Raw genomic sequence first — 72,089 nt, forward strand, 5'->3', positions numbered from 1 at the left:
TAAGCATTCTTAAGGATTCCTTAAGCGTTCTCCTGAACCTTGGCACATGATTCACTTTGTCTTTCAAGGGATCTCCTGATCTAAATTTTGGGGATTATGGTTGTAGACTTCAGCTGAAGCCTACCAGTGCTGCATGACAAGGTACACAGACTGGGTCACTTAAACAACAGAAACCTATTGTCTCACAATTCTGGAGGCTGGAAGTCTGAGTCTTAGTTTTTTGGAGACCTCTCCTTTTGGACAGGAGATAGCTATCTTTTCCCAGTGTCTTCACATGGTCTTCCCTCCGTGTATCTGCTCTAACATTTCTTATAATAAGGACTCCAGCCATATTGGGTCCTTCTTACAAGGACTCCATCTGCCCTAATAACCTCATTTTAATGTTACCTCTTTAAAGACCCCCTCTCCAAACAGTCACATTCTGAGGTACTGTGGGTCAGGACTTCAACTCATGAATGATTTTTGGTAGGGGGCATACAATTCAATTTATAACACTGGATGTATAGAAACAGTAAGATCAGTGGCCTGGAGGCAAAATGGTGTCTCTAAAATAATAGATACTTTTATTTAAACTCTACTACATGCAGGGGAATTTACACGCTTGATTTCACATTAGTGTCCTAACAGATAGCAAATTATGTCTTAGAGGGCCTGTTTTCTAGGTCAAAGGGCTAAGTGAAGTTAAGTAATTTTCCCAAAGGTCACAGAGCTAATAAGTGGCATGGGCCAAGTGAGATTCATTTTGACCTCCAAAGCTCCTGAGCTTGCTCCCTAACTGGAGGCAAGTTCTGTAGCATCCTCAAGGAGACACTGTTGCTGAAACACAGCACAAAGATTTTCCTTAGAGCCTGGTGGTGGTTTTTAACCCACAAGGATAGGAGCCCAGGTGGTGACAAGAAACATCTGAGGCCCGAGGCACTTTGGGTCCCAATGGGGCATCAGAAGTCTGTCACGAAGGGCCACTTAGCCGGGCCCAAGAAGGCTGGAGGACGTTTAAGTACTGCATGTCCTTACATGCAGACAGCAATAGCTCTCCACCAGCCAGGCTTGAAATCAAAAAGCCCAATGCCATTGCCTCTCTGAGGGGCAGCCTGTCTCCCAGGAATGTGGCAATGATAAACGAGAAATATGTATAAAGTGTGAGTCTTTGCCCCAAAGGGTGCTGAATAAATGCTGGGTATTATACTATTGTTTATTTGGGCTACCCAAGTGCATTGGACTGAACAAGAGTATTTCTTTCACTGACAACCGTGGTCATTGTGGTGAAAAGATTTATGTTATGACATATGAATGATGCCTCTGTGTACATGCGTGTGTGTGTGTGTGTGTGTGTGTGTGTGTGTGTGTTACTATTTGGTGTGCTGTGTAGGGAGATGGGGACTGCATTTATCCTGGAAAACAAGCTGGAAATTTCAGGAAAGTTTTGGTTACCCACAATTCCCCTTTGACAGACTTTCCAAAGTTTCCAACTTAATCATGGAATCTTTAATTTGAAGGGGAGCTCAGGGATTGCCTAACCGTAGTCTCTACCAAGTTTTAAATGCTTCACTGTAACATACAGGAGATGTGGCTAACCAGCTTCTGCTCAAACACTTCTGTTGATGGGGAACTCACCACCCCTGGAGTAGCATTTGGTCCTGTTGAGGACAGTGTAAGGGAAAGGCAGGACATAGCATTTATAGGCCCTTTTGGATGTTTTAGGCACTGTGCCTGAAACTTGATATATGTCCTTTTACTTACCCCTCATCATAATACATGGAGTTTAAGTTCTACTGCTATTGTTAGCTATTGTTATTGTTAATAATTACCACACCCAAAGCTTCCTATGGACTGGACTCTCTTCTTTGAGCTCTAGATACGTTAAGTCATTTAACCTTTCTAAACAGCCTGTGGAGTAGATACACTTATTTCTCCATTCTATGGTGGATGAAACTGGTTCTCAGAAGGGTTAAAGAATTCACTCAAGTTCACACAGCTGCAAAGTGGATCTGAATACAGGGCATTGGATTTAGAAGCCACACTCCTTATTGCTATGTTCTGCTGCCTCTTAACCTCCTGAATTTAATGACAAGAAAATCAGGTTCCAAAGAGTTTTAGTGACTGCTCACAAGTCACATCCTGGCAATTTGAACTTGGCTCTGACAGCAAACTCTGGTTGTTTCCATGACTGCATGTGATCTTCAGTTATATGATGATGTACTCTCTATACCAGTTGTGACAAAATCACCTCGTTCAGTTGTATGTACAGAAGTTAGAGTGACCCCACAGTCAGCTTGCAGGTTTGTAAGCTGTTCACCTTGCCTGCCCTCCAATCTAAATCCACACATTTCTTCTAGTGAGTCTTTTCTCTTTCTCTTTTCTACTTGCTCTACTCTTGTTTAGATGTTTTTTGTCCCCTTTCTGCTAAAGAAGGAATTTTAAAGTAGAATAGCCAAAATGAACAGAATTATAATCTTCCCCTTTCACGTGTTCAGTTAGTCCATTAGTTGATAAGTAAACAAAAATATATCCGATGATCTGTTACACATCAATATTCAGCCACATGTTATATCCCCAAATTATACATATGCACATCTACACCATATATCCAGGCCTATTACCTGGCTATGAGACGTTGATCTATTTAGCCATTCAGTCTTATCTCATATTTTAATAGCTATGCCTTTATAAAAATATTAATATCTGGTTACTAAGTCCCCCTCCTTCTTCATTTTGAAAATATTCTTGGTTATCTTGGATTTAAATTTCCCTATGAATTTTAGGATCAATTTTTTCAGTTTTCTTAAAATTTCCATTGATACTTTTATTATAATTGCATTTAAAATATACCTGCATACACACACACACACACACACACACACATATATATTCATGACACTTTCATGATATTTAATCTTTTAATGTGGTCATGTCTCTCTCCATCGAAGTTTTTTCTTTTTTTTTTAATTTGTGTAAATTTAACAATAGTCTAGTAAAGGTCTCAGACACCTTAGGCACAGTTTTGTTAGATTTATTCCAGTGCATTTTACATCTTTGATATTGTAAATGTTAATTTATAATATTGTTCCTTACCATAATTTTTGAGCATTTGAATAATTTTTTACACTTTAATTACATATTGAAAATCAGGAATTTTCACAGTATGTTCTGTGGAGCCTTGGAGTTACGGGAAGGTTCAGCAACTGGGAGCTTTGAGTTGGGGTGAATACTAGTATAGAGGGAACAGTCTTTAGGACCCCTCTCCCTTACACAATGTGCACTTTGGAATTTGTATTTTATCCCATGAGAAATGGGAAGTCTTTGGAATATTCTGAGTGAATTATGCTCTCTGGCTGCTGAATGGAAAATGTGGCAGAGAAGCAAGAGTCAACACAAGGAGGTGAGTCTGAAGTCTTTTTTGGTGACATTGACTAGTAAAAATCACTGTTTGGACCTCATGGAATATGCCACTCCACTTCTAGTGGAGGTGGGCAAGGAGATTAACATAAGGTATGCTTTGTAAATACAATCAACAGGATTTACTGATGGATAGATATTAGCAGAAGGAGAAATAGAGGGATCTTTAGACTTTTGCTTTAAACATTTTGGTGGATGATGACTTTGATTAAATCTGGGAAGAATAGGAGGGAAGGAAGTAGGGGTGTGTGTGTGTGTGTGTGTGTGTGTGTGTGCGTGTGTGCGTGTGTGTTGGATAGCAAGGCCGTGAGAACAAGAGCATGAGGGGCTGGATATTTAAGTCGAGTGTAGGAAGATGTCAGACATACAGGGACAGTGCAAGGAAGCAGACATGTACATAGGCAAATATTCTGAAATTTTCTGAGTGTTAACAAACGGTACAGAATTTGGATCATGTGTTACTCAGATAGTGGAGAAATTATGCTACTGAAGACTAAGTTGGTACCTGTAAACATCATTTTAATGGTTTGCTGACCAGGAGGAACTATTAAAACACTTTTTATTTTAGTATAATAGTTTATTACTTGCATATAATCATTTTATTATGTTTTAGAAATTTGTGAGTTTTAGATTGATACATAACACATTATAATTTTTTCTATTTAAAGAAATGGATAATAGCTTCCAGTTAACATTATTGTTTCTGGTTTTCTGTAAGGAGAAACATTATTATATTAAATGGAAGGTGCCTCTGGAGGGTATTTAAATTTGTGTGACTGTTGCCATTGCCTTGGGAGATTGTGTGGACATGGAAGGGAAAGGGGCTTAGGATCTCAGCCCAGAGGCACTCCTTCTTTTAAAGAACATGCTGAAAAGAAGGAGAAACCCACAAGGAATAAATAAAGAAGGTGTGGCTGGTTAGGTGGGAGAAGAACCAGGTTAATGTCATAAGGTGGAAAAAAAAAAGGAGGAAACTATTTCTATAAAAAAAGGAGTGAAACGATGGTGAACTTTGGTAGCAGAACATAGAAGTCATTGTTGATCTTCATGAGAGTCATTTCTAGGGAAAGGTGGGAATAATATTGTAATAGCAGTGACATCCAACTTTTTGAAGATTCCTACTCAGGTAGGGAGCAGACAGTTGGAATCAGAGCTACAGAGGAATATGGCACTAAGAAAGTGTTATTTTAATATAAGATATAAGAAAGCATGAGTGTCAGCTGATGAAAATTACTGTAAAGAGAGAGAAACAAAGGAAATTTTCAAGTACAAAGTCTTCACTTGAGCAATAGGAGTGGAGGGTGCATGCAGGCTTAGAAAGGAGCAGCTGTATATACAATGAGAGAAAAACAAGCAGGGTATATCAATAAAGATTGGGTAAGCTTGTAGCCTTTGTGGTGAATTTTGTTGAATAAATTAATGAATGTGTGTACACATTATTTATAAGATTATGGACTAAAATATAGAGCATAGTCAGTAATTGTCTCAGCATACATAGAAGCGAATAAAGAAGACATCAAAGGGGAGTTAAAATTTGGGCAGATAATTTTAAAAATAATACTGATAACAATATTATTAATAATACAGTAGGAGGAAGATGAATTTGAACAAAGAGGAGAAAGAGTGATGTAGAAGAGCACATTTTGGTGAGCATTTTATATTTATATTCCCTCTCTCATTGAATCCTTTAACAATACTGAGAGGTAAGTATTATCCATCTGTGCATAGTGTGAGGCACAGAGAGCTTAGGTAAGTTGCCCAAGGTCATACAGGTTTTAAGTGGAGAAACTATATGATTTGAACCCAATCAAATCATGAGTCTGGCCACAAAGGCTAAATTCTTGAGTACTCTGCAATTACAGAGTATGGCCACACAGACATGAGGAGCAGAGAAACAGCATCAGCACAGGCAAAGAAGGATAAAGTTGCCTGAGCAATAAGTTTAGTCCAGAGTGACTGGAACATAGGATATGTCTGTGTGTTCCCTAAAAACAGACTCTGAGCTGAGAAATTGTGTTTAAGTGATTTTTTTTTTTTAAGAAGAAACAAGACAGGAAGGAAATATAGCTAAGTAAGGATGAAATCTTGGGTAAAGGGCACCTGGGTGGCTCAGTGAGTTAAGCCTCTGCCTTCGGCTCAGGTCATGATCTCGGGATCCTGGGATCGAGCCCCGCATCGGGCTCTCTGCTTGGCAGGGAGCCTGCTTCCTCCTCTCTCTCTGCCTGCCTCTCTGCCTACTTGTGATCTCTCTGTCAAATAAATAAATAAAATCTTTAAAAAAATAAAAAGAAATTTTGGGTAAAATTCCCACTTAGTATAGGATGATCCTGATGGGTGATTCTGGAGTGTTATAGGTTATACCTCAGGTTATACCTCAGATTTGTTCCAATATGAGATCAGGGATCTTGGTTGTCCCACTCTTTCACCCAGTGGCTATTAGTCAAAGACGGAATAGGGAGAAACACAGAAATGGATTCAAAAGATGCAGGGAAATTGGGTTGGACCAACATTACTTCTCACCACCAGGTGATTGGAAAGGAGTGCAAAGAGCTGAGAATCAACATAAATATATGAGCAATCTACTCAGGGGGATCCAGTGCCATGCTGGAGAGTTTGGAATTCACTCTCTACTAATCAGTTACTGCTGACAAGCATTATTCTTATTTTTAATGAAGGATGTGTATGGTTATGGAAAAAGAAATATCAACACACTATAATAATAGTATATAACAGAGCACTGTAAATAAGGGGTTCTTAACATTCCTCTCCTGGGTTGAACTAGACAGATTTGGGTTTGAGTCTCGGTTAGGGCTGAAAAAACTAGAAAAGTCACCATACCCTTTCTATCAATCATTTTTATCTGTAGACTAGTGTTTTCAGTAGGACAATTTGTCTGCAAGTAATAGGAAAATGCTCTTCAGCTGGTTTAAATAATATAGAGGCAATGAAGTGTAGGACAAATCCAATTTGGTAAAATGAAGCCAGCAAACAGCATCATTAAGATAATCAATTTCCACTTTTCTATTTTGACAGTCTCAGCATGTTCTTTTAGCCCCTGTCATGATTTTAAGATGGCTGTCACATTTGTAAACACCATATGCAGAAAAAACAATGTCTAGTGGAAGAAGTGGAGAAGTGGAGTATCATTCTATTTCAGTTGTCTCTCCTGGTTTTAAAGAAAGCCTTTTCCTAGAAGTCCCCTCAGCTGACTACCTTTCATATCTTATTGGCCAGAATTACAACCTTTTCCCTCCATAATCCAATCATTGGCAAAGTGAGGAGTCTATGGTATTTTGCTCAAAGCAAATAAAATCCATCCCCTTGGAGCTGGTGATACTACTGACCTTCTCTGAAGGGCAGGACTACATGGAGGAGGATAAAATAATCAGAACAAATCTAGATTTTGCTAGAAAAGAAGGGAAGCTAATGGTTTTCTGTTATGATGTCTCCTTTGACTAGGAGATTGTGAGCAATAGAGATGACCTCAAGGAAATTTAAGAAAGCTCTTCTTAAGAAGTATGCTCTGGGTTCCAAGAGAATCTAAGTTTAAGAATTCTTGTATGTGTAGTCAGTTATTGGGAGCTGTAAATGGCAAGCAGGTAGGAAATAATCTATTTCTCTCTTTCCCTCTTTGCCTCTCTCTTTCTCTCACCCTTCCTCTCTCTATCTCCCATCATGGCCTCTCTCCCAAGCTCCCAAAGCATCTTATTTATCTGTATGCATTCATTATCTCCTCCTTATAAAATATATATATATATATATATATATTTTTTTTTTTAATTTATATCAGGTTGGTTGTTGTCACCCAGGTCCCAAGTGCATGTGGCTTTCTGGTTCCAGCTGGCTACATTATCTTCTTGGTTTCCTAATTCTAAAGTTCCTGAAAGCTTATGATTACTGACTTAACTCCTATTTTTCTTTCCAGCCGTAGGATGGTAGTCAGTCTTTGCGTCAGCTGAACTTGAGCAAATGCCCACCTGATCCAATTGTTTGTGACAGCAGGGACCATGGGTTAGGGCAATTCACCTTTAGCAAGGTTTATGAACAGGAAGTGTGAAGGACAGTCACTTGCAAAACATGTCTTATACAATTATGTTCTTTTAAGCTTGTGCAGATTACATAAGAAAAATATTTATAAAGTGAAAACTCAATAAATTTTAATTTCTTTCTTTCCTCCTTCATTCAACAACCTTTTATGAAATACTCACTTTCTTCTAGACATTGAAGTTTTACAGATGAAAAAGACACAATCCTTGAAAGAAGTCACAGCTAGTCATATAAGAATTCTTCAGCAGTCATTTCAGAACACTGAAAGGATAAACAAAAGATGAACAGCTAACAGATAACTCAACCTCAAGCCAACACTTGATCTGCATCTTAAAGTTAACCAGACAAACACGAATGAGGGAGGAAGGGCATCAGAAACTAATGGAACTGAATGGCCTCTAAAGTCTCATTAACATTTTATCCTCTTTGACTCTGGATTTGTGCATTGTAGCAGTGATGTGGAAAACAGCAAGAAATTTGATTTTAGTGGAGTTTGATAATGACAGGGATTGGGTAGCCAGCTGGGTTAAGTTTCTAACTCTTGGTTTCCACTCAGTCATGATCCTCAGGATCATGAGAAGATAGAGCCCCACATTGGGCTCCGTGCTCAGTGGTGAGTCTGCTTGAGATTCTCTCTCTTTCTCTCTGTCCCTCCTGTTCATCCTCTTTCTCTCTAAAATGAACAAATCTTAAAAAAAAAAAAAAAAGATTGGGGCTAGAGAAGTAGGCAAAGGCTAGACATAGAAGGACATTTTGGAAGGTCTTAAAGAATTTTTTTTTTAATTGGAATAATGCAGGAGTTTCAGATATGGGTTAGATGGAGTAAGTCCACTCCACATTTGCTATCCCACAGAATGCAGCTATAAAACCTAGATAGAATTCATGAAGAAGTTTTTGTTTTGGGGGGTTTTTTGGGCTTTTTTTTTGCAGATTCTAAGAAATAAAAGAAGTTTTATTTTGTTTGTTTTGTTTTTCAGATTCTAAGAAATAAATGGTAGCAGAAGAGTTGAGGAAGATGACTGGAATACAAAGTACCATTGAACTATCAGTGAGGTTTTTTTTTAAAGATTTTATTTATTTATTTGAGAGAGAGATAGAGAGAGACAGAGAGAGAGAGACAGAGAGAGAGAGAGAACATGAGGTGGGGAGGGTCAGAGAGAGAAGCAGTCTCCCTGCTGGGCAGGGACCCCAATACAGGACTCAATCCTGGGACTCCAGGATCATGACCGGAGCCAAAGGCAGTCGCTTAACCAACTGAGACACCCAGGTGTCCCTATCAGTGAGTTTTTCATTCTCTTTCACTCAGTATCCCTGAGACTGGATGCCAAAGAGCCCAGAATCTGGAAGTGGGGACTTTTTGGGGGCTAGAGAAGTAGTGGGCAGAGAGAACTCCAGGAGAAGCACTCTAGTTCTGGCTCAACTCATAAGAACTAATTTTGTAATGGCCAGAAAGAATGGAGTAAACATCCCACTAAAAAATAAATCAACTCTCTCCTATTGCAGCCTACAGATGCCCACAAATACCTAAAATACTGAGGTAGTGGAGATTTCCTCTCTGATTAGAGAAGCTGTTGTTCCAAGAAGGATAAGATAACCCCAGTTGCATTTTTTTCTCTTTGTGTTTTCCACAGCTTGACTCCACACATATGTTCTGTCACAAGAAAGCAATGGATGAAATAAAGCCTTTCAAGTTGGAGGACTAAAAAGGGGAGTTCTAGAAAATAAAGAGGCTATGAGAAGAATTCAGAGAGGGAACAGTTTCAGAAAATGACCCTAAAACTTGTTTGTGAATTCCTAGTTACACCCTAACTGTGTATGCAGGGATACACTGAAACTAAAATATTAAAAATGTCCATATGACTTAAACAAGACCTAGCATCTCATGATACAATATTCAAAATACACAGAATACAATAAAATAACTATCCAATGTATAAAGAAGCAGAAAAATATCAACTCACAGGGGAACGGAAAATCAATAGATGCTAGAGTAAATGTTGGAATTGTCTGACAGACTTTAAAGCAGCTATTTTGAAAATACTTCAATAAGTTAAGGTGAATATTCTTGAAACCAGTGGGAGGATAGAAAGTTTCAGCAAAGAATCAGAAGGTATAAAGAAGAACCAAATAGAAATTTAAGACAAAACACAGTTAAAATAGAAGTACAGAATGGGCTCAACAGCAGAACAGAGAAGATAAGAAGAAGAGTCTATACACATGAATGAGATCAATAGAAATTATCCAGTCTGCAAAACACACAGAAGAAAGATTAAGGGGAAAATGAACAGGGACCTGTGATACAGTACCAAAATATTTGGCATTTTATGACATGGGAGTCTCAGAAGGAGATGAGAAACAGTCTGCAGAAAAAAAAAAAAAAAAAGTTGAATGATGGTAGAAAACCTCCCAAATTTGGCCAAACCCATAAACTTACAAATTGAAAAACAAACAAACAAACAAAAAACTGAGCAAACCCCAAAGCAGAAACAAACAAATGAGGAAATGTGCACCCAAACACACTATAGCTAAATTTGTGGAAACTAAAAACAAAGAAAAAAGCCTGAGGAAAATGATACATTACTTAGGGAAACAGCCATTTCAATGGCTGTGACTTCCTCACTGGAAAGCAAGGAGGCCAGAAGGAAGTGAACCATTTTTAAAGGGCTGAAAGAAAAGAACAGTCAATCCAGAATTCTCTATTAAGTGAAAAGTTCCTGTAGAAATAATGGCAAAATAAAGTCATCCTCCATTGAAGGAGAAGTAAGAATTTTTTGCCAGCAGACCTACTCTAAAATAATCTGTAAAGAAAAATTTTAAGACAGAATACAAACAACTATATTCTATCTATATGAAACTCATTTCAAATACAATGTTAAAGTTAAAATAAAGTGGAAGGATGGTAAAAGATCTACCATGTGAACATTAATCAAAAGAACATTAATCAAATCAAAGCAGATCTTAGAGCAAAGAATATTACCAGGGATAAACTGTCAAATGAAACAATAATAATAAACTCAATTCATCAAAAAAATCATAAAGAAGATAAAATGTGTAAACTAATGTATAAAATAAGTCATCACAATAGAACTTCAAAATATATGAAACATTTTTACAAAACTGAAAGGAGTAGTATACACATCCACAATTATACATTTAGATATATAACCTCTGCTCTCAGTAATTCAACTGCTGCTCTGGGTAATCAATGAATTAGTGGACAGGAAGTCTATAAGGATATAGAAAAAATGAATGACACTACCAATCAACTGTTTTTTTTTAATGCATAGAATACTCCAACCAATACTAAAGAATATGCATTATTTTCAAGCGGACATAGAATATTCATCAAGGCAGAGAAAGTTTTGGGTTATAAAACAAAGAGAAAAATTCAAAATACTTCAAATAATACAGAATTTAATCTTTTACCATAATAGATAAAGCTAAAATTAACAGCAAAGATTACAGGAGACTCTTCAAACACTTGAAAATTAAATAACATGCTTCTAAATAATCCATGGTCAAACAGAAGTCTAGAGGCAAATAAGACACTATTTCAAACTAAGCAAAAATGAAAATACAATACATCAAAATTTGTGGAATGCAGTTAAAGTAACTCACAGAGAAAAAAGCAATCATGCCATTAAATATTTATATTAAAAAATCTCAAAACAATAATCTAAATTCATACTTTAAGAAACCAGAAAAAGAAAAGCAAAAGGCACCCAAACAAGTAAGAAAGAAAAGAAAAATAATAAAGGGCAGAAAGACATGAAATTTTAAACAAAACAGTAAATATAATAAAACAAAAAACAGTTTTTAAAAAATCAGTAGAGATGGTTGTTAGGGCCAATTTAATGTTAAAACCTGTTTAACTACTAGGGCCTGCTTAGCCAGAGTGACTCCATATTTCCTAGGTAGCCATATTGTTGTTTACATCCACAGACTTCATTCTGGGAATAAATGCCCCAGTAGTTCCTGGTATCGTTTCCGGGTATCGATTCCGGGAGTAAATGGCTTAACAATAGAAGCCACGTACCTTGGGTCTGTGGTTATGCCTTATAAAACCAGCCTGTGAGATCAGGAGGGGGTCGCTTTCCTCGGAGGCGGCCTTGGCCAGTCAGTCTGACTTCTAATGCTTGGCATAGAATAAAGCTTTGCATAACTTTCACTTTGTCTCAGTCTCGTTCCTTTGATAATGGGCCCCAACAATGGTATATCTCTGTCAAGACCGAAAAAGGAAGAAGAGATATAAGACAACATTTACTGATCAAGAATGATACCTGAAACAGTGCCACAATTATTAATAAATTGAATTTATTTATAAAAACCTTTCCACAAAAGAAGTCTTTGGGTCCAGATAGATACATTGGTAAATTCTACCATACACATGAAGAAAAACTAATACCAACTCAAGGCAATCTCTTCTAGAAATTAGAGGGGCAAATATTTCTTATTTTATCAAGAGAATATCAAAATCAGACAAATATAGAACAAAAAAAATCAACAAAAATCCCTCACATACATGAACACAAAAATCAACAAAATATTAGTCAATCTATACAATACATTATGATCAAATGGAACTTTTCCAGAGTGCATGGCTGATTTGATATTTGGAAATCTGTCAAGGTAATTCACTATATGAACAGCCTAAAAAAGAAAAAAAAAGTGTCCAATCATATCAATACATGCAGAAGAAACATTTGACAATAATATAGCATCAATCGAAATAAAAATTCTCAGTCAACTGAGAATAGATGGTAAGTTCCTTAAGCCTGTAAAGAACATCTACAAAAAACCCAAGAGCTAACATCATCCTTAATCTTCCTAAAATTATTATAGAAAGGGAAATGAACTAGAATTGTCCAATTATAGAATAAATTTGGAATACTCACATTACCTGATTTTAAGACTTACTATATATAAAGCTGCACTGAACATGGATAGCATTGTGGTATTGAAGGGATTTGTGCATAAATTAATGGAACAGAAGAGAATCTATAAATAGACCCACACATACATAGCCAATTGATTTTTAACAAAGAAGCAAAAACAATTCAATAGAAAAAGGATAGGCTTTTCAATAAACTGGTTTGGAAAAAAAAAAAAAATGAATGCCCACATGCAAGATAAGAAGCCATAACATAAATCTCACACTTTACAAAGTAGTAATTCAAAATGGATCACAGACCTAAATGTAAACATTAAGCAGTAAACTTTTGAAAAGTTTTGTGACCTAAGGTTAAGCAAGAAGTTACTAGATATTGTCCTCCTTGAAGCATAACCCACGACATTTTTCAAAAATGATAAACTGGGTTTAAAAATTATTTTTAAGGATTTACTTACTTAATTTTTAATTTTTATTTTTTTAAAATTTCTTATCAGTGTTCCAGAATTCATTGTTTATGCACCACACCCAGTGCTCCTTGAAGTATGTGCCCTCCACAATACCTACCACCAGGCTCACCCAAGCCTCCCACCCCCACCCCTCCAAAACCCTCAGCTCCTCAGAGTTCACAGTCTTTCATGGTTTGTGTCCCCCTCCAATTTCCCCCAACTTCCTTCTCTCCATCTTCCCATGTCCTCTGTGATATTCCTTATGCTCCACAAATAAGTGAAACCAAATACATATTTGAAAGAAAGAAAGAGTATAAGCAGGAGGGGCAGAGGGGAGGGAGAGAGAATCTTAGGCAGACTCCATACTGAGTGCAGAGGCTGCTGCAGGGCTCAATTCCAGGATCCTGAGATAACAATCTGAGCTGAAACTAAGAGTTGGAGGCTTAACTGACTGCACCATGCAGGCAGCCCATTTTTTTTTTTTTAATTACTCTTTGAAAGATCCTTTTAATAGAATGAAAAGACAAGTCATGTCTATGGGGAAAATATTTAAAAATCACATATCTGACAAATGACTTGTATAGAATATATTTAAAATTCTCCAAAGTCAACAGTCAGAAAACAAAAACCCATTTAAAAAAAATGGGCAAAGTATCTGCACAGGCTCTTAACCAAGGAGGTATACAAAAGACAAGTAAGTACATTGAAAGATGCTCAATGTCATAAGCCACTAGGAAACAGAAGGTAATGATTAGAATACCTAAAACATACTGACGATATGAAGCTTTGGACCAGATGCAGAACAACTAGAATGCTCATACTTTACTGGTGGGAATGCAATGTGGTAGAGCTGCTGTGGAAAAAAAAAATATGGGCATTTTGTTATAAAGTTAAACATACACTTATATGACACAGCAATCCTATTTCTAGACATTTATCCCAGATTCATGAAACCTTATGTTCACACAAAACACCTACATATGAATATTTATACAAGCTCTATTTAAAATTGCCCCAGACTGGAAACTCAAATATCTTTCAATGGCTGAATTACAAAAACAAACAAACAAACTGCAATATATTCATATAATGGGATAGATTTCCTCAGTAAAAAAGAAGGAACTATAGACAGTTTATTGTGGCGGTGGTTATAAGAATCTATATAACTATTACAACTCACAACACAGTATACTAAAAGTCAATATTACAGAAAAAAATATGTTGAAGATGCATTAAAAGGGAGCAAGACAGGGACATTTTAACCCTCCAGACTTCTAGAATTGCATCGAATGACTTCAGATCTTTTAGCAGGGAGTTGGAAAATCTGTAGGGACTCTTCATGGAACGTGCTTTCCTTCTGTGCAGAGACATGCAGTCTCTGGGAGGAAATTTCTCTGGCTGTAAACTCCATTAGGCAGCCTTCCTCCTTGAACATGATTTTCATCTTTGCCCAGGAACTTGTCCCTCTACTTCCCCTAGTCCCAGCTTTCTGAGCAATGGTGAGTTAAACCAGCTCAAAGTTGTATGAACAGGGAGGACGAGAACTTGGCTGGGCTCAGAGCAATAAACGATACAGATTCCAGGTGTTTTGTAAAGCAGTGACACGTCAGTTAGTGAAAGATACAACGCAGTGGGCCTCGGAGCCTGTCCATGCACACGGTGACATGATTGTGTTTTATGGACTGAAAAACAGCATTGCAAACTGTGTGGGGCAGGGGAGGTCAGGAAGAATTAGACATTTGGTTGGATCAACTCCACAGTCTTAAGAGAGACCAAGTGGACAATGATAGCTTTTGTGTGGAGTTTTCTTAAGCCATATGAATTGTAAGATGTGATGTGAGTATGTTTTCTGAGGTAATTAGCATTGTATTTATTTACTCACCTGTCATGTAATGAGCTGGTCCCCTGAGCTAGGTGGTAGTGTGATAGACATGGGGAACAGAAGGAAATTGGACCATGAAGCAGCTCAGCTTTGAGGATCTCAGGGACCAGAGGAACGAATCATTCCATCTCAGCAAAAAGTGAAGTGCGATCACTTCCCCACAGAGAAGAGGTAGCTTGTTCTGTGATAACAGATACATTCCTTGTATTCCCTAGGTAGTCAATAAGCATGGTGGTTATGGTGATGAACACCAGAGCTATACAGTCTGGATTTGAATCCCTGTTCTACTAATCACTTCCTGTGTGATTTTGGGTAGGTAACTTAACCTCTCTGTGCCTTAGTTTCCTCATCTGTACTAAGGGGATAATGCTTTTTTCAATTGCACAAAACTCAGTTAGGATAAAAAAAAGAGAATGTCAAGTATAGGTACATGGTAGACAACACATGCCTGGCACAGCAAACATTCAACGAGTGTTCTCCAGCTCAATGACCTTGCATTAAAAAGCATCTTCTTTGGAACCACTCTCTCATTAAATTCCAGATTTGCCCAGTTTAGGTAAATAAGGAAACTGGCTTTAGCAGTGACTTTCTCCTGTCTTCATTCCGTTAATTAAGAAAGCACTGCTCACCTCTGGGCCTTGATTTCTATAAACGTAGAAAAAGAGAGGTCAGAGGCTTGACCCAGATGGACACCAAGGTTCCCTTAAACTCCAGTGTTTTATACTCCAGGAAGGGGGAAATGATGCAGGCCATGGCTCTGTAATTCTTAGCAATTGCATCAAGTGGAGTACTTAGTAAAAAGACCAACATTTCCCTCTAGTGGTGAGTTTGGAGAAGTGACCTGCCTTGCATGAGGGATTCTGTTGAGGTGCTTTCAATGTGGGATGGATGTATAGGTGGACAACCCAATAGAATGATTCTAGTTGGTAGACCCACAAGCATTTCTTAATTTTAGTATAGATAATTTAAATTTAACACATATTAGAAGAAACTTCGGATGAGAGAGTTCTTCGAATTTAGTGATTGCATGGATATTATTTATTCTTAAAAAGTAAACAAATGAGGCAATTTAAAAAAGGTTAAATAATATATTTCAGCTTTCAGTAAATAGAGATGATAAAAGTCATACAAAGGAATCTTAGAAAATAGTATTTTTAATTTAATTTTGGTTTTATCAAGGGAAACATACATGTGTTTGAAAAGCATCAAATAATTACACAAAACTTGTTAACAAAAATAGCAGTTATGCCCTACCCTAGGTACCATCTTGCTCCTGGAGGTAACTGCTTGTAAATTTGTTAACTAACTCTTTGGTATTTGCATCCATACTTTCCAATGGTATGGTTGTATTTCTAGATCTTTCTGTTTTAGACATTACACATTGACTTCCCAATACAAAAGATGGGATATTACTTTCTTTTATTGACTCTCCCCTACCACTACTCCATATTTACCTCTCTCACTTGCCCGCATATTTCCTATTGCCCTATCCTATGCATATATAAGCATCCTATGCTTATCTAGCAATTTTGTTTAGTTCAATATTCAGTATTTCTTTATTATCACTATGCATATGCTACCCTCAGTTGACCCATATAATGTAATGTGATTATCTTTACTTTCCTACAAAACATGAAGTCAATGAGTTTTATTTGCCTATATTTGATTAACTCAACTCTGAACTCTTCCCCAGTTGTGCAAACCTCTTTTGAATACACACAAATACATAAATACCTTAAGCATGTAAAAATGGCATCTTCCGAGAGTAAGCCCTTCTTGCCTGCCCTTCCCTGAACCACTGCACAGATCACCCCATTATTTCCCTTCACTCTGGGGATCTATTTTGTCTCTCCTTTGTATTGGGTCACCTATTTGCATCCTGGATTCCATTGTTTCCTCTCTCTTCCTGGTTTATGCCTTTTTGCAGAGAAAGCAAATCAAATCTCTCAGATGGTTTCTGAGAAAGAATACATGACTGGAAACTTTAAGACTTGGCCTTTATAAGAATATCCTTATTGTACCTTCATATGAAATCAATACATTGCACAGGGAGGTCTTAGGGCACAGATCACCCCCCAACATTTTTAATGCTTTTTTCCCCTGCTTTCTAGCTTCCTATGTTACTGTGGAGAAGTATAGTGTTATATTGATTCTTGATCCTGAATGTAAAACTTACTCCCTCCCCTGTGATACCTGGCCCCTTGTGTGAAAGCTCATGGAATGTTGTTGGTTTTTGTTTTTCCCCCATCCAATATTCTGAAACTTTCTGATGGTGTGTCTTGATGTAGGATTGTTTCCATGCCTATGCTAAGCCCTTTGAAACAGAAACTTATGGGCTTCAGACTTGGGAAACCTTATTTATTTCTCTGGTGAATACTTTACTTTCAAATTTTCTAATTTTTCTGGCAGCAATTCCTAATATTTGGATATTGCACCTCTTGGTTATTGTCACATTTTCTTGCTGTTCCATTCATTTTGCATCTCTATTATTTTGCTCTATTTTCTATGACATTTATTGAATTTTATTCTGAAAAGTTTCTGTTGGTTTCATTTCTTCTCCCTGATTTTTGCAATTTCTCTATATTCAATTCATATTTCTCATAATTTTGTTGTTCTTTAGGAGTTCCTATTTCATAGCTTTCTGTTTTTGTTTTGTAGATTAAATATATTCTCTTATCTCTTGGAAGATACCAAGGATTGTATTTTTATTAAGTTCTCTTCTTCTGTGTGGTTCCTCTTTCTTTCAATTTCTCTCTCTCTCTCTTATCTCTGAATTTTATATTAGATGGTCCTTTTCAAGGTCAGGTGACCTTAGCTCATTGCTGATTTATAAGGATGAGCACTGATATCTGATTAGAACTTTCATCTGTGTCAGTTGGCTTTTTTACCATAGGGAGACTTAGCTGGCTTTTTTTTTTTTTTAATTTTATTTATTTGACAGACAGAGATCACAAGCAGGCAGAGAGGCAGGTGGCGGGTTGGGGGGGAAAGCAGGCTCCCTGCTGAGCAGAGAGCCCAATGTGGGGCTCGATCTCAGGGCCCTGGGATCATGACCTGAGGCCAAGGCAGAGGCTTTAACCCACTGAGCCACCCAGGCGCCCCTTAGTTGGCTGTTTTCATCAGAAACTCCTGAAGCCAGTACTTTTAGTTCTGTTCTCTTGAATTAGTCCAGTTCTCTTGAGAGGACTCTTAAATGATCTTCAGGATGTAAGTGGCTGCCAGCACTCTGAAAGCTGTGTTGGGAGACATCAGGGAGGTCTCTCAACACTGGGTATGTAAACTTGTACTTGTGTTTCCTGTTTTTACTGCAGCACTCCCATTTTCATGCCCAACTATGGCTGGTATCTTTCTGTCTTTGTTTTACTTTTTTTTTTTTTTTTTAAGGAATAAGTCTCCCCTTTTCTACCAGGTGAGTGGAATGCTATATAAACAAGGGGTAGAGATTTAACGATCTGATTGTTTTTCAACAGCGTTTCAACCTGCTCTTCTTGGATTTGCCCCATTTTCTCTCCCATCCTCAGAGGTATGTGATGCTGCCAATTTCTGAGACTTTCAGGAGTTCTGTGGCATGAATCAAGTTGCGTCTAGGATTCCTTTACTATCATCTTAAGAATCTATTTTTGTGGGTCTGCTAAGTTAGTTACTACAACTCAGGCATCTGCTTTCCAGCTTCTAAAATTGTTTGGCTATTCTCTCCTCTTTGTCTTAACAAATTTATGCCCTTGAAAATAATTTACCTGTCCTTTTAGTGTTTTTATTTTTTTAAGCGGGGGAGTAGGTTGGGGAGGGAGATGGAGTATGCATCACATGCATAGTGTGTGTTTGTGGGTGTATGTGTTCTACCTTCTTCTTTTAACTGGAAGTCTTGTAACTATTATTTTTTTTTCCTTAGAATTTCTCTCTCATTCTCTGGCAAAACATTTTTAGTAGGAATCCTTTTACAGTGTGACTAAAAATAAAAGAAAACAAAGAAATACTTGAAAGACAGTAGTTGCATGAAATTTCTCTGGGTGTTCTATGAAAAATGCCTGACCGTTTGAGGCTGAAGTGTAATGCTCACAGCTCAGTGGAGTAATAGGAGGAGAAAAGCATATTTTAGATTCCCCACCATGTGTTAGGCACTGTGCTCCACTCCTAGCAAATGTTACCACGTTTCATTTTAATGCAGCAGTGATACCATGAAGTGATGTTATTATCCTTGTTTTACAAAGAAGGAAACAGAGGGTAACCCATAGGCTAAAGAAACACATGGCATGTGCATAAAAAATGAAGATTCAGCTAAGGTTTCTTGCAAGTGAAGCTCATAGTTTCTCCACTCCAGCAAATTACATTCATTGTGTGGCTGAAGCATGGCAAGGTGACTAAATAGTGCCCAGTTATTTACAATTATCCAAATTCTTTCTTGTCACAAACTCATGCTTGACTTAAAAGAAGGAAAGAGATCGCCTAGAGTGTGGTCTCTGATTGAGAACAAGGCTAACTCATTCTGTGACCTTGGGCACATTGCTTCACTCTCAGGGCCCCAATTTCTACATGAGTAAAACAAGGTCATCAGAATAAATGGTCTGTTACATTCTGATGATCTATCTTGCAGATGGTGAGCTAGAGGTGCTGAGAGCTTCAAGTCAGATGGGAAGTCCAATGCTCGGCCACCCTCTAACTCTCTGTTTATACTCTTTGCAAGAAACTTCCCAACAGATAGTTGGACAGCCTTCCAAATGCCAATGGGCATGAAATATGGGTTTCTCCCAAGTCCCTCTTTAGAACTGAATCTCTGCACATCCCTTCAGGGACTGCAGGGTCTCCTCTAAGCTTAAGGTAAATAAATACTCTAAAATGTGGAATGGAAATGGAAGTCAAAAGAGTGATTGGGGAAAGGAGGCAGCAAACCTTGGGCCTTTTACCATATGGCCTCAACACTTTTGATTATTTTATGATTGCATGAGGTGACACATTGGTTTCTTCAAAGCCATTCGTGTACATGACTTTCAGGTTTCTAACCCATGTGAATTTAGATAATGAGGTAATTGGATTTAATGACTGAAGTAGTGATTTAAGAAGAAGAAGAAGAATTCAAATTATTTATAATAATAATTGCTACTGATATGAGTATGATATTACTAAAGCAACTTTAAATTGGTAATAACTTCCATTTGAGAGATGGAAGCAACTATACATAAAATTTTGTTCAAGCCTCTTGTGTCCAGATGAGGAATCTAAGATCCAGAGACACAATGTGACTTGAGGAAAACTTTGTCTAAAGTTGTGCTAATTATTAATTCAATGCTTTTCCCATAATACTCCACTATTCCACTATTGGTTAGTATTGCCCCTCTCCCTCTACAAATGCCATAGTGCTGATTTAGAATTATGACTGATATCTATGTGATTGGATATTTATTGATTTTCTGATTACTTGGATTGATAATAATGTTCCAAGCAAAGTTAGTCTTAGGTCATTAATAAGGAAAAGAGATAAAAAAAGGCATGATGGGGTGGGTGGATGGCTCAGTTCGTTGAGCATTTGCTTTCAGCTCAGGTCATGATTGCAAGGTCCAGGGATGGAGCCCTGCATCAGGCTTCCTGTTCAGCAGGGGAGTCTGCTTCTCTTTTTCCCTCTGTCTTACCCTCAACTCATGATACCTCTCTCTCTCTCTTTGAAATAAACAAACAAAATATTTTAAAAATTAGAAAGCATGGTGATATAATCCTGTTTTTAACATCAAAAATTGTCCAACCACAATTGTGATGTATTAGTAAATGGAATAAGGCCATTTATGTCATGACATATATATATATATATATATATATATATATATATATATATTATTTTTTAAAGTTTGCTTTCATTCAATAATTTCATTTTATCTTTTCTAGGTATATTATATGTCAGATATTTTCTATGTACTTTGGAAAGATTATCTCATAAATCATCATAATGTGAAATGAAGTAGTTATAATTATTATACCCATTCCCTGGACCTCAAAGAGGTAGGTGGGTCTCTTAAAGTCTACACATGGTATTTGGCAGAGTTGAGATACAAACTCAGGCAGACCTATCCTGGAACTCAGGGTCTTTATTGCTGAATTATATCCCCTAAACTTTCCCCCAAATTGAGAAATTTTACATGAAGCACCCTGAAGAAAATATCACACATATTTAAGGTGTGCCATTTTATTGCAATTTTTCCAACTTCCTCACACTGTTTAATCCAAACCAAACTTTTCATTCATTTTGGTGGCCAGTTGTTTAAGGGTATTTTTCTCAGTATCTTGATCTCTATTTTTTGCCTTTTTGTCCTGTTGACACAGGAGTGAAACTTTTGTAGGAGAGTCATTTGTGGAAACATGAAGAGACAGCTTATTCCAAACCAACTTATCCCAAACAATAGCACGTTGTAGTATCTTATTGATATTTTATCCTCTCATAGATTCTTATATCTTAAAAATTGACTTCTCTGCGTAAACCTGGCAATTCACAGACCTGTACCCCTGGGGATAAAAATATATGTTTATAAAAAATAAAAAATTAAAAATTAAAAAAAAAATTGACTTCTCTCATCTTTCAGTTCTTTCACAAGAGAGAAAAAGTCAAAACTCTGTTTTTTGAAACTTGTGAAAATAGGTAAATTCTTCAACCTCTTTGTATTTCAGTTTAATTAGTTCAAGATAGATTAAAAATAAGATCAAATAGAATAATTCATTCTTTTATTTAATAACTAGTGATCATTTGCACAACTAATTACAATTAAATGTTCACCAAGTTAATAATTTAATTACTTAGAGTCAGAAAGACAAGGGATCAAAAGTTGACTTTGCCTCCTTATTAAATAATTTGGGGCAAATTTTCTTATCATAATTTATAAGTAGTAGAACTATTATCAATGACCTCCACCCCAGAGTAGCTGGGTGAAAAACACACATGGGGAAAGATAAACCTCAATAACCCCGTCACTTAATTGGTAATAAATAATTGTTTCTTATTCATTTATCTAAACTATTCACCCCCAAGACTGCCTGTGTCTAGTATCTAGGAAGACTGACTCTTTCTAGAGCTTGTTACTAAACAAGCAGATTGCTTACACAAGGTAAGCAGTTCCAACTGTATTGAAATCATTTGCCTGAAATGTTTTCTTTCCCATTCAACATTGCTTATTTATATGGTGTCGGATCAAATGGAAGAGAGAAGAACAATGTGATTCATGATCTTTCTCCAAGGAGGCAGCTGCAACATAAATGATGTCTCAGGAAACAGGATAATCTGTTTGTGTGGCCACAACTCTGTGATCCCTGACCTGTCTTAATCTTCAGTAGTGGATATATGTATGGCACTTTTGTCCCCAGGTGGAACTGAATGTTGAAAAAAAAAAAAAACCAAAACACTATTCATCTGGATATTTTTCTTCTACATTGCAGATAGTTTAAAAACTATTGGTGTAGGCTGTAAATCTTCTTTTTTTCCATTGGGCTTAAGAATTCATATCTCCTTTTTCTAAAAGTAATAAGGATCTTCTTGAAATCTCATCTCTCTTGAGGATTTGGGATGCTCTTGGGTATCTGCCACAGTAAGAAAACAAGCTGAAGGAATGTGGAAATGTGAAGCCATCTGGCTGCTGGTCCACTTTCACACCGGCTCTAGGGGTCACTGAGAGCCCCCCAAGGGCTGTTGAGATCCAGCTCCGACAGGAAACATTTGATCTCATTCCAGCAGTGCCCAGACATGTGGACTCAGATATGTGGATCATCTCTAAACACAGTGGTTGGAGAATATTTTAATTGGGGGATTTGAAGAGGGTGTTTGGAAATGGACTTCAGCCCCCTAGAACTATCAAAATCCCAAGTCCCATGCATTTTGACTAATATCACATTTCATTATATGTCAACCATTTTAATTTTTATTTTCTTGAGTATGTGTCATTGGAAATTGTGAGCATTCAGTGTGGGAGGGAATTTGCTTAAGGTTGGAGGCATAACAATGAATGAATCACACAGAGTCCCTGTCTTCCAGGATAAGTCAGCAAATGAACAAGCACTGGCAATATGGGGTGATGTATTGAGATAGATTCCAGCAGAGACTGGTTAACATTCATTCAACAAGTAATGAGCATGTAACTCTGCGCCAAACTCTTTGTGCTAGCTTCTAGTGAACTGTCTTAAGAAGTGTATTGGTGGGCACATTTTTCTGTAATTTCCTGTGTACAAATTGAAATTACCCAAGTCAATTTAAAGTGCATGGAAGTGACCAATGAGAACTCTAGACATAATAGCATCTGCATATCATTGAGGGATTAGAATAGCATTGTCAGATAAAACACAGGGCATCCAGTTAAATTTGGATTTCAGATTAACAACAAATAACTTAAATTTTAGTATAAACATATCCCAAATATGGCATGGGATATACTTATACTAAAAAAAAAAAGTTCACTGTTTATCTGTAATTCTGTAATGCAAAAAATAAATGTAATTGGGTGTTTTATATTTTATTTGGTAAATTGATCGGCCCTCAGCTGGAGAACTTTTATATATAGGGAACTGTATATAGCATAGCCAACCTGGCACATTGGGCAGGAGACGTAAGGATCCTGGAGAAACAGTCAGAGGAGTCTTGTTACAGTTTAAAGAGTGTTAGATTGTGAGTCGTTACAGTGAACAAACCCCTTAACCTCTCCTAGCAGAAGATATAGTGAAGTGCACTCATCTCTTTCAACTTTGTTGCCTAGATAGTCACTAAGACCATCCACAATCCAAAGCAAAGTGAGATACTCATTTTTGTTCAGTCCTATAGTTATGGGCTGAATTGTGTCACCCTGAATGTTCATATGTGAAATTTTTAAATGCTAAGCTTCATAATAAGACTGGACTGTATGTTGACATAGGGTTTTTAAAGAAGCACTTAAATTGTGGTTATCAGGGTGGGCCCTTTTCCAACATTACTGGTGTCATAGAGGAGGAAAAGATTTGGACACAGGGAAAATGACCTTGAGAGATAACAGTTATCAATAAGCCATGCAGATAGGACTTGATCAGACCTTTCCCTTACAGCCCTCAGAAGGAACCAACACCTTGATCCAGGACTTCTGGCCTCCAGAACTATGAGAAAATAAACTTCAGTTGTTTAAACCACCCGGTCCACAGTATTTTGTCATGGCACCCCTAGCAAACTAATATGCCTACCTCAAACATTTTTTTAACTGAGAAAAAGAAAAGAACCCTATCATTTCACTCAGTATAAGTATAAAGTACAATGTAAAGCCACAGAAAATCCAACCAGAGCTTCCAATTTCATGATGAGAAGGCTGAGGACCACAGGGTTAAGGCTTGGTCTTAGAGTGCATTCTTAGTTCAAAAGAGAATTGTGAAGAGCAGACACATTTATAGATCAGGAATTATGGAATATAATAATATTTACTCACAAGGTGAGGAGCAGAGTGGATTCTACCTCTAGTGACAAGACTGAATTTACATGTCTATAAGACAAGAATTAGTTTACGTTTCTAGAGGTTATCTACAATTTATAGAATTGTGAAGAGCTTGAAGACTAGGATGAGCTAGAACCAGAGCCTGTAAGAGCAGGGTCTGTAAACAGACAAACCATCTTTGTTTTCTACTGAAATACATCTTTCCTATACCAGGATTTCTGGGCATCAAGCAACACTTGGAAGCAGAAATTCATTATTTTGTGTCTTCAGCACAGAACATCAATGTGCATTTTCAGGTGTGAGGAAGGCAAACAAGACTGTATAGAGAAAAGGGGTTGTAAGAATCTAAAGGGATTGTGGAAGGCCCGAAAGGAAGACATCTTTTCTCTGACCAGATTGTATTGGAGAATTTACAGAAATGGGTTAGACAATTTTGCAGAATCCACCAGCCCTAGTATTGCTCATTTCTGTAAATTCTCCAATACAATCTGGTCAGAGAAAAGATGTCTTCCTTTCGGGCCTTCCACAATCCCTTTAGATTCTTACAACCCCTTTTCTCTATACAGTCTTGTTTGCCTTCCTCACACCTGAAAATGCACATTGATGTTCTGTGCTGAAGACACAAAATAATGAATTTCTGCTTCCAAGTGTTGCTTGATGCCCAGAAATCCTGGTATAGGAAAGATGTATTTCAGTAGAAAACAAAGATGGTTTGTCTGTTTACAGACCCTGCTCTTACAGGCTCTGGTTCTAGCTCATCCTAGTCTTCAAGCTCTTCACAATTCTATAAATTGTAGATAACCTCTAGAAACGTAAACTAATTCTTGTCTTATAGACATGTAAATTCAGTCTTGTCACTAGAGGTAGAATCCACTCTGCTCCTCACCTTGTGAGTAAATATTATTATATTCCATAATTCCTGATCTATAAATGTGTCTGCTCTTCACAATTCTCTTTTGAACTAAGAATGCACTCTAAGACCAAGCCTTAACCCTGTGGTCTGTGGAGGCACAGTGGTCCCATCTCCTGATGCTGGGCTGAGATGTACGGGTTGCTGAAACCATTAAGATGCTTCTGCCATGACATTCTGCAGCTTTGGTGCCTGTTATACATTCCTATACCTCTTCAAAGTGGTACACAAAATGGACTTTAACCTGGAAAGATCAAGTGAGAAAATGGTGGAAAAGTGGATGAGCCACACCTATGTCCTGGGCACTTACATTCCGGGACCTGGAATACTGTAGACACTTATAAAATGTTCTTAGAGTGAATGACACTGGTGGGGCACCTGGGTAGTTCAGTCAGTTAAGCTCCTGACTCAGTTTCAACTCAGGTCATGATCTAGCAGCATGGGATCAAGCCTCATGTTGGGCTTTGCTCTCAGTGTAGTCTGCTTCAGATTCTTTCTCCTTCTTCCTCTACCTCTCCCTTCTCTCTCTCCTTCTCAAATAAATAAATGAAACCTCTTAAGAAAAAAAATAGAATAAATGACACTCATGAGTATTTGATTACATATCTTTAACATTTTTCAAGAGCTTGGGATCTTGTTGGTGCGTAGTGGTGGCCTTGAAGGTGGAGGTGGGAGGGAATGGTGAAGGAGTAGGGGCACAATTCAAGAGCCAGATGACACCTTTCCCTCCTCTGACCACTGACATCCTTTATTTCTCCTGTTGTGGCAGGGGTTCATCTTTGCATTTCACCTTCATGTTACATTTTAGCTTCTACTTGAACTGCGTCCATTTCCTTAAACTGAACCAGTATTTCACTTCCTTACACGGAAACCGTACTATTATCTTTAAATGCTCTTTATACTGAATACTTGTTTATATGCTACTTAAATGAAATCAATCCTCAATCTAAGCACAGAAGTCTACTTAAACTGAATCAATGCAACAATTCTCATGCACTTAAATTATTCACAGTATGGCTAATTTTTCTATTTTTTTCAATGGAAAGGCCCAGCTCTGTGGCCCTTTAACTGACATCTGGAGATCATAGAGTTGCCCATGACCCTGAGGGTTTGGTTAAATAAAGCTGAGTAGAAAACAGTTCTCTTACATAAGTTACTTTTAAGATGACATGATAGCTCATGAGACTGGTGCCATTTCCCTTATTTTACAAATGTTGGACCAGGCTCAGAGGTTGTGAGTGGCCTGCTCAAGACTCAGCGAGTGTAGGAGGCAGAGTTTGAAGTCAGGGCTGTCTGACTCATGTCTCTGATGGTTGGTTCTGCAGGCCCTCCTGTCACCCCAGCTATGAAAGCTTGTCCTGTGTGAACAGGCTGTGAGTGAACTAAGTAAGTAAATAACACACAGAGAAAAAAATGATGCAGATGCAGCTCCTAGAACCTAGAACAATGTCTCTATCCAATCATTCTCTGAAAATTGCAGCAGAGGTCGGCAGTTTGTCCAAAGCATCTACCAAAACAAAAGAGTAATAGGGCCTACTGTAGAAGGCTTTTTTTTAAAGATTTTATTTACTTATTTATTTTCTTTTAAAAAATTATATATTTTTTAATTTTTTCAGTGTTCCAGAATTCATTGTTTATCCACCACACCCAGTGCTCCATGCAATACATGCCCTCCATAATACTCACCACCAGGGTCATCCAGCCTCCCACCTCCCTCCTCCCCAAAATCCTATTTGTTTCTCAGAGTCCACAGTCTCTCATGGTTCGTCTCCCCCTCCAATTTCCCCCAATTCACTTCTCCTCTCCATCTCCCCATGTCCTCCATGTTATTCCTTATGCTCCACAAATAAGCGAAAAGTATGATAATAGACACTCTCTGTTTGACTTATTTCAGTCAGCATAATCTCTTCCAGTCCCGTCCATGTTGATACAAAAGTTGGGTATTCATCCTTTCTGATGAAGGCATAATACTCTATAGTATATATGGACCATATCTTCTTTAGCCATTCATCTGTTGAAGGGCATCTTGGTTCTCTCCACAGTTTGGTGATTGTGGCCATTGCTGCCATGAACATTGGGGTACAGGTGGCCCTTCTTTAGACTACATCTGTATCTTTGGGGTAAATACCCAGTAGTGAAATTGCAGGGTCATAAGGTAGCTCTATATTTAATTTCTTAAGGAATCTCCACACTGTTTTCCAAAGTCGCTGCACCAACTTGCATTCCCATCAGTAGTCTCCAACACATGTTGTTTACAGTCTTGTTAGTTTTGGCTATTCTAAGTGGTGGTATCTCAGTGTGGTTTTGATTTGAATCTCCCTGATGGCTATTGATGATGAGCATTTTTTCACGTGTCTGTTAGCCATTTGTATGTCTTCTTTGGAGAAGTGTCTGTTTATGTCTTCTGCCCATTTTTTTGACATGATTATCTGTTTTGTGTGTGTTGAGTTTAAAAAGTTCTTTACAGATCTTGGATATCAGCCCTTTGTCTGTACTGTCATTTTATTTATTTATTTGAGAGAGAAAGAGAAAGAGAGAGAGAGAGAGAGAGAGAGAATGAGAGAGAAGGAACAAAGGGAGGGAGAAACAGACTCTCCACAGAGCAGTGAGTCCAATATGGGGCTCAATCCCAGGACTCTGGGATCATGACCTGAGCTGAAGGCAGACATTTAACCAATTGTGCCACCCAGGTACCCCTATTAGATGCTTTTGATTGACCCATTCCCATCACTCTGACCAGGTGGCTCAAATATTCTCCTTGTTTAACAGGACACTGATTCTCAACTATAATGACGATCCTTTTTTAACTGTTTACTCTGGGCCAGGCACCATTACAAACACTCTGTCTGTATTAACACATTTAATCTTCTGTGGGAATAGATGCCATCATTATCCTGCCTTAATAAATGAGGAAACTGACACAGAGAATCGTCATTTTAATTGTCCAAGGTTTCAGTAACTGGTGAGCAAATGTGGGGGAGCCAACTCAGGTAGACCTGCTCTAGAGCTCATGCCCATAACGACCATGCAGAAATGTTGAATGACTTGCTTGGGGTGGAGAATTTGGTGCAAAGAGAGTGGTAGAGATGGTCTGAGTCAAATATCTGGTTTCAAAATCTCTGCACTTTTCAATGTACTACCATTCTAGATCACGTAAGAATACAAGTTTGGAGTCAGACTGGTTTTCTCTTTGGCCCCTCTGTGGCCCCAGACAAGTCTCTTGATCTCTCTCTGCCTGAATTTACTCATTTGTTAAGTGAAAATGATCATGATTCCCATTTCATTATGTTCTTTAAAGATTAAGTGTGATGCACTACATCTGTGACTAATGAGGTACTATAAGTTGGCTAAATGAATTAAAAAAAAAGATTAAATGTGATGCTGTGTGTGAAGGCTTGGTAAACTACCTACTATATAAAACAGTAAATTTTAACTGCAATCATTTTTTAAAGTTTCAATTTACATTGCAACATTAGTGTTTGTTAAGTCATAGATGTTTTCATTAAAATATGAGGTATCTCAGTGTAGTGGAAAGTGTCATGGGAACTAGTAGGTCTGGGTTTACTCCTGGTTCTGAGGAGGATATGTGGAAAAGTCTCTCTCTCCCTCTCTCTCTCTCTCTTTGGAAGAAATGGGAAAATCTAAAAAGCTATGTTTGTGGAGGAAGGTAAAACAAAAGCCATACAGATCATCTGGGGCACTTGTTAAATGTCAGAGGCTAGACAGAGCAGATGCATCAAGATGCTGGGGTGGGGTCTGTGAGATTAACCAGGTAAGAGTAGAATACTCAGACCAGATAAGAGAGGAACAAATGCACGCTAGATCGACCAGAAGAAGAGTTTCTTGAGATTTCCAAGCTTTCCAACATAAGAAACTATATAGAAATGTGAGTAAAACATGTTGATAGAAACAGACATTGCTTATCAAGTCTCTTATGCATACATTTTTGAGACCCTGGGAAAGGTGCTTTATATAAATGGCTGCTCCTGATATAATATTCATTTCTGTGATTATTAGCACTAAAAGCAAAAGTTTTCCTGAAGCCAGCCATGATGGGTCAATTTGCTTAAGCACCAGTTGTTCATTTGCAAAGTGGTAATAGTAACTTATTTTATGGATTGTCAGTTGAGATAATAAATAGGAAGCACAGTTTCAGGGATGTCGTAGGGGCTCAAAAACGGTAGTATCATTTTTACTATAGTGATTGTTTCCTAGATAATAATCATCCCCAAAGTCCACCAAGTGGTTTGTCATGATGAAACCTGCTGCAGCTTGGGTAGATGGAAAACCCAAACAACTCTTGTCAACAAGACCAGAGATGATAAATTAAGATGAATCCAGTGGGTCTGGTGTGATGGCTTCTTGGGGGCTCATCTTGAAGTGCTTCGGTGAGGTCTGTTTTGTTTTGCTCTGTTTGGGATCATTTCTTTTGCCACTCCAGCTATGTAAAGATAATAATCGTACCAATAGAACTGGTGACCTTTCACCCTCTCTCCCTTTGATAAAGTCTCATTCTCTAGGAAAACTATGACAAACGTCTCTTCCTTCATCCTCAGTAAACTAGCAGATAATCTATCTATTATGCTTAATATCCTCTTACTCCACAAGTCATTGGTATTTGGTTTGGGTTCCTCTGAATGGGGTGAACATTATATCTCTAACCTATGAAAAGGCTTTGCTCCTTTGCAATGTTGGTGGAGCTAAATTTGTTTTCACAGCTGGTTGTACTTGGAGAAGGGGTTAGCCGCCGTCTTGAAGGTTCTACCACAACAGTTCATCACCAAGCCTGCTGTGTGGTGGGGGCTTTGAGCTGTTAACGGGAGGCATGGAGGGAAGTCTAAATTAATCATTTATGATTTATTTATTCTTCTTCCGTCATGGAGTAAAATGAGCAGATGCCAACATTTCTAGGGCCAAGACTGTCTATGTGAGGTGATGTTTGATAACTGACTCCTAATATTTATCTGCCAATAGGACCAATCTGCGGGACTAATAACAAAACCATATACTTACAGACCACTTCACAATTTACAGCTTGGTTTTCCTATTCTTGGCCTCAATAGATTCCTGTAAAAATCCAGTGAGTTAGAGGCTGCGTTCTTTTACATTACCATTTTACAGGTGAAGATAAAGAAGTGGCGATGTGGCTTTCTTGAGGTCACACAGCTTGTAAATGACAGGGGAGCATCCTGAGTTTCTATCTCCAAACCCCAAGACCTATACTATCTGCATGACTACACTGAAGAAGAGACACCATGTGGAGGGCCACTGAGGTGTCACTTGAATTCCCTGCCCCCTCTTTCCAACAAGGCTCACTAACCTGCCATCAAAAGTGCCCCTTTTGATGCAAAAATTTCAGTCGACCTAATAAGCAAGTGTGTTGCAGTGAAAACTCTCGGTACTCAAGATGTAGAGATAAACTAAGACAGAGAAACTGCCTCCGATGGAGGAACATTCTCACTAGAGCTATCTATCCAGAACAATGGTCACTAGCCACAAGTGGCTATTTAAATTTAAATGTAATAATATATTCAGTTCCTCAGTTGCACTAGTTACATTTCAAGTACTCATGTATTGCACATCACTGAGAGTTATTTGGCATCGCAGTGGTCTAGAGGAAAAACAGGTAGGCAGGCCCAAGGGGATACCTATCTACTAAAGGAAATAGGCTTAAAATGCAACATTACGTTTATTGTGAAACCTGATGACTTTCTCCAGTAACATCCATGTTGAAATTCCTTAGCAGTGTGCTAGTGAATGCGATGACATGATTAAGTATTCATTCAATCAATAAATATTTGAATGGCCAGTATGTGTACCATTCTGGGCACTGGGAATACACTAGTGAAAAATATAGATGAATTCCTGACACACCAAGGAGAGCCAAGCAATTAAAGGAAAAATGAACAAGAGAATATTATGTGTTATTGATTAGAGATAAGTAAGAAATGAAAATATGTTGCTGTTTTAAAGAGTGACTGGCTGTGACTTGAGATGAGGTAGCTTGGAAGATGTCTCTGGTAAGACAATATTTAAGCTGAGATCTAAATGGCAAGAGGGAGTCAGCCTTGACGAAATTAAGGGAAAGCACCATAAACAGGAGGAATAGCCCAGAAGAACATTTTTGTTGTGTTCAAGGAATTTTATAAAAGAGATCTTGCCTGGGGTATAGTTTAAAAGTTAGAAAATAGCCTTAGATATTGAAGAAGGAAAGTGTGACTAGCCAGAGTTAGGAGTTTGAATTTATCATAAGGCAATAGAAAACTTCTAAGGTAAAAACTTTAAAGTAGGAGTATGGCATAATCTGGTATATAATACAAGGAGTGGCTCTGCCCAAGATATGGAGAACATATTATAACAGGGTAAGAGTGAAGACAGGAAAAGTAGTTGGTAGACTATTACAGCAGTGGAGGTGATTAAAAAAAAAAAAATGTAATATGGACCAGGGAGCAGCCAGGAAGGGTATAGAGAAGTCAGTTTGGGGACATGCCTTAGAAGTAGAGTCACTCAGATACACTGACAGATTAGATATAACAGAAAGACAGAATAGATACTAGATGTTGAATTTGAGCAGTGAGTCAGGTGGTGGAGCCATCTACTATGAATAGGAAGATTGGTGGATGCGCAAAAAGTGAGGATCTAAGGGAAAATCAAGAGAGAATAGAGTTGTTTGAGGTGGATATTAAGCAACCAGGTAAAGATATCAAATAGTAGTTGTATATGTGAATTTGGGAAATAATTCAGGGCTGGAAGAAACACTTTTTTTTGTTTTGTTTTGTTTTGTTTTGTTTTTAATGCCAGTTGTGTTTAAAACTAAAACACTGGGTGAATGAGAGAGTAAATGTTGAGGAGAAGTAAAATCACTGGACTGAGTCTAAGGTCACTCCAATATTCAGAGAGCAAAGAGTCAGCAAAGAAGAGCTCCAGTGAGGTAATGGGAGAAACCAGAAGCACATGGTGTCACTCAAGTTAAGGGAAAAGAGAATTTCAGAAAGTATGGAGTCATCAACACTGTCCAATAATATGGAGATCAAAACCAATAAAAATGTAATCATGATTATAGAATTTTGAAAGACAGAGCTCATTTGAAACCTTGTTTTTGAGGTCTTGGTGTATTTCTGCTAAGGAAACTGACTAAAGGCCCTACAGGAGATGGTTTAAGGTGAGTAAGTGGAAGAGACAACAATAGGAAATACTTTCAAGAATTTTTCTTTTCTTTTCTTTTTTTCTTTTTTTAATTTTATTTTTTCAGTGTTCCAAGATTTATTGTTTATGCACTGTACCCAGTGATCCATGCAATACATGCCCTCCTTAATACCCACCACCAGGCTAATTCATCTCCCCACACCCTCCCCCCCCAAAAAAACCCCTCAGTTTGTTTCTCAGAGTCCATAGTCTTTCATGCTTTGTCTCCCCCTACAATTTACCCCAATTTACTTTTCTTTTCCTTCTCCTAATGTTCTCCATGTTATTCTTTATGTTCTACAAGTAAGTGAAACCATATGATAATTGACTTTCTCTGCTTGACTTATTTCACTCAGCACAATCTCCTCCAGTCCTGTCCATGTTGATACAAAAGTTAGATATTCATCCTTTCTGATGAAGGCATAATATTCCATTGTATATATGGGCCATATCTTCTTTATCCATTCGTCTGTTGAAGGGCATCTTAGCTTTTTTCATAGTTTGGCAATTGTGAACATTGCTGCTATGAATGCTGGGGAATGGAGTGAGTGTTCATGTTCTAGAGGCAAAGAGGACACCCCTCAAGATCAGTGAGGCTAGAAACACATCCAGGCACATAACTGTGAAATTCATGAATCATGATTTCAGAGAATATATCTTAAGGACAGCTAGGGGGAAGAGATCCCTTACGTACAGAGGGAGGACCATCAGAATAACATCAGACCTGTCCACAGAAACCTGGCAAGCCAGAAAGGGCTGGCAAGACATATTCAGGGCACTAAATGAGAAATGTTCATGCAGCCAAGAATACTTTATCCAGCAAGGGTGAGCTTCAAAATGGATGGAGAGATAAAGAGCTTCTAAGACCCATAAGGTTTAAAAGATTATGTGACCACCAAGCCAGCACTACCAAAAAATATTAAGAGGGAGTTTTCTATAACAGAAGAAATAACCCAAGAGGAACATAGAACAGAAATCTACAATCTATAGAAATCTATAGAAATGAGGACTTCACAGGCAACATGATGTCAATAAAAACTTATCTTTCAATAATCACTCTCAACATGAACAGCCTAAATGCTCCCATAAAATGGCACAGCGTTGCAGACTGGATAAAACAACAGGACCTGTCCATATGCTGTCTACAAGAGACCCATTTCGAACCTAAGGATACACCCAGACTAAAAGTGAAGGGATGGAGAAGCATCTTTCATGCCAATGTGCCTCAAAAGAAAGCTGGGGTAGTGACTCTTATATCAGATAAATTATATTTGAAGCTCAAGACTGTAGTCAGAGATACAGAAGGACACTGCATCATTCTTAAAGGGTCTATCCACTGGGAAGATCTAATAATTGCAAATATTTACGCCCCCAACATGGCCAACTACATAAGCCAACTGCTTATCAAAATAAAGAGTCATATTGATATGAACATATTAATTGTAAGGAATCTTAACATGCCACTCTCAGCAGAGACAGATCATCTAAGCAGAAAATCAATAAAGTAACAAGAGCTTTGAATGACACATTGGACAATATGGACCTCATAGATATCAAGAATTTTTCTTAAAAAGAACAGAGGAAAGAAACAGCGACAGAAACCCATCTATCCAAAATGTCATCATATACATCATAATATACAATCAACTTGAAAAATCAGTGAGATAATTTATATTTTTAATTGAACAAGTGTTCAGAATCTGTTGTACATTTTATTCACAGCACATCTCAATTTGAACCAACTATAATTCAAATTTAATAATCGTATGTGCCTGGTCTCTACCATATTGGATAGTAGATAAATATCATATTGGATAGGGAGCTAGAATGCCTGCTCCAAGTGCTGTGGTGGCTAGGATGAGAGCTAAGATCACCTTAAGAATCTTCTCTTGCTAAGAGTATTATTATTATTCTTTTACTAGTTGACAATGTGCTGTCTCATACAATTTCTTCAGAATTTCAAAAATTATTTTAATATCTTTCACATTTTATTTTCTCCCTTTCAGACAGCTGCTCAGAAGCCTCTAATTACCAATTTTAAGAAATTTAAGATTTCTGAAATTTTAATCCTAAGCTTGACCTAAACAGTTTAGTGTCTGGAAAACTTGATTTATAAGAGGGGGAAAAATGATAAACACTAAGAACTGCTTTTTTGGTGTCTGCAGTTGAAGAAATGTAAATTTTCAGGATACTGGGGTGAACAGACTTTGGACAACTCTGGAAAAGCCATTAATATTGTAGCTTGTATAGTCTGTAAAATTTGATCTTTCTTAGTCTAGTTCAAACTAGGATGTTGGAGATAGATTAAAATCATTTTTGAGTCAAGTGTCTTGAATATGAGTATGTAAAGAATGATTGTTATGAGATAAGTGGACTCAGGTAGCAGTTATAATCACAGGGCCTGATGCATAAATATCCAATAAGTTTTATCAAAATGTATTGAAGATCCATAAGAAAAGAGGAAAACAATAAAGATAGTCTCAAAAAGAAAAAAAAAACACAAAAAAATACATCAGTTACTGGTTGCATGTATTCTTTTTAACTAATGGTGGCATTATTTAGGTATTAGATAACTCAGTGATTCAGCAAATGTTTATCAAACACCAACCAGTATGGTAGCCACTGGACTAAACTCTGGGGATATGGAAATAAATGGCCGTCCTTACCTTCAAAGAGCTCCAAAGTTAGCTGGAGACTAGCAAACAGAAAGTTTTATGGAAGTTATCATGTACCTGGACAAAAGTAGGCACAATGAGTTCTAGCAGCATAAAAAATGATGCAGGTTTCAAATATAGGTTTGGAAAAATGTCTATGGTGAAATGTTGAACAGAGTTTCATTGCTGAAAGAAATAGTGAGATTTGAGCAAATATTTTGATACATTACACGTGCTTTTATTTCTCTATTCATTAATCTGTGTGCTCTTCATTGTTTACATGAGCTTGTGACTGTTTCAACTGAATGGGTCAATCAACTTATTTCTGTGGACTTGTGCCTAAGTAGTTCTAAAAACCCGACTATAATACACTGGACCAAAATATTTAGATGCTAAATGAAGAGAAAAGAGTTCAATGTGGAGCTGAGTGAAAATGCTGATGATGTGACCAGGATTGAAGCAAGAAAAAAGCTGACCAAGAGAGTGGCCAATGCCTGGAGTAGAGAAAGGTAAACACAAATGCTATAGTATTGTCAACATTGAACCAGAGAGAAGTGATGCTATAGTCAGGAACCAGTCTTGCTGGAAGATTTGTTACATAGAGAAGACATAAACAAATAAAGTAACATATCAAGGATAATAGGAGCCATGTTTCTACTGGAGAAGGGAGTTAGAAATTGTAAAGGGAAAAAGCCAGACCATCCTAAAATTTAGATTAGAAATGGAGGTACTAGAGTAAACCAATTGTTTTCAATAGATAGATACATAAACAGATATAAAAGTAAATATGTATGTATGTAAGTATATAATACATATTTCTTAGTTCTGTTTACTAAGAGGGACTGAAATCAATGAGATCCATGTTGCAATGAATATATGTAGAGCCCAGAAGCTGGTTTACAAATAAAATTTACTAATGACATTCTCCACCAAAAAGAATGAGGATTTCTTAGAGAAATGGATGATTCTGAGTTTGACACAACAAAAATACATGTTGAACATAGAACAATTTATTTTGATAGAAAGTAAAACAGTATTTGAAGCATAATGATAACTCATCACAAGGATACAGAGGTCAATTTGGAGGGGCTACCACTAGCCAAATATGCGATAAATTTATCATCAAAATAATATTATTGGATTTTAATCCACTAAATAAAGTAGGGATCTATGAATCTATACTGATTAAATAAATAAATAGAAAGAAAAGAATCCTCTTCCTAATAGTAGAATGCCAACTAATCAATGTAGATGGAATTATAAAATCATAAAATAACCATTTGGTAACCCTCAGAGTAACTGATGAGATTAAGAATCATCAACAGATGTTAAAATTAATCCGTGAAAGTTTGATGAGAAGTAGGGTATTTTCATAGTCTCGAAGTATTTGTTTTGAGTACTTTTAAACTTAAAGTACTTTAAAAAGTACTTTCTAATTACAAAAAAAGGACATGATTCCTACAGTGTAGAAAAACCTAGCAGATACCAGACTGCCTGTGTTTGCCAATACTGTGACAAATCAGTATAATATACCACCTATCAAAATATGGGGAAGACATCATCACTTCTGTGATTTTGTTGCCCCAAAATGCATAATCTAGGTCTAATTATTAGGAAGTATAGTATTATTGTTAATTCCCTGACTCTGAACAGTATAATGAGGTTATGTAGAAGGTTTTTCTTTTTTCCTTTGTTTTAATAAAATACATAGTGTAGAATTTAAATTATAGGGGTTGATGTCTACAAATTAATCTCAACTATTTCATAAGAAAAGCAATATGTGTACATGTAAGATGGAAGACAAAGAGAATAAAAAAAATGTAGTAAAATATTAACTGTTGCAGAATCTAAATAATCCCTTGTATTTTAATTGAAACTATTATTTTGGTTTGAATTCTTCATTACATAAAGTAAAATTAGAGGGAAAAAAAAAGAAAAAGAAGAGAAAAACCAGGATGGTGAAAACTGGTATTTGCCTAACTTCGCACTACTTCAATTGTGGTTTTGTTCAGAAAGCAGAAAAGGTGACCCCAACTACTTCATCTAGTAGATATATAACCCAAGTCTGGCTAATGAAATATAAAATACTGAACATATGCTGGAAAGCTTTTGGGAAAATCTCCTCCATGAAAACAGGAAGCTCTGTGGGAAAACAAAACAAAACAAAACAAAACAAAACAAAACGCAAAACTCCCAGTCCTGTGATTTACTTGCCATTTCTGCCCCCCCACCCCCAAACAATCTTGCCTCTGAATGTACCTGAATATGGATGTGATACTTGGGGCAGTTACAGCCATTGGGTAGTCATGAGATCAAATGATCTTAGAGATGCTAATGCATAGCCCTAATACACTTGCCACTAAGCCAACACCAACAGCAGTTATATGTCTCTAGACTTTTCATTATTGGAGAATAATAAATAACTGAGTTTAGGCTATTTATAGTTAGAGGCACTCTAACTAACTCTAACAGTTAGCTAACTAACTGTAGCTGGAGGCACTCCTAACAGACACAGACAACAATAGAGACAGCAAAAATGACTTCCACAAAGGAGCTGGTGGAAAGATGTGAACCATCACTCCAGAAAAGGTTAACTTAGGGTAACATCAAATAAACATTATGTTAGATTTCCTGTGGAAAATGATCCGTTTTTTTATTAATGTGCATGGCTTCATAACCACAAGAATTGGTTAGAATTTTTAGGAAAACAGAAAGACATTTTGTCTACTTCCATCTCCTAGCTTTAAAATGTGTGGGCATTCCAAGCACCTTATAAAAACTGAATCTTAAGAACCCACTGTTTGATGCCTGTATTGCGTCTACCCTATGGAGGGATTTTCAAGAAACACTTCAACATTTTTGTAAAAGGACCCCTGCTGCCTGAATATTAGGAATGCACTTTTGTACCAGGATGTGGTCATCTGTTAAGACAAAAATATTTTTACTGAATTTTTATGAATTCATTTTCCCTTCTCTCATTTTCTGGTAAATTTCATGTAATCTTAAACCATTCTATGTTTTCAAATACCCAGTTAAAACATCAGACCTAACATTATTTATTTTAAGGATTCACATAATCCAGAAATGAAAGTCAGGCAACTACTGTGTGGCATCTTGGAATTAGCACAAAAAAACAGAGCAAGTGTTTTGAATAATAAAACAAATCTACAAGCAAATTTTCAGTTAAGAGGAAAATGTGGTGTGACCCCACACAGTAAATTCTTCTGGAAAAGTAGAGATTCATTTTTTAAAGCCAAACATTTTTCCTATCAATACACCTATATTTGTCCAACATTTTTCAGATTTTTCAAGATTTTTCAAACCCATGTGATTTGACAGCAACCTCACGAGATGGGTGAGAAGTAAGTTATCCATCTTGTGGATAGAGAAATATATTTACAGAAAGGATGTGATATTTGGTCATACAGCTGGCATGTGGAAGGGCTAATACTCAAACCTGTGCTTTATGATTCTGGTCATCTTTCCACATGGAACTAATTAGATTTTATAATTTTATAATTTATTTTATTTATTTATTTTATATTTTATTCACAGTGTTTTTTAATAAAAGCATTTAATAACTGGTATATATATCAATATGCCATTTAATGTTCTATACATTTATATATATTAATTTAATTCTCACAAAAAGTTTGTAGTCATTATTATCTACATTTTATAGATGAAGACACTGAGGCATAAGGAATTTAAGTAATATGAACAAGTTAAAGTAATTTTTAAATGGCAAAGTTGAGGTTATAAACCTAGGAGCTGAGCTCCTGAGTCCATGCTCTCAGCCATTCTAACATACAGTCCTCTCAACAGCTAAATGCCAGTTTCAGGCTTAAAGGTCTTAATCCATATAGAGAATACCACTGTCTTTCTTCTTTACATTCAGGCTCTCTCCACATTCTAAAATACTAATGCTACGGAGGGACCTTAGTTCTCTGTAACACTCTTATTTTATATATCAATCTGTTCAGTCCAAAATAAAACTCGAATTGGCTACTTCTCAGATTTTAAATCTCCAAATAACTTCTTTCCTCTTTCTTTGAAAATCTGGGGTGGATAGTGTGTGGAAATCCTAGGAACCTCATTGTTTTCTCTCCCAGAATTCAAGACTATAGTAGACATCAGTAATATATAATTCCTTGTTTTTTGTTTCTGTGGTCTTGCATAGTTCTCTTAACCTGATAGCCCCATAAACCCAGGCATTGACCTTCACTCAAGTTAGAGGAATTAGATAAACCTCCAAGAATAAATGTTGATCATTGTCTCCTCCCTGTGTCCCCTATGGGTGGATGTACTTGACTATCTAAGCCTCTCTTCAAGGATGCAGAAAGGAAGTGGGGGTGATTACCCACTAAATTTCTATTGCTCCATGAGGCCTGGGAAGCATCCATAATTTTTATATAATTTCTTCATAAATATGTGTCAGAATTAAACCCAGGTTACCCTTCACTTCTTTAGGGTTGCACTACTATAATTTTACAGTGCAGATTATCTAATCTTCCTAATTTCTGAAACCTTGGAAAAGTGCCTGATCACACGTCCCCTCATTTTCCCTCTCCAAAATCTTGCCCTCTGGCATCTGACTTCCTGCTCTAACAATATAATAGCAGCTATTAGTTACTGAATTTCTACTGTGTGCTCATAAATGAACATCAGCAAGTTTAATAACTCATATATAGTTAGACAGCTCATGAGTGATAGAGTCTGGATAGAGGAGGGTTTCAGATACCAAAACCCATTACTCAGTACTGTTCCTATATCTTCAACAATTTTTATGGTTAACAATTCTGCTACATTCTTATTCTCTTTCTGGAATGTGTTCTATGCTTATTGCATTTCATCGAATTCAATTATTAAGACTTCATCTGCAGCCCCCTAAGAATCCTCATTCTTACTCATGATTTAGAGGTTGGTTTTGTGTCCTTCCTGATCCTGAGAGCTGTTCCTCGGCATTATTTCCTGGTCTTCTTTGTAAAATGTCAGCTTCTTAGAGCCATTTTGCCACGATGGTTTTCCTTTATCAACTTTTGAAAACTTCCTTTGATTGACTGACACTTTGGGGTATGGTCCCATGTTCTCTTCAAATCCTGCTGTTACCTTTTTTCAAAAAACACCTTAGTGTGGAGGTGAGTCAGCTTGTTGCCGCTGTCCAACAAGACAGAGAATTTATGCTATGGCAGTAAAGTGCTCGCAGGAATCCTCTTGCAAATCACTTGTATAGTGTAGACATAGTATTAAAAACAACAACAACAACAATAACAACAAAAACCCCCAACAAAACAACCATTTAAAGGCACTGGAATATATCCAAAGTCAGACAGAAGTCAGAGGAGAGATTATTCTTAAAAAAAAAAAAAAAATCTCTAACTGTAAATGGTAATGATTGCAAGTTTGTGGCTTAGTTGCTATAGGGCACTCCCCATGAGTTGGCAGTAGAAACTCAAAAACTTATTAGCTCAAGGTGTCAAAAAACAGAATTTCATTCTGGAAGAGAACTGGGCCCAGTATCTGACCATTGCTATGTGAAAATCCTTGGCTGATCATTCATACTAGTGGTTAGACTGAAGGGACTTGAAAATCCAAGCAGAGAACTATGAGACTCTCTCCTTAAAAAAACAGAATTGCACTAGATGAGATCCATGAGTGTGCTTTTTTTTAAAAAATAATTATTATTATTGAATGCCCTTTCTAAATATATAGCTCACATGGCAAAAAGCTGAACCATACTGGTTTGAGATCAAAGGACAGAGACTGAGACAAACAGAATGATTAGGGCAGGAATTTCCAGAATCAAGAGAACTAAGAGAAAATAAATTCACAAATCTGAGTAGAAACACTGCCCAAATCTTCATTGATGACAAAATTATAATCATAAAAGGGACATCCAGAAGAGACTGGGCAAAAGTAGCAGCAACTTGAAGCTGTATGAAGTATGCAGTGATTTCAACTGATCTCTACCACGGAAGAAGCAAACACTGAAGTTTGAGTTCAAATAAGTCAACTGTGTACTTACTAGAAAAAAATAAAAATAATCAAAACAATTTAACAGAATGCAAAGTGGCTATATAATATCTGAACTATCTAGTTTTAAATATAAAATTGGAATATTCAATATAAAATTGGAAATATAAAAAAATCTACATACATGGAAATCATAAAATGTGATCCATACTCAGAAAATAAAAAAATCAATAGAAAGAACATTAAACATGTACATATGTTATATTTAGTGGATAAAGACTTCATGCATATATTATGAATACATTCAAAAAATAAAGATAAAAATATGCTCAAAGGATTAAAGGAAAGAATGGTCTTAAGAATGAATGAGAGAATCTCAATAGAAAAGCTGAATGTTTAGGAATAAATAAATGGAAACTCTTCAGCTAAAAGTACAAAAACAGAATGAAAAATTCACTAAGTGGATTCAACAGAAGAAAGTTCAGTTAAAGATAGATCAATAGAAATTAATCAATTCGAAGAACAGAGAGGAAAAACAAAGGCTAAAGAAATTGAGTGTACTCAGTGTCATACTCATGAAAACAATGCCAAGCATTGTGTTTGAAAAACAAATGAGCTTAAATGAAGGCACCTGAGAGTGAGAGAGAATGGGAAATTTACTGTAAAATTTCCCATTCCTGATGGGTTAGGAAGGGCATAGCTGTTCTAAATTGTTGGATGCCATATATACTAATTGCTAAACCTCAGCCTACTTATATTAGAAAAAGTTTGAACAAGTACTCTGTGCCACTCAATATGTTGGGAAGAAATAAGGCATTTTCTGTGTAAAGATTCAGGAAATAAATGATAGGACTAGCATTACTTGGTGTTGTACAATTGAGTGTCTATAATAGATTATGTTATTGGCACCAACTTGTCACTTTTTCCCTTTTTTCCTTTACCTCCACAGTACATTCACACCAAGAGATGTGGGCTGGGGGGATACATTTCTATACCCAGTCTTGGCATGATACTTGCTTTGGTCAAGCAGACGTTTACAGAAATGAATCAAGCAAAATTATGAAAAGTGTATGCCTGTTAGGCTGGCTTGCTCCTTTGTTTCCACCATTTCTTTCAGAAGATCATGCTGGGATTAGCTGGCTAATACTGGGAGGTGGATGACAAACATGAGAACAGTGCTATTTCCTCAGTTAAGTTGCCCCAGCCCAAGTCAAAGTTAAAGCAGGGTGCCCCATTCAATGTTCAGATGCTTTTATGATGGCAGCTAAGATCAGCTGAATTGCCCAGCTGAGCCCAAGTCAGCCAGTACTATCATCCCGTGGATCTATAAACTGTATTTATTAATAAATGTCTATTGTTTTAAGCCACTGGGTTTTCAGGTAGTTTGAAATAGCTAACTAATAGACTATTTAAAAGTGTCAGGCACTGTGCTAGATGCTTTATATATATTGCCTTTTTTTAACATTTTTATTGTGTTATGTTAGCCACCATACGTGGAGCACTGGGTGTTATACATAAAGGTAAACAATGAATCTTGGAACACTACATCAAAAACTAATGATGTATTGTATGGTGACTATCTATATCGTGTGTGTGTGTGTGTGTGTGTGTGTGTATTCAAAATATCCTGATGAGGTACATACCATAATTGTTTTTTAAAATTTCAACAGTGCATTTTCAAATGAGAAAAAAAAAAATGGGTCCCAAATGTTATTTCACATGACAAAGTTACACAGTTATGCAATGAAGCCAGGACTCAAATGTAGGCAGCCCATGTTGTCAGATATTCTATGAACATAAGAATCTGTGTCAAAGGATTTGTCTGTTAAGAGATTTTTCTATCTCCAAATTGTCAGAATTGCATGCTGACAATGGGAATGAAAAATAAACTGAGCTGTAGAAATATAGAACATTTCACAATATGTTAGAACAAGAAATTTCTTTTTAATCTTTCTTCCTACACACCACTGACATATACAAATGCCATAATACAAATGCTTAAAGTAATGAAACACCAACTTCTGTGCTTGCTTACATTCAGAGTCAAAGTGTGCCAGGAAAAACACATGCCTGCTGCCATGCATGGATATTAGTTCCTGGACTTTCAAGATCCCTCCTACTAATTTATTTTCATCACTGGCGGGTTGAATTGTATCTTTTTTTTTTCCTTTTTCATCATTCAGCACCACTTACAAAAAGTGGGAGAAAAAAATTAAAGCTCTCACTCCTAAAATTTCAGTCATATGGTGGGGGTTAAACAGTTTCTATGGGATTGAGAAACAAGGGACCTGAACTCTTGACTTGTTTCTACCCCAAAGTATCTATAGGTTGTCAAGTGAGTCTCAGTGTTTCTTAGAAACTTAATTTTCTTTGCTGTATAATGGAGTCACTACCAGCTCTGGGAGTCTAGGAAACCCATTTATTTATTCATTCTATCAGTAATTATTGTAAACTAGCTATGTGTCAGGTACAACACCACTCATGGGAGACAGAGAAGCCAGACAAAATTTCTGTAAGAGTTTCCAGTCTTGGACTCAGGGATGGAGCCAATTAAGTAAACAGTTACAGAAAAATATGTTTAGTGCTCATTGTATTTTCTGCTACAAAAACAAAAACACAAATTTAAAACAAATATGCTATTGGGGTTTCAGTTAAATAATTTTTTGTTAGATACAGTCTTTGCATTCTAAGAGCATAGACCCCAAAATTTTCACAAAACGGAAGTTATACTTTCAGGTTTTTTCTTTTTTTAAACTACAAATGTCAAAGGCAGAACAATGCCTTAACAATATCCACAACCAGATCACATATATGTGTGTGTATATGGACACATGTACATGCATGTGTTTGTGTGTATATACATATATGTGTGTGTACATAACATAAATAACTGAGGTAGACTACTTCACAATGGCTTTGGCTCTTAGGATAAATGGAGAAGGAAACTTGGCCTGGCCAACTTATTATTTATCTGTGTAGCAACACAAGTATATGAACACTAAACATGCTCTCTTTTTTTTTCCCTTTCCCAATATTTTTCTCAGGGTATCCTTGGAGAAGCTGGAAAGACTATGCACTTGGTTTAGAAATAAATTTATGAAAACCTACATTTTATTATCCTTGTAATTGATGTCTGCATGTTGTTTTAGTTAAGGGTAAATCTAGCTGTGACTAACAGGAAAAAAAAAATAAATGGCAATGTGTTTAACAAGATAGAAGTTTATTCTCTCAAATGGGCAAGAAGGGCTGATCATTTTTAGCATTTGCTATGTACCAGACATTGTTCTGACTGCTTCCCATTTGCTGATTCTTTTCATTCTCCCAAAACCCTACAGGATCTTATTATCTCCATTTTACAAACGAGGAAAGTGAGACACAGAGAAACAACCTTTCTGGAGATTGAACACAGGCTTTCCAGCTCCAGAGGCCATGCCCTTCTCTCTCCCACCCAATGCCTGGAGGCAGACCATCATGGGTGAAGATGGAACCCTCAAGGTTCCTTTTGGAGTGGCCATTATTTTCAATGTGCAGCATGGTCTCCACATTCCAGGTAGCAGTATAGAGCCAGAGATGAACAACAGGTTATGGGCAAGTAACTGATAGGATATAGGCAAGTAATTTAAATTACAACATGTGCTGACCTTTTTCACACAGCCATGCCCATCATGGCTGCAAATGTAGCCTACAAATGTAAATGTAGCCTACAAATGTAGCTTCCATTCCAGACCCCTGTGTCGGGGCTAAAACTGCTCCATGTTGGTGGAAGGAATAGAAAGGAATATTGGTGACAATTGACAGTTTCTCTTCACTAGTCTCTTTTTATTGTCCTCACTTCAGAAGTATTTTATATAAAGGTTATACATATTTATTAAATGACCTCGTGTCATTTTTTTGTAAGTCTACCTGGAAGACACATTGTTTTTCTTGTCTTCTAGAAGAGACAACCATTGTTCTAAGAACACAAGAACACTGTTCAACTGTAGTTGAATCACCTAATTTGTTTATGCTATTTTCTTTTCTGCGGAGTTCTCAAAGTCCAAACTCATAGATAATTATCATAGCTAATTCTACCTATGAACCAAGAACTCGAAGTGTCACTGGGAGCCAGGGAGTTGACCCCCCCCAAACCTCTGTGAAAACTATCAAAACATAGTCAATCCCACAGCTAATTATGATGTAATGGTCATCATATAAAATTTCCATGAAAATGACTCTTAAGAGTGTGTGTCAGCATTTTCATGGGGAATTCTGATTATTTTTCCTTCATTCCCAACTGGCTAGCAGTTCACAATAAATATATTTGATGCATGTCCCCAGTAGCTGCTACTACATCCAGTAAATTTTTAAGAGATTATAAATTAAAAAAAAATGAAAAACTTTTTTTGCTTGTTTGTTTGCCTTTTTTTAATTTGTTTCAACTCACACAATAGAATAAAATTCCAAGTCACATGAAAAATTTAACTTTTCTTTATAAGGTACATGATATAAAGGATTATCAAGGAAACAGAAATAACATAGAATGGTATTGTAGATGACAAGGAAAAATTACAATAATAAACATTACTGACCTAAATTATTCTGTCAGCAGGCCTTAATTTCTAGAATGGATTAACAAATTACATCAAACAATATTTGCTTGGAAACATATGTATGATCAAGGTGATTTAAAAAAAATAATAATGAACAAAACTCGATTTTCACTCCAGCTTAAAACAAAGGGCAAGTAAAAGTGCCAATATTAGAGTCAGATAGTTTAGAATTAATTTAATATTATTAACAAATAGTGTCATTAAAGTATAATGAAAGATATTCAATTATAAAGTTTTGAAATAAGTAAATAGAAGCTAAATAGCATAAAATCTAAATGCATGAGCAAACAATTTGAGGGACCTGAGAAGAAATTGACAGGGTCACAATTGTAAAAGGAGATTTCTGCCTCAGCATGAGTGGGTAAACATAGCTAATGAAGCTGAATTGTTTCTATACACCAGTCTTTTTTCCCCAAGCCCTAGATCAGTGAGTGCATGCATCTTCCCAATGAACTGTGAGATTAATACTAAATATGAACAGTGGGAGAAGAAATCATACTATTAATAGTATGGGACTAGTCATTTTATAAGAAACTGTGGCTTCTCATGAAGAATTACATCCACTTTCAAAAATGCACTGCCTTGATTATTTGTAAAAGTTGACCAAAACAAAATATGAATACATTCAAAGTGTGGAAAATATGAGTCACTTTGACTATTAACTAATATGCTTAGTTCCTGAACAATTAACATCTAAGAAAATATGTTTAATCTCAAAAACGAAAGTTGATGGGTTCCTAGGTGGTGCAATTAGTTGGGCAACTGACTTGTTTTGGGTTGGGTCATGAATCAGGTGGTGGGATTGAGTCCTGCATCAGGTGGAGTTTGCTTGAGTTTCTCTCCTTCTCTCCCTCTCTCTCTCTCTCTCTCTGCTTCTCTTCCTCATCTCTCTTGCTTTCTCAGATAAATAAATGAATAATAAATAAATAAACAAATAAATAAATAAATAAATAAATCTTTAAAAAAGTTGGATCGTGGGGATAACTAAAGACCCACTTTTAAAAAAATTGAAAATAATAAACAGGACATTATATTTTTAAACCAACATCAGAGTAATTGAAGTTTTGTCAGTATGATTGAAAACCAGTTAACAAATTTATTTTCATTATGAAATAAGGAAAAAATGAACTTTATAATTTAACTTATAACACTAAATTAAGAACAAGTCATTCATTGTTGACAGAGTTTTAAGAATGGTGTAACTTTTTGGTAAATAGCTTGGCAGTTCTTTAAAATGTTCCTATATGACCCAGCAATTCCACTCTTAGGTACATATCCAAGAAAATAAAAAATATATCAAATCTATAAGAAATAGAATATACTGGTTTTTGCCCTGAACTGGAGAGGGGAGAGTAGAGGGAGGCTGGGGAATGCCAGCTAAGAGGAAAGAGGTTTCTTTGGGAGCTGATGAAAATGTTCTAAAATTAGACTGTGCCAGTGATTATACAACTCTGCAAATACACTAGAAAGTGCTGAGCTTACACTTCACATGGGTGAATTCTGTGGTGTGTGAACTATATCTTAATAGAGGTGTTATAATAGAGAGGGGGAAAACAGGAAAATTAAAACATAGTTTTGTATCTGTGATTTCCATTTTCATTATAGAAAGAAATTGCCAAAATAATCCTTAGTTCTAATCTAGCTCTAATCTATCTTGCCTAAACCCAGGCCTTACCCAGAGTGCATGCTTAGTGGGTATGTGTTGTGTTGATATGTATCTAGTTAAGGATAAATTACCTCACCATGATTTGATGCAAGATTTCACACTGAAGAACATTTTTGGTAAGCACTTGATGGCTTGGTGATGGCAGTTTGGAATGGAAACGATGCTGATTCTGTTGGCTTAGAGGTGTGGGCAAAGCTTTGTTTTGTTCCTGAAGATATTCTTAGTGTTCAAAGAAGTTTATGGATGAAAAAATAAAGCAAAGATTCATTTTTAGAAACTAGAACAAAACTATGGAAGAGATCATTTTATAGGTCTTTCCTTCTTTTGTGTAAACTCTGAAAGGACATCTTGATAATATATTTATAATCTTTTCATGGCAGCAAACAACAGCAGGAAAGCAAGCAAAACAAACAGGTAATTGATGGAGTACAAGGTTGATGACAGATTAGAGAAGCTGCCAGGCTCAAGCCAACAAATGTTATCCCAGCTAAATTCTGCTCATGGGGTTCATATGATAATCAAATAAGGCCACATATGGAAATCTTTGATGAACTGTAAAGTGTCCTAAAAAAAAAAAGTCTGTTGCTTGTTTTGTCTTCTTAGATACTCTCCTTCAAACTGTCAATTATGGTTTATAATGCAGTGGTTCATAGACTGATGTTCACTTCAAATGGGTTAGACGGGTCAAAGTTCTCCAATTCTCCTAGTTTATGAACATTTTGTTCCACTTTCTCACATATTGATATATATGTAGATATATACGTAGATATACAGATACATACACACTTAGGTGTATATATATATATGTATGTGTGGGTATATAGTATAAGGATACACACTATTTAATCCTCTTAATAACTGTAATATGGGACATAGGCAGGGCAATGATTATTTAGGTAATAGAACTGAGACTCAAAGAGGCAAAGCGCTTGCTTACAAGACAAGAATCTTGGATTTCTTACTCATCCTGGCGTTTTGTTTGATGTCACATTACCTCCTTGTGAGAGTAACTATGGCACATCCCTATTTCCTCCCTCTTCATTCCACCATCTCATTTTCCACTTCTCTCTACATACACCCGAATACACAAGGAAATTAATATCAATGTATGACACTTTGCTTCCTGTGTCACCCTTCCCATGTATATCCAAGCACATGCACTGGAAAGTCACTTCAAAAAAGTTGAATACTTTGTTATACAGAGATACAAAGTTGAATCAGACAGACTCCCTCAAATAAATTGATGCTTCTACTCTAGCAAGAAAAAGGAGACAAAGCTATAGGGGGAAAAAGAAGAAGAAAAAACCCCACTCCTGGTATCCTTCCAGTTTTTGCACACACTTCTATGAAATCATATGTTTCCATGTGTTTCAACGAGAGTGTAGCAATCTGTTTCCTCTGCGAGGCTATCATTTACCCATCATATTACTTATCTACAAATGCATCAAAATGCCTGACCCTTAGTAGCATTTCAGTAACATTGGTCTGATGACCTTTGTAAATGTTTATTTCACTGAATTAATAAATGAAATAAATCTTTATTTAAAAACAATATGAAGGGTTTGAAGAGGTGGGGGGTGGGAGGTTGGGGGAACCAGGTGGTAGGTATTAGAGAGGGCACGGATTGCATGGAGCACTGGGTGTGGTACAAAAACAATGAATACTGTTATGCTGAAAATAAATTAAAAAAATGATTAAAAAATATAATAAGAAAGAAGAGCAAAAAAAAAGTAATATTGACACATTACATTGCTTCCCCAGTATCTCCTAACAGGTAGTAGATTTTAACTTAATCATTTTACTAGATGATAAGATGAAAGGTGTGGCAAATATTGTACTGGAGACAGAAGCTAAACTCAGGCTATAATCAGCAGCAGTGCACACACCAGTGAATATGTCTTTATAACTGAATATGAATATAACAACAGCAGGAACGAGCTGATATTCCCAGAACCGCAATATCTGTACCCGTACCAATCCTTTCCTTGCATTAGGGAGTGTAAAGTTCATGATAACAACAATATTGAAGTAGTATTAAATTAATGCCTTCCTGTATACCACACCTGTCTGGAGGAAAGCTTAGCTATGAAAGCATTCTCCATGGGAAATTGTTTATCACCTGTCTCCATGTTCTTGTCTGAAATTATTAGGTAGGGGCTAACCATTCTAAGATGTGTTTCTAGTACATTTCTTTAATTAGGGATTTTATGTTAGCCATCACAAAAGGAGGGTTAAGAATGTATGAGGCTAAGAAGGAGGACACAGATACATAAATTAGAATTTTGCTAACAAGGACTACATCTGCATCAAACTATAGATATGGCATCATCCTGGGATTTTTGAAATCAACAGTACTAGGAGCTAGCAAAATGAAAATCAGGAGAGTCCAGAAAATGTTTCTTTTTAGTTCTAAATTTTTTTCATGTTACTTTCCCATCATTGGGTGAATATTTTCTAGTTCTCATACATCTATTTCTCTAGGTCAGTTTGCATTTGTGTGTCACCAATTTTGTTTTTGTCATTTGTACAAAATCCGCCCTAAATCTCAATTTTGAAAAATTTAGTTCAACTAAAAAAAAAAAAAAGATTTAACTTTTACTGAAAATTATTTATTGAATAATTCCTATGTGTTAGGTCTTGGACTGAAACCTGATGGAGCTGGAGAAAGCATAACAAATAATTACAATTCAGTCAAATTGTCCTGTGAGGGATCTGTGTGGGGGAGAGAGAGAACAGGAGAAAAGGAGCTAAGCCTGTAGCTTTCTGTCTGTCTATCCATTCTTCTATTTACCATCTAGCGATGAATTCATGTATATTAAATTCACATATCTATTCTCTCTATAGATATAGGTCTATGAATATATTGTTTCTCTATATATGTATATGTGTATATATACACATATAATTCTATATATATGCACACATTTACATATGCATATATGCTTATATTATATGGATTTTATATATACATATGCATGTATATTTTATATAATTTTACAAAGGTCTTATCAGAAAATACTTCCTTTTTTTACATTTGTTGTCTCTTAAGACTATGAGTGGTGATGACTAACTGTCAAAATCCACTTTCTCTCCCCCTGTAATACTGGAATTATAACTAATCACCCAGCTGTCTCCTTCCACTTGTAAATCTTTCACTGTGAAATCTCTGTTCAGGTCAATTAATATTTATTTTCTGAAGATTTTAAACATGTCAGGTTAAGGCTATAAAGAGTAACCTTTTTGTATTTTTGATGTAAACATTTTCCTAATACTGTTATGACTTTTCATTTTACTTTTATTATGTTCTTGCTGTGAATATATTATTTTTTACATAAACAATCATATTATTCCTTTCCATTTTAATCTCTTCCATTATTTCAAATGTTTTAGGATTATGAATGTTGCAGAGATGATAAATATCTCATTTTATAATTGTTTATGAATTTATGATTTACACTTAATACATTGCTTTAGAGTTATTTATGTGACTGTCTACTTTGTTTATTCCTGTGTATTTCCTTGGAGTTCATTAAATAGATGAGATACATTCTTAAGTGAATCAACTAGGATTAGAACTCCTTTGAGTCACTTTCTCATAATATGTGAAAGATGGCAGTCAATAAAAATTTTTATTATACTATGTTATAAATGCACGCCACACAGACCTTTTATAGAGGGAAAAATCTTAATTCATATTACTGTAAGTCAGGTATTGCACTTGATTTTATACATATATTTTATTTATTTATCTTTTATTTGTTTTTAATTTATTTTTATTATTTGTTTCAGGGGTCCAGGTCTGTGATTCATCAGTCTTATATAACACCCAGGGCTCATTACAACACATACCCTCCCTAATGTCCATCACCCAGTTACCCCATCCCCCAATCCCTTTCCCCTCCAGCAACCCATTATTTTAAAGAATCTTCACCACAGTCCTTTCGACTAGGATTGTGACCTCACATAATCAGTATTCTAGAGGAAGAAATTTAAAAAGATATGTGGCTCTCCCTAGTCACATAATGTAATGGGTGGTGGATTAGAAGGTCAGTCATTAACGTTTTGACTACAAATCCTGAACCACATGAACCACATCAGTGATAAGTTCGTGGGCTGCATGAAAAATGTGGAAATCCACAGAAACATATTCCAACAGCACTACTGCCTATGAGGATTACTCTTGTCTACTGGGCAATGGAAGACCTTTATCTTAGGCCTTCAATACACAGACTTTATCACACACTTTGTGATAAGCTTCCAGAACCGTTGCCAGGGCATTTTCCCTCCCTCGTGTGGGATAAGCTTGTCAGTATTAGGAAAATTGAAGTTTTATTGGAAGGAGATGACTAAGGAACATGAAATAGCTTCACAGCCCCTGTCTCAAAGACAGTGTGCCATCTTAAAGTATATGGATTTTGAATAAGTTAGTATAAATTAAGATCCAACCCTCAAAAGGTATTGTAGTTTGTTTTGGTTTTGTTCTATACAAAATAAAGGTTGCAAACCTGTACAAGTAAGGAATAAATCACTTTTGCATCAGAGTAAGGAAGAAATATGTCTTAGAATTTGATGGACTTTGACTCTATCTGAACTTTGAGATCTGTCAACAAGTTACTTCCTTTTCAAATCTTAGCTCATCTAAGATTAAAAAAATGTTTTAGTGTTTTTGCAAAGGTTAATGATAACAGGTATAAAGTACTCAGAAGAGCCAGTTATATAAAAGTTACCCAACAAAGTCTCCCTCTCCCTCCACAGTGCTCAGATACAAACACTCTTGTTTTGAAGGTGTTCATTAATATCCTTAGAATATGAATCAGTTGTGGCTGGACTCACGTACATAGAGTACATTGTAACCTATAGTATCAGCTTTATTACTAGAGAAGATTTGTCCTCTAGTAGGAGAATGTAGAGCTGGAAAGCTCTACTTTTTTCTATCTACTCTTCAGTCAGGCACTTGGGAGCTGTCTGTGGGAAGAGCAGACACCAGCCCAGCAATACCATACAGCAGCATGGGAAGTGGAGACCTCCCTTTCCCCCTCTCACTGCAGAAGAAAGCTAGAGCTGTCCAAGCCTGACGCTTACTGGTGCTAACTATCCACCTTGATAATCATCACTCCTTTTATGCAGAAGAAGAAAAGCAGGGAGAGAATAGCATAGAATTATTGTCCATATTTTCCTGAGAAGGCTGAAATCTTGTCAGCATTTCCCATTTTATGGTTTGGTGTAAAAATAAAGTAAGAAGAAAAGAAAGTATGTCTACTAGGATGCTTTTGGCAGAGAGTATTAGGAATTTAAACTCAAATGGATGTGAACATTATGAAAACATGTGAGTTCAGATGTGAAAGAATTCAGAGCGGGTGGGCTTCAAGATTGATCAGCCCAGCGGTTAACAATATTAGTTAGGTCAGCCAGTTCTAAGTTCTAAGTTCCCTTAGAACTTCCCTGTCCTAAGGGAAGTTCTGCCATGATTATTATACACCTGCCAGTAGCTCAGGATGCAGTTTTCTCATTCATGACTTGGAGGGGAGAATAAATAAACCTGGCTTATGTTTATAAAAGCCAGAAAGCATCTCTCTCAGAAGCCCCAAGCAAGCTTCTCTGCTCATCTGCCTGAAGTGGCTTAGACTGACTTAACCCTAAGTGAGTTATGAATAAGAGGGCTTAGATTAATCAGCTAGAGTGCAAAGGATACCAGAAGAGTAGCATTTTGCTCCAGACTTCCTTCGAAAAGCTAAAGCCTATTTGCTGGATTCAGGTATGCATGGCTTTACCCTTGCAATGGAGCACCCAGCTCAGGACCCTCAACTATTTGTGTCACTGGATTTTCTAAATCCACCCCTGCTGGGTGCTAAAAGTGATGTTCTAGAGAAGAAAACTAAAAACCGATACAATGGAATATTATTCAGCTGCAAGAAGAATAATAGCTTGCCATTTGCATTCATCCGTGGATGGAGCTAAAGTCAGAGAATGACGAATTCTATAGAATTGTACTCATATGTGGAATATAAGAAACAAAACTAAGAAGGAAATGGAAGAAAAAATAAGAGAGAGGGACAAAGCAAGAAATGGACTCTTGAGTACAGAGAATAAACTGCTAGTTACTGGAAGGGAGGAGGGAGGTATTGGTAAAATACATGATGGGGATTGAGAACTGTACTTTTTGATGAGCACAGGGTGATATGGAAAGGTTGAGTTACTATATTGTACCCCTGAAGCTAACAGAATACTGTATGTTAACTAACTGGAATTGAAATAAAAAAAAAAACAACTAAAAAAATGGACATTTCCTTGAGTCTTTATTTGAAAGAAGAACTAGTTTCAAATATTGAAGCAATTGGATTTGGACTATCATGTAGGTTATATATGATCCTCCTTTTTGCTGGTATCAGTTAAATTTAAGTGTGCTTTCAATTGCAAGAGTTTTATTTTTCTGCAACCTAGATAATATTTTTAAAAAGACTATTTTACATCCCTTCAAATCAGCTTTGAACACACTCTGACACTCTTGATGTTTTGGTTAACAGAGATGATGATGTGTTTTTTCAAGTTTAAAATACACTTGAACATAGCTCATGGGAAACTTAACCAGATTGGATTCCATTTCAACAGTGCTTAAGTGGGATAATTTTTGATCCAAAGACAAAGTTTTGTTTGTTTGTTTTTTTTAAGTGGGAAAAATTTCTGGGCATAAGACAATACTCACAAAATATGTAGAATACTGAAGAGAAAATTATTCTGAAACATAAGGATCGAATTTTCTTGGAAATTCACATGGGTTCAAAATTAAGAGACATATTCAGCACAATGTCTTTATTCAGCTCTCAATTGTTCCTTATGGAGTAAAAAGGTTATCTATTTTAAAATACACTGTTTCAAAAACAAATTATCAAATTGCATTAATTTTCCCTTTCTGACTATTGTCCAGGAAGGAAATAAAGAATATAATTGACAATAATTGTAAGTTGTGGGAACTTCAATCTCCAAAATAGAAACTAATATTTGAGTCTATTAATTTCAAAGTTGTGCTGGATGAATGTCTGAGGCATCTCCTTATAAAAATTACATTCTTTTGTGAGAGATCTAAAAGTAAATAACAATCTTATCTTTCCAACACATGTAGGAAGATACACAGAGTTCTCAAGAATCCTCCAGTATAATTGAAGGAGTTGGCATGCCCAACGAAATTACCATTCAAATGTCCTGTCTGGTACTGTGATATCACAGTTGGTTTGGGCTTAGAGTGGTTTGTCTTTTATCTTTTAGACTGGGGTTGATAGTCTGACTATGGCTAGTGGATGGTCCTCATGAACTGAAGATGATACTGTGGATAAGGAACCCATCTGTATGATCTGGAGTGGTTTGTTGAAATGCTGTGATCTAGTAAGTTGGTCTTATAGATAGGAAAGAAAAACATCTTCCTATTGTGGTGATCAAAGAGAAGGCAGTTCCCTTGAGCTCAGGCAGTGATTGTTTTTGACAATGGTAAATTGTTCTCATTTTCTGTGAAGAACTCCTTCACGAGGTGCCAGTCTTGCTAACGCTGAAATCCACATTAATGTTCCCAGTGAAATATCTAACTGCCAGTGTTTCCACTTATTCTAAATACACATTTTTATTACTAGAGGGAATCAGTGCATATTTTTGAAAATCTAATAAAGCTGATCATTTTCCATTTTGTTTAATAATTTTTACTGGTGTAGTGTAGACATAGTTTTATAATACTGACACGTTTTAATGTACTATGATATTAAAAATGTTAAAAAAAAAAAAAAACCAAAACAGAACAAAACAAAATAAAGCTAGATGATGTTTGAAAATGCCAGCCAGGGCATGTGGTAAATGCCCAAAATGCTGGTTAATATTGCAAGATTTTGTTTTCTGATCTGCTTTTCTTTACAAAAATCATATGACCAAATATAAAGTGACAGCAGGGGTTATTTATTGAATTTAAACTCTTGATGAGTGAAATTTTTCTACTTTTTCCACCTTGGAGTGCATTTTGATCTGAGGCACATATCAAGTTATCACTCAGCTCCAATTCCTCTGTGACACTTTTCCAAGCCCACTCCAAATGAAGTTGTTTTTCTCTTCTAGAAGAGAAGACTGGAATGGATAAAGACCAAAGTCATGGTCCATTAGAAGACCATGTGGTATTATGATCCACTGTGATACTATTTAGCTAATAGATGCAAATGTAAGAACTGAATATTGTATCCATAAGCAATACAAGCATCTTTGTAATTGTTTCTGTTTTGCACCTCATGGCTTTTTTCTCTGTGCTTTTATTTTATATAATATTTATTGCACTATATTGATCTTTCTTCTTTAGTTGGTTTTCCCCAGTAGATTGTGTAATACCAAATAGTCATTAATGTATTTATATTCCAAGCACTTAATAGTTCCCAAACAGAGCTAAAAATATTTTTGGAATTTTGGACTCCCATTCATATGTTGAAATTCTAACCCTCAATGTGATTGTATTAGAAAGTGGAGGTCTCTGGGAGGTAACTCAGTTTATGAGAGCTCAACCTTCATGAATAAAATTAGTGCCCATTTAAAAATAGATCCCAGAGAGATACTTTGTCCCTTTGGGCACTCAAGGGCACAAGAAAAGACTGCTATTTTGAGGAAAAAAAAAAACAAAACTGGCCTGACCCAGACATCTGATCTGCTGGTTTCCTGATCATAGACTTCCCAGCCTATAGAGCTATAAGAAATCAATTTTTGTTTCTCATAAGCTACTCATTTTAGGGCATTTTTAAAAATCATAGCCTGAACAGAAATTGATATCAAGCAGTGAGATGGTGCTGTAACAGATACCCAAAAATGTTAACTTGGCTTTGAAACTAGAGGTTTTAAGACTTTGGGGGTGCATGATAGAAAAGCCTACATTGCTGTCAATTCACTGTTAAGGATAATTCTGGTGAAGACCTAAGAAGAAAAGAAGAGATCTGTAGAGAAAGTCTCACTCTTTTCAGAGAATCCTTAACTCATCCTGAACAAACTGTTGTAGAAATATGGAAGAAAAATGCCTTTCTGATGAGGTCTCAGACAGAAACAAGGGACATGTTGTTGGACAATGAAAGAAAGACAATCCTTGTTATAAGGTGGCAAGAACATAGCTGAACTGTATTCTTGTCCCAGTGTTTTGTGGAAGGTAAAATTTGAGAGCTCTGAAGTTGAATATTTGGCTGAGGAAATATCTGAGTCAAAGTGTTGAAGGAGCAGTCTGATTAGATTAAAAATTTCTCCTGTTTAGAGAAAGTGTAAGGAGAGAGAAATGATTTAAAGATGGAGTTGTTAATCAAAAAGAAAACAGAGCAGAAAGATTTGCAATAGTCTCAGCTTATCTATATTGAAAAGAATCAGAAAGCCTGTCTAGGAACGGTCAAATGACCATTTCTTAATGAGGTTAGTCAACAGGTCATTGAAGACATTGGATAGATGAAATTAGTTAAGAAAAGCATTTAAAGTAAAAAGTGTGGAGAACTAATGTCAGAATGCTCTGTCATAAATAAATATGGGCAAAGTAAAAGAAACAGAGCCCACGAAGGGACTAAGGAGAAATGAGCACAGAAGATGGGGTAAAAGTGGTGTCACAGAATACAAGGAAAAGTGGTATCATTTGAGTATTTGTGTTTTCTCCCAAATTCATATGTTGAAATCTTAACCCCCAATGGTGACGGCATTAACAGGTGGGGCCTTTGGGAAGTGCTTAAATCATGACAGTGAAGCCCCCATAGTGTCCTTATAAAAGAAAACTCAGAGTGTCCTAACACTTTCCCTATGGGAGGACACAAGAAGAAGTCTGTGACCTTAAAGAGGACCCTTGCCTGATCATGCTGGCACCCTGACCTCAGACTTCCAACTTCCAGAACTGTGAGAAATAAATTTGTTTATAAGCCAGCCACTCGGGCTGTGACATTTTGGTCTAGCAGTCCAGGCAGAAGAAAAAAAATAGAGGTGGGTAGATTTTACCCAGTGAGGCATGTAAGGTAAAAACTAAAAAGAGAGAGAGAGAGAGCACCTGTGAGAAAGTGGGGGGTGGGGCTATAGAATTTGGCAATTCAATGCTTTTACAGAGTGATTTCATTGTAGAAATGGGGACAAACCTTAATTTGAGTAGGATAAAGAGTGAATAGGACTTGAGGACTGGAGATTGCAAGAGTAAACTCTTACACTGTAGAACTGAGCTGTGAAGGAAAAGAGGGAGATATTCCTTAATCTAGACAGTGATGGAGAGTCTCAGAGGACATTGCTGCTGTTGTTTCAAATATGTGAGACTCTAGAAATTATACTGACCATAGGGAAGGGGCTAATAGAAAGGGAAATGTGAAGTCAGGTTCTAGTCCTATATCCGAGGAAAGATAGGAAGGGTGGAAAATTTGGCCCAATCAACAGGAAAGGAGCAGGATTCACTCTGGCGTTAGTTTTCTATGATTGCCATAAGTTGCACTGGTTAAAACAATGTCATAAGTTGCATTGGTTAAAACAACAGAAAACAAAACAAAACAAAACAAAAACTACTCTCTCGGAGTTCTGGAGACTAGAAGACTAAAATCAGGGTGCTGGCAAGGCCATACTCCTTCTAAAGGTTCTAGAAAATAATCCTTCATTGTTTCTTTCTAGCTTCTGGTGACGCTGGCAATGTTTGCCAATCTCTGCTACAATCCTCCTCTGACTTTCTTCCTTCTGTGTATGTCTCTGTGACTTTGTCGTAAGTAGTCTAAGCTGTCATAACAAAATACTATAGACTGAATGGCTTATGCTATAGAAATTTTCTTTTACAGTCTGGAGTCTAGGAAGTCTAAGATCAAGATGCCAACAAGGGAGGTTTCATTAAGGGGGCTCTTCTTGGGCTTGTAGGTGACAACCATTTGGCTGTGTGCTCATGTGTTCTGTTCTTTGTGTGATAAGAAGAGAGACAGAGCAAGTTCTCTGGTGTCTTTTATAGTAAGGGTACTGATCCCATCCTGAGAACCCTACTCTCATGACTTAAGTACCTTCCAAAGGCCCCCTCTCCAAATACCATCACACTGGAAATTAGAGTTTCAGCATATGAATGTCAGAGAGGGGGCAATTTAGTCCATAAGAGTCACCAAATCTCCCTCACCTTAAAAGGATCAGATTTAGAGCCTATCCTAAGCTAGTACCACCTCATCTCAACTTGATTGTATCTGCAAAGACCCCTGATCTAAAAAGGTCATAGTCAGGAGTTAAAATCCCAGCATATCTTTCTGGGGGACATAATTCAACCTACAACAGCAACAAGTACAATGGGTGCAAGTGTAGAGCTCCCACTGCAGAAATGAAGGCAGGAAACTAGGAGGTTCATGCCTCATAGTCCATATTACCTCAGAAAATTGAGAGGCATCTGTCATCTGAGAGGCAGAAGGGAAATGCTTGCCTATAAATTCCAATACACCTTGAAAAACACTTATCCAAGGCTGATCATGGCAGGTTGTGAGTGCACAGCAGAAGGAGTGGGTAGGTAGGCATAGACTGGGAGATAGGAAGGCTTCTCTGAGGAGCAGGCATGGGACCTCTATGTGAGATGAATAGAAGAATGTCCCAGAGAAGGTAGGTGTGTTTGGAGAAAGTTCCAGGTAGATAGAGGAGCGTGGGTGAAGGTGAAGGGCTGCAGAAAGGCCAGAGAACTTCATCAACTACCCACGGTGCCACAGCTAGCTGCGAGAAGACCCTACATTGTTGACTCAAAATTCCTGTTTTCTCCCACTCTGCCACCCTAGAAAGGAAAGAGGGATGCTGATCCCTGCTCCAGCAGTGCTTCTCTTCTGACTGAGTATCCTCTTACCTACTGTCCCATCATCAATCCCAAAAGGCCTTGGGGCTTAATGAAATGCACAAGGTGGAAGTAATGATTAATGCATCCCCGGCCAAGGACCCGCAGGACTGGGGATGCCTGCCTTCTCACAGAGATGCCATTGTTCCTCCCTGAGACGGTGTCCCTCCCTCTCACACCCTGACCACTGCTTCCCCAAGCAGAGTGTTTATGTGTTGAGTGCAACACTCCGTGGACTTCAGGGCCTAATGGGGTGTGAGAGGAGGCCTGGGGTTTTTCATCTTGTTTTCAGCTGTACAAACACCACACACTTTCCTCATCCACTCAGGGTCTAAGTTCAGGCCTTCTAAGATGCCGGAGGCTTCGAGGTGGTGGCAGGGACTCCACAGGTCAAAAGAGAGGGACCCGGCGCCTTCCCCCCTAACACCAAACACACCCCAAGTGTTTATTTTCTCAGCCCCCACCTAAGCCTTCAGATAAACAACTCGTTGGTGGTTGATACTTTAGGGATCCTCAGAAGCTTTGTTTAAAGGCAACAGGATGGGGTCTCCATTGTCCAGAGCAAGTAGAACCCACCTCCCCAAAATGCAACCAGAACAAATGAATTAAGAGATTTTTCTCTCCTGCCATGGAGATCTTCCTTCCTTCCGTCCTTCCTTCCTCCCTCCCTCTCTCCCCTTTTTCTTTCTTCCTTTCTCTCTCTCTTTCTTTCTTTCTTTCTTTCTTTCCTTTCTTTCTTTCTCCCTTTCTCTCTCTCTCTTTCTTTGTTTCTTCCTGCATCCTTCTTTCCTTCTTTCCAGCCTTCCTTCCTTCTTTTTTGCTTCCCTCTCCTTCTTCTCTTCTTTCCTCCACCCTCTCTCCTTTTCTCTCTCCTTCCCTCCATTTATTTATTTCCTTCTTTCTTTCTAGCTTATTAACACTGACTTATGACATCTTACCCACTAGTGGAATCTTTCAGGAATTCCTTGGACTTACTGATCAGGAAGTCCTTGCTCATGGGAATGAAAACAGATTCAAGGGACAAGAGGTGAAGGAGAAAGAATGAAGCATCTGCTGGACTCCTGGCTTTATAGACTTTTATACATGTTTGTATAAACCTCTCCCCTTGAGTGTGAACAGGATCTGTGATTTGTTTATAATGAGTGGAATATAGTGAAGGCGATGGAATATCACTTCTGTGACTATTACATTATATGAGACCTTCATTGCTAGTAGACTTACTCTTGAGACGTTCTTTCCAGATGACTTTGGAGAAATAAAGAGCAAAATTGGGAGTCCTATATCACAAGAAGGTAAGGGTGCTTTACAGTTGACAGCCCACAATGGGCTGAGTCCCTCAGTCCTACAAATGTGAGCAAATGAATTCTGCCAACAATTCTGCCCAAAGGAAAGCACACCTGGAAAATGATACAAAATCTGATCCAATGGAGACTTCTCTCTTTCTTCTGCTGTTATGAGGCCCACATATCTAGTCACCTTCTGTTTCAGAGTGCTATTTTGTTTTTCTTTAGCCTTGATTCTGATACCAGTCTTTTGGTCACTCAGGGCATATGCTGAGTTGCCCAAATGGCTTTCTGAAGCTTCCCTTATTTGATTTAGATTTTAGGCTGGGCATGTTAGTAGGGAGACACACCTTACCCCTTAGAGAAAGAAGAAAAACATTACACTCCAAGAATAGTGCTCTCCTAGAGGGTCCTGTTACTAATGCAGTCTTTGTCTTGAATTCTTCTTCCTTTCTCCTTCTCTTTCCCTCCTTCCTTACTCTCTCTCTCTCTCTCATTCTCTTACTTATTCTCCTTCTTCACCACTATCATCTTGAATTCTTCCTCTGTACGTTGTCCTATATGTCCTAGAAGTAGGTAATAAGGTGATGGCAAGTTTAGGGGCACCATTTTTGCAGGTTCCACACACATAATTTTTGATATGGAGTGGGATGGGGGTATCTGAAAGACAGAAATAGGGCAAATCTATTTTACTGCCTTTTTTTTTTTTGAGAGTGGGAGGAGGAACAGGGGGAGAGGGAGATAGAGAATCTTAAGCAGACTCTACACCCAGCTCAGAGCCCAAAGCTCATGACCCTGACATCATGAACTGAGCCGAAATCAAGATTTGGATGCTCAGTTGACTGAGTCGCCCAGGTGCACCATCTATTTTACTTTTTTCTTTATCTAATATAAATTTTGGAACAAGTTGCCTTTCCTCTGATCATCAGTTGTGTCATCCACACAATAGCAGTAATAATAATACCAGCGTGTCAGTAAAGTTTCTGAGATCATGAACCTGGCAATGAGCAAGTGCATAGTAACTCTTCACTCTCAGGAGTGGTCAGTTTTGCCCCTGGGTTGCTCTAGAAAGAAGTTAAAAGATTAGATTAAGGGACACCTGGGTGCCTCAGTTGGTTAAGTGGCTGCCTTCGGCTCAGGTCATGATCCCAGTGTCCTGGGATCGAGTCCCACATCGGGCTCCTAGCTTGGCAGGAAGCCTGCTTCTCCCTCTGCCTCTGCCTCCCACTCTGTCTGCCTGTGCTCGCTTGCACTCTCTCTCTCTCTCTCTTTCAAATAAATAAATAAAATCTTAAAAAAACATTTAAAAAAAGATTAGATTAAAAGGGGGAACTCGGGGCTCCTGGGTGGCTCAGTGGGTTAAGCCGCTGCCTTCGGCTCAGGTCATGATCTCAGGGTCCTGGGATCGAGCCCCGCATCGGGCTCTCTGCTCAGCAAGGAGCCTGCTTCCTCCTCTCTCTCTGCCTGCCTCTCTGCCTGCTTGTGATCTTTCTCTGTCAAATAAATGAATAAAATCTTTAAAAAAAAATAAAAAATAAAAGGGGGAACTCTGAGTTCAAATCTTGACTCTGCTACTTATTAACGAATAATACAGCTTATTAATGATGTACTGTTTATAATCTATCTCTGTCATGATTTTCTCATCTGAAAGATAGGGATAATAATAGAATTTCCCATTTAAGTGCTTAGGCAGCATCTGCCACATATAAGATGTTCAGTAATATTAGCTGCTGTTAATATGCATACAATAATAATTACCATTACATAAGTATCAACAAATATATCCTGAGATGTTTTATACAAAATGACCACTCACTTTCTCAATGATAAAAATGTGTAATTACACGATTTTTGTGCAGAAACCATTTTATTTGTCTTAGAATACTGTACAGTAGGAGGCTTATAAACAACAGGGATGTATTTTTCACAGTTCTAGAGGCTGAAGTCCAAGATCAAGGCACTGGCAGGTTAGATGACTGGCAAGGTCCTGCTTCCTTGTTCATAGATAGACAGCCAGCCTTTTACTGTGTACTCACATAGCAGAAGGGCCTAGAGATCTCTCCAAGTGTTTCTGTCATAAGAGTATTGGTCTCATTCACAACAGCTATGCCCTGTTGATCTAATCACTTCCCAGAGGCTCCACCTCCTAATACCATCACATTGGGGGTTTCAGTTTCAACATATGAAATTTTTAGAGGGAATCATATTTAGTGTATAGCATTCTTCCCTTCCTTCCCAAAGTTAATGTCATGCTCACACGCAAAATACATTCATTCCATCCCAACAACCCTAATATATCAGTTTGTTCCAGATCAACTCTGGTCTAAAATCCAAAGTCTTTTCTGATGAACCACCAATCTGGATTTCTAACCCAAGTTTTTAACTCTCCCAAATGGTAGACCAACTCAAAAATAGTGAATGCACATTTCCATGCACAATCCAAGCTTCCGATGTCTGTGTTTTTGACTGTTATCTTTGTTCCATTATGTTATTTATCTTAAAGTCCCAGTATAAAGCAAATACCATGCATCCAGTCATTCAAGATTTAAGCATGGAGTTACCATAGGCTCCACTCTGGCTCAGTCTCTACGTGTAATCAGCAACAGAGAACAAGAGTTCCATCCCTTTACTATTTCTGGTATCCATTCTTCCCATCCCACTTGCACTTCCTCAATTCATACCTTCATCATCTTTGTGCTTCACGACCAGGATAGGTAGCCTCCTCACTGGCCTGCTCACCTCCAATTGTCCTCAGAAAGCCCATCTTTCCTGTTGCAGCCACAGTGAACTCTGTAAAATGAAAATCAGATCATGGCATTTTCCTGTTTTTTAATAATTAATTAATTAACTAAGAGGTTCTGTGTTTACTATGGAGCCCAACGTGGGGCTTGAACTCAAGGCTCTGAGAACGAAACCTCAGCGTAGGTCAAGAGTCGAGTGCTCAATCCTGTTTTGTTCATGTTAAAGCCTCCTTTTAACTAGTTATAATAAGCACTATGAGCTGTTCTTATTTACCTCTTCAATTTCTCCTCCACCACTTCTTTCCTCTTCCTTGCCTCAAGCATGGTGATTCAGGCATACCCCAGTATTTTCCGTTCCCCTGTAATAGATTTCCCATATCTATATGACTTTGTTCAAGAATGTCCTTCATCAGAACCTACATAGTACAAAGCTCTCACCTCCATGACCAAGCAAGCATTAGGCCTTTTATGAAGATTTTCCTGCTTACCCCAGCCTCACATGAGATTTCTTCATTCTTTGTGTCTTAGGACATCTCATAACTGCTTGTAACCAAAAGTGTTGCATTTTGATTGCATGCCCATTTTCCCCATCACACTGTGAAGATATTCAGGGCAGGGGTTATGATTGGTTCATCCATATATTCCTGGTGCCCTTCACAAAATTAGATAGACGCACAGTGGGCACACACTGAGTGAACAGAGGAGCAAGTGACTAAATCCGTGGATGAATGGATGAATCTACTAAATTGAGGTAGAAACCCTCATCCTATGTTCTTCTCATGGTTCATATGCTGATGAAATGAGATGATGGGTATCAAAATGCCTAAATATAAACCCTAAAGAATTACAGACTACTACAGAGGAAATAATCATATGCCTAGTTTGAAAGGAAATTCCTCCTTCATATTGCCATTTTTACCCTAGGATTTCCACTTTAGCATGTTCTTTGGGGGAATTCCTAACAAGGTATGAATGGAACAAGAGTTCACAGAAGACTTTTCATCTTCTCTCTTTCGTATGTGCTAGGCTGGAGCAGAAACATGACTGGATTGGGAGTCAGGGGATCTGAAATCTTCTGGGACCTTGAACAATTTACTTGTATTTTCATTACCTTGGTTAGAAGGTAAGTCTTAGAACTGATTGAAATGTGATATATGTTGTTTGTTTTCCCACTTCACAAATGGAGAAACTGAAGCTTGGAGAGGTTAAATGAGCTTAGATTAGAGCCAAAACTGCAACATCTTGTCTGGATTTGGGGTCCATACTCTTAACTGTATGGTACACTGTCTTTTGTGGACTGCATATCAGTTATAAAAGAAATGTTAACAGAAACAGTGAGATAATAATCTAATTTTAATTAAAAATTGAATTACGTAGAAAACCAACATTTCCAGTCAGGTTATTTTCTTGAAAATAAAACTACTGGATGTTTTGTTGACTCAGTTGGTTAAGCATTTGCCTTTAGCTCAGGTCATGAACCCAGGGCCCTGGGATCCAGTCCCGCATTGTGCTCCCTGCTCAGTGGAAAGTCTGCTTCTCCCAGTGCCTGTCATTCCCCCTGCTTGTATTCTCTCTCTCTCTCTCTCTGACGAATAAATAATATATTTTTTAAAAAGAGAAAAGAAAATTATTATGTTCCTCTAGGTCCTGATCTTAGCCTTAGTTACAAAAAAAGAAAAAAAGTCTTGAGATAAGAGCTTTATACAGGGGATTATTCTTATAAAGAAAATCCAGGAAAGGAGTGAGAAGCTGGGAAGTACAGAACAGAGGGGAAAAGCCCATTTGAGGGTGGGTTGTCAGATTGATTACAGTTGGGCAACAGGGCTAATCCCACTGGGGACTCTGATTAGCATTATCCCCAGCTCTCAGTCTCTTATATGATGAATTTCCCAAGGAGATGGTTCTCCAGGCTCCCAAGGTGATGGATGTATCAGGACAGCTGATTGTATTTCTGGGGTCAGCCAGAGCTGCTTAGAAGTTCTGTAACAAGACTTACATAGGGAAACAGAAGCAAGGTGTGGTCATTATCACACCTGTCCACAGCTGACTGCTGTGAAAAAGGAAGGTGAAAGAGGAAAGAGGATATATAAGATGGAATACAGCAGGTATGTGCAGGTATGTGCTGCACTCCTTTTTGATATATTAACAATGAGTCTGGAGGACTCCAAAGGGATGTCCCATCTGCCTGTGCAGTGGCAGATTTCTTTGTAGTAGTATAGGTAGAAAAAATAATAGCAAAGCTTGACCTTGAGTGATGCTAGAACATTGTGTCTACACATTCACCATACCCAGGTATGTTAGATAATGTATGAAATACACTGAGAACCTCTGGCCAAGTTTTTTAAGGAGGACTGAATTAGCTGGGAACTGAGTCCTGTTCAGGAGATACTTTCCCCTTCTTGCTGCCTGGAATGCAGGCATAGAAGATGGAGCTGCAGTGGTTATTCTGTGACCATGAAGCACCAGTGAGAATGGAAGTCACTTGTTAAGGATGGTGAGGATGGTGAAGAATGGTAGAAGTTGCTTGGGACTCTGATGTTATCTTTGTTGTGCCATCAGCACCAGTCTTTTCTGTTTCTAAACTTACTTTTTCTAAAAACAACAACAACAACAACAAAACCGTTAGCTTTTATTTAAGATAATCTTGCATGCAGCCAAACTAAATCCTCAGTGATACAGTTCAGTTCTTGGTATTTGATACATTCGTGTCCCTCCAAACAGTGATTGTTGACTTATCCTCTAGTAGAGTTTGTTTGAAACAAAGGAAATAATCTCAGTGATTGTTACTTAAATTAGAAATGATGCATTATCTAAAACTAGATTATGTGCAGAGCTTCAAGAGATATAACCCACATGAAGTAAAAATATCTGCCATGGGCAAGATATGTGCAGAGTCCCCCAACATGGGATATTTTTGTCACATATGTCCAGTTATCTTGAGTCCAACATGTGGTTTGTCATGAATACTAGGCAGGAAATCAGAACTAGCTTTTAGGTGGGAAAGTAGCAGTGACCAAAAGTCCCTGACTCTGGAGAAAATTCTGGTTTCTATAGGACTGTAAATAACTGGATACAGCTCCCATAATGTCAAGGCAATATGAATAGTGTGGAGGCATTAGTCCAAGGCTGAAGTAAAATGGCAGGAAGTTCTGGGATGGCTGCTGGCCATGCAGAACCACTTGTCATCACAAGAGGACAGTCACTAAAATTGGACTTGTCTTCCAAGAGCAGAGGGATCAAGAGAAGCCATATACCACCAATATTTTGGGGGGCTGAATATCAAATTATATGTGGTTGTGAAACCTTGGGAGAGTAGTTTTTAAAATGGTGATTTAAGATATCTATATCTATATCTATATATATATCTTACATATATACATATATATATGAATGTATATATAATGGAATATTACTCAGCCATCAAAAAATTGAAATATTGCCGTCTGCAATGACATGGATGGAACTAGAAGGTTTTACACTAAGTGAAATAAGTTAGAGAAAGATAAACACTGTATGATTTCACTCATATGTGGAATCTAAGAAACAAAACAGAGAAACATAGGGGAAGGAAAGGAAAAATAAGATTAAATAGAGAGGGAAGCAAGCCATAAGAGAATCTTAACTATAGGAAACAAACTGAGGATTGCTAGAGGGGAGGCAGGTGGGGGGAATGGGGTAACTGAGTGATGGGCATTAAGGAAGGCACTTGAAGTAATGAGCACTGGGTATTGTATGCAACTTATGTATCACTAAACTCTACCCTGAAACTAATGCCATACTATATGTTAACTCACTTGAATTTAAATATAATCTTGAAAATATACATATTACTTTTGGGGGGCACCTGGGTGGCTCAGTCAGTTAAGCATCTTTGGTGCAGGTCATGATCCCAGGGTCCTGGGATCAAGTCCCATATCTGGCTCCTTGCTCAGCAGGGAGCTTGCTTCTTCCTCTGCCTGCTGCTGCCCTGCTTGTTGATATTTGAAAAAAGCTTCATGGAATACTGTAAAAATAAAGTGGATTAGTATATAGAATGAATTTGATGAATTGGAAATGTCCCGTAGGAAAATATTTTTCAGCTACAATATATAATCAATCACTGATTTTTTTTATAAACTCAAATAAAATGAAATTAAAAATAACTAATATTTACTACATGCTGACTTTCTGCCAGTCCATGGCATGTTTTTTGTTTATTATTTCATTATTTAAGATTCTCTGTAGCCCTGAGGGATAAGCACTCTAATGATTCCCATTTTACATAGAAAGGGGCAAGGAGAGCTTTAACTAGTTTCCCCGAAATTCACACAGCTAGATTCTGGAAAAGTCTGGTTTTGAAGTTGGATAGTAGGTAGTTTGACTAACAGCCTGTGTGTCCCCTGCTGTGAGCCAACACAAGGACAGTGCTTCCACTCTCACATTGTGTTCTTAGGGGCAGTGCTTTGGTGTTGGACCTGTGCAGTAACTAAAAAGTGGATATTGGTCAGAATGTTGTGTTATGATGTTTCCAACACCTTCACTCTTCTCTGTTCTCATAAAACACTTGTCCTACTTGCTACTAATCGACTTCTTCCTGTCCTCCTTTCTTCCTTCCCTCCTTTCCTCCTGTCTTCCATACATATTGGGTATATATATATATATATATAGTCAATTCTCTCTCTCTTTTTAATTTAATTTTATTTTTTCAGTGTTCCAAGATTCACTGTTTATGCACCCCACCCAGTGCTCCATGCAATACGTGCCCTCCTTAATACCCACCACCAGGCTCACCCATCACCTCACCCCCTTCTCTTCCAAAACCCTCAGTTTTTTTCTCAGAGTCCACCATCTCTCATGGTTCATCTCTCCCTATGATTTACCCCAATTCACTTTTCCTTTCCTTCTCCTAATGTCCTCTGTGTTATTACTTAACCTCCACAAATAAGTGAAACCATATGATAGTTGACTCTCTCTGCTTGACTTACTTCACTCAGCATAATCTCCTCCCGTCCCGTCCATGTCCATGTTGATACAAAAGTTGGGTATTCATCCTTTCTAATGGAGTCATAATACTCCATTGTATATATGGATCATATCTTCTTTATCCATTCATCTGTTGAAGGGCATCTTGGTTCTCTCCACAGTTTGGTGACTGCGGCCATTGTTGCTATGAACATTGGGGTACAGGTAGCCCTTCTATTCACTACATCTGTATCTTCAGGGTAAATACCGAGTAATGCAATTGCAGGGTCATAGGGTAGCTCTATTTTTAATTTCTTAAGGAATATCCACACTGTATATATAATCAATTCTCAATATTCATAGTAGCTATGTTCTATAGTCACCATGAACACTAAATTAGGCAGTACTGAGCCATTGCTCCCAGGGGAAATACAGATTTAACTTCCCTCAAGCTCTGGCCATAACATCTTTACCAACCAATCAATGCATAATCTTGTTTTATGTGCATCTTATTTAATATACATTGTTGATGCATTAGTATTGAACTCAGAGCCAACAGCACTATAGCTCATGTCTGAATGAAGCTTATCTAATATGTGCATATTCTATGTAAAGCACATCACAACCTTTTTACACTTACAAACTTTAGACAGCATTTTAGCACTACACTCAGGGGCCATTTAAAGAGTGAAATTCATCAGTAAAACATGCAAAATGGGGAAACATGCAGCATTAGGTAGACTGTGAAAAGGATGTCTGTATGAAAACTGGAACAGTATAAGAGCTACCCTATGGAGAGAAGGTGGGGTTGGGTGTGTCACCTTGTTTGAACTTAGCTGGGAACATGTGTGTCAGGTGCTCACACTTTTTGCTGCTTTGTGCATGTCCATTACTGATTAGGAAAAATGGCATTAATATTGATTTAGTTTTAGTGAATTGGCAAATTTGCAAATGCAGAATCTGTGAATAATAAGAACCAACTGTTTTCTCTTCCAAGTACTGTGTGAGGCATTGGAGATCCAATAGTAAGCAAATAACAGAAACTGTCTCTTCTTCTCACTAGCAATACAATATCTAGATGGTAGTTGTTATTAATGAACAGTCACATAAATATAAAGAATAACTCTTATAAGTACCATATTATATTACATTCCTTAATTGATCAATTTATTAATTCATGTAATTATTTTTCATTTAAAAGGAAATTAAGGGGCACCTGGGTGGCTCAGTGGATTAAGCCTCTGCCTTTGGCTCAGGTCATGATCTCAGGGTCCTGGGATCCAGCCCGACATCGGGGTCTCTGCTCAGCAGGGAGCCTACTTCCCCTCTCTTTCTGCCTGCCTCTCTGCTTACTTGTGATCACTCTCTCTGTGTCAAATAAATAAATAAAATCTTAAAAAAATAAGTAAAAGGAAATTAAAATTGACTCTTTTATTTAAAAGGAAATTAAAGTATGTTTGCTATATATTAAACACTATGTTAAATAGCCAAATGTATTTTTACTGTTCACTTATTTGATCTTGTCACCCCCTAAAGATGTTAGCTTCTTGAGGACAGGAAGAGAGTCTCACACATTTTTATATTTCTTTGTGCATAGATAATTGCTTAATGGATTTGAGATCAGGAGTCCACCAGGGTTCTGCTATTTTCCTGGTAAAATAAGGAAGTCTGACTAGACATCTCCATAGGCCTACAGAAGTCTGAGTCTACATGAATCACTCAATAAATATTTGCTGCATTGATTTAGGGGAAGTTCTCTCCTAGTGGTTTCAGATAAGAAATCCAGTGGCAAACTGATACCTCAAGTAGAAAAGGCACGTAAGAGGGAGAGAGTAAAATACTTCTCTCTAAAGAGCAAACCTCTAACTTTTGCTGCTGCTGTGGGGTTCCATGACCATAAGTAAATAATAAAGATGCTATGTAAGCAGCATAGGCGGTTCTCACAGCGAACATGAAAGCCCGGGAGCCACATTCTAGCACATTATGGGTAGTTTATGGAGCACATCAGTTCATAATGTGAGACAAATTGGCACCGGGGACTCGGATGGCTACAGTCCAAGTGGACCACCAAGGAAGAAACGTGAAGGGAATGCCAGCAAGAGAAGGTCTTCATGTCCTCTCCTTATAGCTGGAGTTTCTAATTCCTCAAAGTGTTCCTTTAACAAAAGTCCTAATCACTTTAAAGTTTCTGACTTTTGAAATAAGACTTGTAGCCATTCATTTGTTCACTCAGTTACTTATTCATTCATCATTTAACAAGCAAGGATTTGAGCCCCTAAAAAAATGCCAGGCAGTGTGGCAAGCTTGGGAGTTACAGGGGTGAAGAAATTCTCTATGTCTCTACCCAAACAAAGTTTAAAGTCTAGTGGGAAAGATCCATGCTGAGAGAGAGCATGGTGTTAGGGGAGCACAATCCGGGAGAACTAACCTACTTCTTTGGGGCCTCTCCCTTGATGGATTAGAGTCAAAATTGGTATGATGAACAATGGTATAAGGGGTTTAAGGATAGGGAGGTCTGGTTGGGGAAAACAAGACCTAGGCACAACGTGCATCTCTATGAAGAAAGCACTTGACCCTTTAGAGTATTAAAAGGCAACACTAGAATCCAGAGAGGTAGTAGGAGTTTATGATGTAGCTGGGGAAGGAGGTGGAGTCCAGGGTCTCCAAAGCCTCATAAGCAATGGCATGAAAAAACATACATCTCACATTCACCATATAATAGGAAGCTATTGTGGGAGATGTTAAGTCAGCTATTGTGGGAGATGTTAAGGAGAAGACATGATCAGATTTGCATCCTAAGGTGTGCTTTGCTATACTGGGTGAAAATAGATCATGGCCATGTCAAAGCATAAATGGAAAAACCAGGTGGGGGCTGTCATCATAATCCAGGCAAGGGGTGTCACTGGCTATTGCTCAGGTAGCAGTTGAGAAGCTGGAGAGACACACCTGTATTCTTAACAGGAGGTAACTTTGGTAGGACTTGACAGTTGATTAGCTATAGGAGCAAGAAACAGGGAAAAAATTAAAAAAAAGCAAGACTGCATCTCATGTGTTTATGTGGAGCAATGGAGTGATTTTTCAGAAGTGATGATTCTTTACTGAGCTATGTTGCACTGTATGGCAAAGTGCTTTAGAAGGGCATTGATGGCTAGGTTTTGAAATAATGACTTTAAGGGGATGGTGAAAAATTCATACAGAAATGCTACTAGAAACTGTTGGTGAAAGGGTTTTGGGGCTCAGGCATGGGGTCTGGATAGAAGATGGAGATTAGGGTAATAAGGAAGGCTTTGGAAAGCCTGTGATCTTCCAGGGAAGGAAGGTGAAGGGCAAAGGAAAGGAGACAAATACAGGGGACTCCCAAGTTTTAAGGGTCAAGGAAGTTAGTACACATGTTAAGAAGACATGGAGGACAATCCTGGGAGGGTGCTGGCAAATTAGGACCATTTCTTCTGCTTTCATGGAGACCTGTGGCAAGAAATATCTACCCAAGTCTGTGTTTACTGTGACAACGTCGTGCAAGAGTCTGATCCATGATATTATCCAGAATTTCCAAATTAGAGATTTTCAGCTTTGGTAACTAGAAAAGTTGTACTTCTAAGCAAAACTGGCTCACTTCTATATTATGGAAAATGGACATTTTATAATGCACAGGCATTGCCCTTCTTATGTGGATGTGAGGAAGCTCTGAGATATCATTTCAGCCAGCGGTTTATTTTTATGAAGAACTTTAAAAACTTTGGGTAAGTATCTCAGTTTATGTTCTCTTTTGCTTCATTTTTCCATTAAACTCTTATTTTTTCTTACTTTCACTTGTTTTAAACTATTTTTCCTCCCACCAAATGCTTTATATTTTTGTGACCCACCTAATGCCATTTCTGAAATGAGGTGGGATATATATTCATTACATTAAAATTTTTCATTTAATGACAATGTTTTTGACTGTCATTGGATTTATTATTAGATTCAGTTGACCAAAAAACAAATAAAGGAGGGATGCCTGGGTGGCTCAGTGGGTTAAACTGCTGCCTTCGGCTCAGGTCATGATCCCAGGGTCCTGGGATTGAGTCCCGCATCGGGTGCCTTGCTCAGCAGGGAGTCTGCCTTTCTCTCTGCCTCTGCCTGCCTCTCTGCCTGCTTGTGTGTTTTCTCTCTCTCTTTCAGAAAAGAGGAAAAAAAAAACAAATAAAGGAAACTCATGAAACTGTATTTCATTGAAAAAATTCTTTTGTTGTATCACAGAACATTTTATCATTCTGTTGT

Source organism: Lontra canadensis, unplaced genomic scaffold (genome assembly GCF_010015895.1).
Source record: "Lontra canadensis isolate GAN:19392208 unplaced genomic scaffold, GSC_riverotter_1.0 scaffold1, whole genome shotgun sequence".
Lineage (NCBI taxonomy): Eukaryota > Metazoa > Chordata > Mammalia > Carnivora > Mustelidae > Lontra > Lontra canadensis.